The sequence below is a fragment of the Arachis ipaensis genome, chromosome B5 (assembly GCF_059453495.1).
Source record: "Arachis ipaensis isolate K30076 ecotype BB chromosome B5, ASM5945349v1, whole genome shotgun sequence".
NCBI classification, from domain to species: domain Eukaryota; kingdom Viridiplantae; phylum Streptophyta; class Magnoliopsida; order Fabales; family Fabaceae; genus Arachis; species Arachis ipaensis.
In genome coordinates, this window is record NC_142440.1 from 48,791,637 (window position 1) to 48,863,725 (window position 72,089).

The window sequence follows — 72,089 nt, forward strand, 5'->3', positions numbered from 1 at the left end:
TTTTTCATAAATACCATTACTCTTATCATTAATCTCCTGACTAAGATTTATAAAATAACCATAGCTTGCTTCAAGCCGACAATCTCCGCGGGATCGACCCTTACTCACGTAAGGTATTACTTGCACGACCCAGTGCACTTGCTAGTTAGTTGTGCAGAGTTGTGAAAAGTGTGATCACAATTTTGTGCACCAAGTTTTTGGCGCCGTTGCCGGGGATTGTTCGAGTTTGGACAACTGACGGTTCATTTTGTTGCTTAGAATAGGAAGAATTTACCTTTTTGGTTGGTTTAGAGTCACTAAGTTTGAGTCTTTTATTTTCTTTTCAAAAATCTTTCAAAAATTTTACATTTCTTTATTAATTTGTGATTTGTCTTTGAGTCTTTTATTATTGTTCTTGTTAAAATTTTTAAAAAATCCTTGTTTTATTTTTCTAAATTTCTTTTCAAAATTTTTAATAAATAATAAAAACCAATAACCTCATAATTTAGTCTTCTGTGTGAGTTTAGTTTCATGTTTTAAGTTTGGTATCAATTGCATGCTTTTATTTTTTCTCTCAATTTGCTGCACTTGCTGGTGATCTTCAAGTTGTTCTTGTTTATTTTCCTTGTTTGATCTTTAGTTTTTCTTGTTTTGTGTCTTTCCTTGTTTTTCTTGTACATTTTCGAATTATTAGTGTCCAAGGTATAAAAATTTTTAAGTTTGGTGCCCTTTGTGTTTTTATTTTCTTAAAGATTTCCAAAATTTGTTCTTGGTGTTCATCTTGATCTTCAAAGTGTTCTTCGTGTTCATCTTGACATTCAAAGTTTTCTTGTTTGTTTTCTTTGTTTTGATCTAAAAATTTTAAGTTTGGTGTCATTTTATTGTTTTTCTCTTTCCTCATTAAATTCAAAAATATCTTTTCTCTTTATTTTAATTGAATTTTTGAAATTTCCCTTTAAAAATTCAGATTTTTATTTTAAAACTTTTATCTTATCTTAGTTTTAAATTTCAAAATTCAAATATTTTTCAAAAAAAATATATCTTTTTCAAAATCTTATCTTATCTTATTTCAAATTCAAATCTCAAATTTCAATTAAATTCCAAAATTTAAAATTCAAAATTTAATTTTCAAATTTAAAAATCAAAACTTTTCAAAATTTAAATCTTTTTCAAATCTTATCTTATATTGTTCACTTTTTCAAAATTCAAAACTCAAAATTTAAAATTCAAATTTTAAATTTCAAATTTCAAATTTCAAAATTTTAAATTCAAAATATAATTTTCAAATTTAAAATTTAAATTTTAAAACTTTTTAATTTAAATTTCTTATCTTCTCTTACCTAACTTATCTTATCTTTTCTAATCTCAAATCTTAAAATCAAATCTTTTTCAAATCTTTTCTTTTTTTATTTTCCTACAAGTATCTTTAATTTTAAGATATATCTTTTTCAAAACTTCCTAATCAATTTCTCTCTCTTCATTTTTTGAAAATCCTCACCCATATCTTTTTCAAATCTTTTTAATTAATTAATTAATTTAGTTTTCAATTTTTTTTTATTTTCTTCTAATTTTCGAACTGATATTCAACTTGTTATTTATTTTATTCTATTTTATTTTCTTTTAATTTTGGTATTCAAAAAAAATTTCTACAATCCACATCATCTCCCTTTCTCCATCATGGACCTAAGTGGAAATGAACAGTCCAGAAGGACTCTGGGGTCATATGCTAACCCCACTACTACTGCATATGGGAGTAGTATCTATATACTCCCCATAAGAGCCAGCAGTTTTGAGCTAAACCCTCAGCTCATTATCATGGTGCAGCAAAATTGTCAGTACTCCGGTCTTCCACAGGAAGAACCTACTGAGTTTCTGGCACAATTCTTACAAATTGCTGACACAGTACGTGATAAGAAAGTAGATCAAGATGTCTACAAATTATTACTGTTTCCATTTGCTGTAAAAGATCAAGCTAAAAGGTGGTTAAATAACCAGCCCACAGCAAGCATAAGAACATGGAAACAGTTATCAGACATATTCCTGAATCAATATTTCCCTCCAAAAAGGATAACACAGCTAAGGTTGGACATCCAAGGCTTTAAACAAGAGGATAATGAATCTCTTTACAATGCCTGGGAGAGGTACAAAGGGATGCTAAGGAAATTTCTTTCTGAAATGTTTTCAGAGTGGGTGCAGTTAGACATCTACTACGGGCTTACAAAAAAGGCCAAGATATCTCTAGACCACTCAGCTGGTGGATCTATACACATGAGAAAGACAATTGAAGAGGCTCAAGAACTTATTGATACAGTTGCCAGAAATCAGCATCTGTACTTAAGTAGTGAGTCCTCCCTGAAAGAAGAGGCTAAAGCAGTATCCCATGAACTTAGTCCCCAAGAACAAGTTGTTGAACTCAATCAGCAATTACTCATCATAACAAAATAGTTAGCAGAATTTAAAGAGATGCTCCAAGACACTAAAAATGCTAACAAGAATATGAAAGCACAATTGAATTAGACAAGAAAGCAGCTATCTAAACAGATAACAGAGGAATGCCAAGCTGTTCAATTAAGGAGTGGGAAGACATTGAATGTATCAACTCAAGGCAGCAGAAAACCAAGAAAGGAACAACTGACAGATGATAACCAAACCACTGCCCAAAATACCTCTAAGGACAGTAAGAGCCCAGAGAGGAATGATTCTGGCGTTCAAACGCCAGAAAAGGGTGGACAGTTGGCGTTAAACGCCCAAGGGATGGCCAGTTCTAGCGTCCAAATGCTAGAAAAGGGTGGCAATCTGGCGTTAAACGCCCAGGCAGCATTCAATTCTTGCGTTCAAACACCAATAAGGGATCAGACACCTGCAAGTGCTGATAACAACCCCCTTAAGCAGGCTTCTCTAACCACTTCTGTAGGAAATAAACCTACAGCAACTAAGGTGGAAGAATATAAAGCCAAGATGCCTTATCGTCAGAAACTCCACCAAGCGGAACAGGATAAACAATTTGCCCGCTTTGCAGACTATCTCAGGACTCTTGAAATAAAGATTTCGTTTGCAGAGGCACTTGAGCAAATACCCTCCTATGCTAAGTTCATGAAAGAGATCTTAAGTCATAAGAAGGATTGGAGAGAAACTAAAAAAGTTTTCCTCACAGAAGAATACAGTGCAGTCATTCTGAAAAGCGTACCAGAGAAGCTTAAAGATCCCGAAAGCTTTATGATACCATGCACATTAGGGGGTGCTTGTACCAAGACAGCTCTATGTGATCTTGGGGCAAGTATCAACCTAATACCTGCATCCACTATCAAAAAGCTTGGTTTGACTGATGAAGTTAAACCAACCCGGATATGCCTCTAACTTGCTGATGGCTCCATTAAGATCCCATCAGGCGTAATTGAGGACACGATTGTCAAGGTTGGGCTGTTTGCCTTTCCTACTGACTTTGTAGTGCTGGAAATGGAGGAGCACAAGAGTACAGCTCTCATTCTAGGAAGACCTTTCCTAGCAACTGGATGAACCCTCATTGACGTCCAAAGAGGGGAGATAACCCTGAGAGTCAATGACGATGAGTTCAAGTTAAATGCTGTTAAAGCTATGCAACATCCAGACACACCAAAAGACTGGATGAGCGCTGATATTATTGACTCCCTGGTGGAAAAAGTCAATATGACTGAGAGTCTCGAATCAGAGCTAGAGGACATTTTTAAAGATGTTCAGCCTGATCTGGAGGAATCAAAGAAAACAGAAGAACCTCTGAAAACTCCTCAGGAAGAGAAGCCTCCTAAACCTGAGCTCAAGCCACTACTACCACCCCTGAAATATGCATTTCTGGGAGAAGATGACACTTTTCCAGTAATCATAAGCTCTACTTTAGAGCCACAGGAAGAGAAAGCACTAATTCAGGTGCTAAGGACACACAAGATATCTCTTGGGTGGTCCATTAGTGATCTTAAGGGCATTAGCCTAGCTAGATGCATGCACAAGATCCTATTGAAGGATAATGCTAAGCCAGTGGTTCAACCATAGAGGCGGCTGAATCCAGCCATGAAGGAGGTGGTGCAGAAAGAGGTCACTAAGTTACTAGAAGCTTGGATTATTTATCCTATTTCGGATAGCCCCTAGGTGAGCCTTGTCCAAATTGTCCCCAAAAAGTGAGGCATGACAGTGGTTCATAATGAAAAGAATGAACTGGTTCCTACAAGAACAGTTACAGGGTGGCGTATGTGTATTGACTAGAGAAGGCTTAATACAACCACTAGGAAGGATTATTTTCCTTTACCATTCATAGACCAAATGCTAGAGAGACTAGCAGGCCATGAATACTACTGCTTTTCGGATGGCTATTCAGGCTACAACCAAATTGCAGTAGACCCTCAAGACCAAGAGAAAACAACATTCACATGTCCATCTGGGGTGTTTGCTTACAGAAGAATGCCATTTGGCCTGTGCAATGCACCTGTAACCTTTCAGAGGTGCATGCTCTCTATTTTCTCTAATATGGTAGAAAAATTTCTGGAAGTCTTCATGGATGACTTCTCAGTATTTGGAGACTCATTCAGCTCCTGTCTTGACCATCTAGCACTTGTTCTGAAAAGGTGCCAAGAGACTAACATGGTTTTAAACTGGGAAAAATGTCACTTTATGGTGACTGAAGGAATTGTCCTTGGGCACAAAATTTCAAACAAGGGAATAGAGGTGGATCAAGCTAAGGTAGAGGTAATTGAAAAATTACAACCACCTGCCAATATTAAGGCAATCAGAAGCTTTTTGGGGAATGCAGGATTTTATAGGAGGTTTATAAAGGATTTTTCAAAAATTGCAAAACCTCTGAGCAATCTGCTCGATGCTGACACGCCATTTATCTTTGACACAGAGTGTCTGTAGGCGTTTGAGACTCTGAAAGCCAAGCTGGTCACAGCACCAGTCATTTCTGCAGTAGACTAGACATTACCATTCGAACTAATGTGTGATGCCAGTGACCACGCCATTGGTGCAGTATTGGGACAAAGGCATAACAAGCTTCTGCACGTCATTTATTATGCTAGCCGTGTTTTAAATGACACGCAGAAGAATTACACAACCACAGAAAAGGAGTTACTTGTAGTAATTTATGCCGTTGACAAGTTCAGATCCTATTTAGTGGGATTTAAAGTGATTGTGTACACTAACCATGCTGATCTAAAATATCTCCTCACAAAGCAGGATTCAAAACCCATACTCATCAGATAGGTATTACTTCTGCAAGAGTTTGATATAGAAATAAGAGACAGAAAAGGGACAGAGAACCAGGTAGCAGATCACCTGTCCCGGATAGAACCAGTAGCAGGGGCATCCCTCCTTCCTACTGAGATCTCTGAAACCTTTCTGGATGAGAAACTCTTTGCCATTTAGGAATTACCATGGTTTACAGACATTGCAAACTATAAAGCTGTGAGATTCATACCCAAAGAGTACAGTAAGCAACAAATGAAAAAATTGATTTCTGGTGTAAAGTACTACTTGTGGGATGAACCATATCTCTTTAAGAGGTGTGCAGACGGAATAATCCGTAGATGTGTGCCTAGAGAAGAGGCACAGAAGATGCTATGGCATTGCCATAGATCACAGTATGAAGGACATTTTGGAAGTGAGCGAACAGCCACCAAGGTTCTCCAATGTGGCTTCTACTGGCCTACCCTCTATAGAAACTCCCAAGAGTTTGTACGTAACTGTGACAGTTGCTAGAGAGCTAGTAACCTGCCTCACAGTTATGCCACGCCTCAGCAAGGGATCTTAGAGATTGAGTTGTTTGATGTATGGGGTATTGACTTTATGGGGCCTTTCCCACCATCATACTCAAACACTTATATTCTGGTGGCAGTAGACTATGTATCTAAATGGGTAGAGGCAATTGCAACACCCACTAATGATACTAAGATAGTGATGAAGTTCCTCCAGAAGCATATCTTCAGCAGGTTTGGTGTCCATAGGATACTGATCAATGATGGAGGCACTCATTTCTGTAATAAACAGCTTGACTCTGCTTTGGTCCGATATGGAATTAACCATAAAGTGGCAACTCCATATCATCCACAGATAAATGGGCAGGCTGAAGTCTCAAATAGAGAACTAAAACAAATCCTGGAATGGACTGTAAGTACCCGTGGAAGGGATTGGGCAAGAAGTCTGGATGATGCTCTGTGGGCATACAGAACCGCATTCAAGACTCCTATAGGGACCTCTCAATACCAGCTTGTGTATAGAAAAGCCTGTCATCTGCCAGTGGGACTGGAATACAAGGCCTACTAGGCAACCAGGTTCCTCAACCTTGATGCTAAGGTAGCTGGAGAGAAGAGATTACTCCAGTTGAATGAGCTAGAGGAATTCAGACTCAGTGCTTTCGAAAATGCTAAAATCTATAAGGAGAAAGCAAAAAGATGGCATGACAAAAGGTTGTCATCTAGAGTCTTTGAGCCAGGACAGAAGGTCCTACTGTTTAACTCTAGGCTCAGATTATTCCCTGGGAAATTGAAATCCTGGTGGAAGGGACCATATGTGATTACAAGTGTGTCACCATATGGGTATGTAGAGCTTCAGGATATTGACTCTGACAAAAAGTTCATTGTTAATGGATAGAGAGTCAAATATTATCTTGAAGGCAATGTTGAGCAAGAGTGCTCAAAACTGAGACTAAATTAAAAGCTCAGTAAAAGTCCAGCTAAAGACAGTAAAGAAGCGCTTATTGGGAGGCAACCCAATCTTATTTATCTATGTTAATTACTCTTTCATTTCATTTTCCATTGTTAGTATATGTTTTCTTTAGGTTGATGATCATGTGGAGTCATAAAAACAGCTGCAGAATTAAGGCAAAATCAAAAACATCATCAAAAACACCACACCCTGGAGGACAGGCTTACTGGAGTTTAACCGCCAGTAAGGATAGCAGAATGGGCATTTAACGCCCATGCAGGCAGCATTCTGGGTGTTAAATGCCAGAATGGGTAGCATTCTGGGTGTTTAACGCCAGAAATGGCAGCATTCTGGGTGTTTAGAAAAACACCCAGTAAATAAGGATTCCTGGCGTTTAACGCCAGCCAGGGTATCTAGCTGGGCGTTAAACGCCCAAAATGGTAGACAAGTGGGTGTTAAACGCCAGAACAGATAGCATTCTGGGCGTTTAACGCCAGGATGACACAAGGGAGGTAATTTTGTTTCCAATTTGATTTTTTTCAATTTTTCATGTTTTAATTCATAATGTTTTGCATCAAACATATTTTAAACGTTCATCTTTCAATTTCTATTTTCAGAAATTAATAATCTTTCCAATTCTTTTTAATTCTTTTTTTTCAATTCTTTTCACATCCTTCCAAAATGTTTTCAAAACTTACCTATCCTTTCAAATTCTTTTCAACTTTTTTTAATTTTTCTTGCATACAATAATAAGTTTTCAAAATTAATTGCATCATTCTTCTTCTACTCCCTTCTATCCACTTTTGCTCAAGGACGAGCAAACCTTTTAAGTTTGGTGTGGAAAAGCTCAGCTTTTTGCTTTCCATAACCACTAATGGCACCTAAGGGCAAAGAAACCTCTAGGAAGAGGAGCAACAAAGGCAAGAAAGAGACATAGAGGAGCTCAATCAATCCATAAGATCTTCAAGAGGAAGAACTAGCCGCCATCACTAAGGAGGACCCGTTCTTTAATCTCCTTGTTCTTATTTTTCTGTTTTTCAATTTCTATGCTTCATGTTTTATCTATGTTTATGTCTTTATTACATGATCATTAGTGTCTAGTGTCTATGTCTTAAAGCTATGAATGTCCTATGAATCCTTCACCTTTCTTAAATGAAAAATGTTTTTAATTGCAAAAGAACAAGAAGTACATGGATTTCGAAATTTATCTTGAGATTAGTTTAATTATTTTGATGTGGTAGCAATACTTTTTGTTTTCTGAATGAATGATTGAACAGTGCATATTTTTGATAGTGGAGTTTATGAATGTTAAAATTGTTGGCTCTTGAAAGAATAATGAAAAAGGAGACATGTTATTGATAATCTGAAAAATCATAAAATTGATTCTTGAAGCAAGAAAAAGCAGTGAAAAAAAAACACAAAATATGGCGAAAAATAAAAGAAAAAGAAAGAAAAAGAAAAATCAAGCAGAAAAAGCCAGTAACCCTTTAAACTAAAAGACAAGGGTAAAAAGGATCCAAGGCTTTGAGCATTAATGGATAGGAGAGCCCAAAGGAATAAAATCCTGACCTAAGCAGCTAAACCAAGTTGTCCCTAACCATGTGCTTGTGGCGTGAAGGTGTCAAGCGAAAAGCTTGAGACTGAGCGGTTAAAGTCGTGGTCCAAAGCAAAAAGAGTGTGCTTAAGAGCTCTGGGCACCTCTAACTGGGGACTCTAGCAAAGCTGAGTCACAATCTGAAAAGTTTCACCCAGTTATGTGTCTGTGGCATTTATGTATCCGGTGGTAATATTGGAAAACAAAATGCTTAGGGTCACGGCCAAGACTCATAAATTAGCTGTGTTCAAGAATCAACATACTGATCTAGGAGAATCAATAACACTATCTAAATTCTAAGTTCCTATGGATGCCAATCATTCTGAACTTCACAGGATAAAGTGAGATGCCAAAACTGTTCAGAAGCAAAAAGCAACTAGTCCCGCTCATCTAATTAAAACTAATCTTCATTGATGTTTTTGGAATTTATTGTATACTCTTCTTTTTATCCTATTTTTTTTAGTTGCTTGGGGACAAGCAACAATTTATGTTTGGTGTTGTGATGAGCGAATAATTTATACCCTTTTTTGCATTGTTTTTAGGTAGTTTTTAGTATATTTTAGTTACTTTTTATTATATTTTTATTAGTTTTTATTCAAAAATCACATTTCTGGGCTTTACTATGAGTTTGTGTATTTTTATGTAATTTCAGGTATTTTCTGGCTGAAATTGAGGGACCTGAGCAAAAATCTGATTCAGAAGCTGAGAAAGGGCTGCAGATGTTGTTGGATTCTGACCCTCCAGCACTAGAAATAGATTTTCTGGAGCTAAGGAAGCCCAATTGGGGCGCTTTCAATTGCGTTCGAAAGTAGACATCTTGGGCTTTCCAGCAATATATAATAGTCCATACTTTGCCTGAGATTTGATGGCCCAAACTGGCGTTAAAATCCAGCTAAAAACTTTCTAGCGTTAAACGCCCATTTTGGCACCCAGGGTGGCGTTTAACTCCAATATGAGGCATATCCACGTGGAAGCTTGAAATCTCAGCCCAAACACTCACCAAGTAGGCCCCAGAAGTGGAATTTTGCACTATCTACACCTAGTTATTCATTTTCTGTAACCCTAAGTTACTAGTTTAGTATAAAAACTACTTTTAGAGATTCATTTAGCACCTCATGACATTTTACACTTCTATTGTATCTTCTATAGCATGAGCCTCTAAACCCCATAGATGGGGGTGAGGAGCTCTGCTATGTTTTAATGGATTAATGTAATTACTACTATTTTTTATTCAATCACGCTTGATTCTATTCTTAGATACTCATTCGTACTTCAATATAGAGAATATGATGATCCGTGACACTCATCATTATCCTCAACCAATGAACGCATGCCTAACAACCACTCCTATTCTATTTAAGCTCAACGTAGTCATTGGGCGATAGCTTGAGTGCGTATCTCTTGGGTTTCTAATCTACGGACCGAGTCCGGAGGTTAGAACCTTTGTGGTATAGGCTAGAACCAATTGGCAGCATTCCTGGGATCCGGAAAGTCTAAACCTTGTCTGTGGTATTTCGAGTAGGATCTGGGAAGGGATGACTGTGACGAGCTTCAAACCTGCGAATGTTGGGCGCAGTGACAGTGTGCAAAAGGACAAGGGTCCTATTCCGATGCTAGTGGGAACCGACAGATGATTAGCCGTGCGGTAGCTGTACATGGTATTTTTCATCCTAGACGAGCAATCCGATAGTTGATTAGCCGTGCAGAGATCGTACCTGGTATTTTTCATCCGAGAGGATCATACAGCTTGCCACTGAATGAAGCCATGCGTGTTTGGAGAAGAAGACAGTAGGAAAGCAGAGATTCAGATGACAGAGCATCTCCAGAACCTCAACATGTTCCTCATTACTGAATCACAAGTACTATTTAATTTATGTTATTTATTTTTCATAAATACCATCACTCTTATCATTAATCTCTGATGAGACGCAGAAGCTGGTGAATTAAAAATTATTAAAATGGTTACGTTGCAAGTATAGTTCTTAACTCACTGAAAATCTGCCTATCAATTTAGAAGTATGTCACAGAGAGTTTGAGTTAAAAATTACTGGGAGTTTTAAGTCCCAGGTCGTCTCCCAACGAGTTACAGAAAAGTGTGGTATCTTATTAATCAGATGTTCAAAGAAGTTGAGTTAAGTAAATTGGAATTTAAATTGAGGAAATTTAATTAACATGAGTAAAAGCCTTGACCGGGAGTTGATTGGTTGGAATTTCTACTAGTGATGGAGTGATTGTAAGATTAATTTATAATTAATGGTTGTTCTGTTTGGTTATCCTTTACTAGGTAAGGGAAAGTCAAACAAGTTGGAATGCCAGATCTGTTCACAAGTTGCAACCCACTTAGTTCAAAGGGATTGGCGTTGGTGACAGGATAGCAATCCAACATTTAACGCAATTACAAATTTTTCCTTCAATCCTTCTAACTCAAGAGTTCCTTTTAATCAACTCCCCATCAAGTAAAGAAACTACTCACGCATTGTAAATAATAAATCCATAGCACATGAAAGGGAATTAAAAGAAGACATGATTATTGGAATTGAAATTGAATTAAAAAGAAATAATCCTTGCATTAATTAATCATAAAAGTATTCAAATAACAAAATTGAACAAAACAAAGAACATGGAAGAATGAAACCAAGTTAAGAAAACGAACTAGAATGACGAAATCTTGATGATGAAATAACTCTTCTCAATGTTCCAATGCTAAGATCAATTGAAAATTAAAAATTCTAAAACCTAGAGAGAAAAACCTAAGAGAGTAAAACTAGATCTAAAACTGTCTCTGAATGAATGTGTTGTTTGTTTCTGTATATTCTTTGACTCTAGTCTGCTGTTCCGGGCCGAGAACTAGGTCGAAATAGGATCCAAAATCGCCCCCAGTGAATTCTGTAGATTATGCAGATCGCACATGTCACACGATCGCGTCATCCATGCGGACGCGTCACTTGCGCTTTTCCTCGCCACGCGTTCGCGTCGTCTACGCTACCGCGTCGCTTGGGCTTTCCAATCCGCGCGGCCGCGTGAGCCATGCGACCGCGTCACTGCAATTTGCTCTCCTTCGCGCGGTCGCGTGAGCCACGCGACCGCGTCACTTCTCGCTGGTTATCTCCTCAAATTCTTGTGTTTCTTCCATTTTTGCTAGCTTCCTTCCCAATCTCCAACTCATTCATGCCCTATAAAATCTGAAACACTTAACACACAGATCACGGCATCGAATGGAATAAAGAAGAATTAAAATTAAATAATTAAAGTCTCTAGGAAGCAGTTTTCAAACATGTAATAAATTCCGGAAAGAAATCTAATATGCATGCTAATTTAATGAATAAGTGGGTAAGGATCATGATAAAACCACATAATTAAACACAATATAAACCATAAAATAGTGGTTTATCAACCTCCCCACACTTAAACATTAGCATGTCCTCATGCTTAATTGAAGGAGATAAGGAAATAAGTATGAACATGTAGAAACTCATGAAATGCAATGCAAACCTATATATATATATATAAACAAATGCAACTATATAGTTCTTGCCCACTTGATCAAAAGGAAATAAGCTCTTCAAAACAATTACAAATCAAATTCCACTAATTCTATCATTATACAATAAAATGGATAAAAGTGCAAGAAGATAGCTCATGAAAGCAGGGAACATGAAAATTCAAGTATTGAACCCTCACTGATAATGTATGTACGCTCTAATCTCTAGTGTATAGGGTGATCACTCTATCCTTCTCTAATCATGCTTTCTAACTTTTGTTCTTCTCCTAACCAATCAACAACAGTTAATATACCAATGCAAACATCATGAGGTCTTTTCAAGGTTGTAATGGGGCTGAGGTAAAGGTAAGGATGTATATATATATATAAGGCTAAGTGAGCTAACAAAGTAAATCTTTGATTAGTCTAAGATCTCACCTAACATATACATACTTTATACAAGTTTAAAATCATACCTAGCTACCCATAATTCCCATTTTTGTATGATTCCCATACTCATGTACCAAATTTTTCTTTTTAATTTATCACATGTGCATTGATTAACATTAACATTGGGGTAATTTTTGTCCCCTTATTTATTTTATATATATATAAATTTTTTATTTTTATTTTTATTTTTATTTTTTTTTAATTCATAAAAGCAAACATAACGTATCAATGCACATAGATTCTTCATTATTTTCTAATTTGGTTTTTCTTTTCATGAGTAGGTTCCCAAATTCCCAATATTCAAATAAATTAAATACATTCCCTTATTACCCAATGTTCCCACATTTTAGTTGATACACAATTTCTATCTTAAGCTAACCAAAGATTCACTTGGGATTTTTAATTTGTTTTTCTGCTTAAGGCTAGTAATGTGGTTATAGAACAAGAGGGGATTAAAAACTCAATGGGCTAACAAAGGTGATGTAAAAGGTAGGCTTATTTGGGATAAGTGAGTTAATAACAAATAATGGCCTCAATCATGTGCAAGCATGTGAATATAATAAATATTGGACATATAAGATAAAACAAAATATAGATTACAATCATAGAGAAGTAAACACACAAGAATGAAATAATTATGGTTAAATAATGTAACCATACATAAAGGCTCAAATCTTTCACAGGTTGTGTGTTCTTTAATTCAAATATCATGTTCCAAATACAACTCAAGCAAATTTATCATAAAAAATTTTTGAAAAATTAGTGAAATTTTGTTCCAAAGATAGATTTTTAAAAGAAACTTATTGTCTTTTCAATCAAGTAGAACATGCATGCAACTATCCTAACCTACGCAATTTATTTTATTCTATAAAGGAAAGAAAATCTAACTAAAATATCCTAATTATTGGTGCTAGCGAAGAGAAATTACCTCCAGAAGTCAGGTACTAACCGACCTCCCCACACTTAAGGCTTTGCACCGTCCTCGGTGCCATCTGTCAGGAACAGGGGTGGGCTGGTAGCAGTATCTCCATCATCGGGACCGTCATGACTCCCTGTGCTAGTAAAGGAAGTGGAATCCGGGGTATCTGAGTCTCTGAAGTGTCCCTTGAGTAGCTCCTTGAGGTGTTTGAATCGGCGCTCGTTACGGCGCTCTCTCATCTTTGCTTTCTGTTCTTGCCGATCCAGCTGTTCGATTATTTGTTGGAGCAAATTCTTAGTTGTAGATGCTTGTTGTAACACCCTAATTAGCCTAAGCCTTACCTCGCGTCGTAAAGCCAAGGTCAATCAGAGATTACGACATTTCTAAACTCATACATAATATATATATATATATATATATATATATATATATATGTATATATATATAGAAAGAATAGTATAATCTAGAAGCCCGATGAAAGATATAGCTCAAAAACAGAATTTCGAAGCACAAACGTACTAACGGAGCTACTAGCTTAAGGCATAAGAAACAGAGAATATATAACAAAAGATAAGTATATAATATCATAGGGAACTAGTCACGACTCGTGGAGTTTAAGCCGGCTAGCCATATACTGATATACAAAACCATACAGTGAAAACAGCTTATACAAGTTTTGTTCTCTCAAATACATGCCTCTAGGCAAAACAAAATACAAAAGGAGAGATGTATAAACAAAATAAACCAAAAAGAACTCCAAAATGATCCAAGATTCTCCGCTCCTGTCACCAACCAAAGCAACTCACCGAGGTGGGTTGCGACCTGCATCTGAAAAACACAACAACAATATGGTATGAGAACCGGCGGTTCTCAGTATGGTAACAGTTCCCAGTGATATAGGATATAAGACCCTGGGACGCCAAAGGCAATCCTAAGCTTCATATCAATCACAAGATTCAACTTAAAGCATTCTAAAATATTTAAGCATAATATACCAACTTGACTTAAATAAACCAGGTTATCTATCTTAAGGGATTTCTATTCTAACCAAACACCGCTGTCCCACAGCCTTCACCAACCGATCCTCCATGCGATCCCATCGCCACTGCCTTCCGAACCTCCTCAATCCCAGCAGAAAACACAGATAATGTTCAAAGCAAGTAAAGCACAAGTAGTAGCATATATGGCAAATAATTTAGATAGCATGTAAGCATGTTATTCAATTAGACAAACCATTACAAGTAGACAAAGCATACAAGCAGATAGGAAATGCATATGATGAATGCGTGCCCTACTGGCTGTGATATCACATTGTCGATTCAACTGCCAACCCGACACATCTCCATGGAGACGTCGCCCTTCGGATTTCTCATATGGGAACCCCCGAGATATAATGACCGGATCACTGTCCAGGTATCGGCGCCTGCTCGCCCTATAGATCCGAAGGGATGCGAGCGGGATATTCTTGCACAGACCTCACATCTCAACGTAAGCGGAATTAACCACCGTCCTTACGCCGCTGCCGCTACCTCGACAGGCGGGATTAGCCACCGTCCCTGCCAGGTGCATGGCGTCTCAGAATATCATGTAAAAATATTATTTCAATGGTTTTCAAAAGTATTTTCAGCATACATAGATCCATCATTTCAATCCGAGTCCCCGACTCATCTCAACCACTGTCCCTTTATAACTCAGTTTCCAAATACTAAAAGTCTATCATTTCTCATCTCATATACCAATCATCCTTCACCTAACGTCAAACCATTCTCAGCAAGCCAGAAACCTAGGCCTCCGTTTTCTAATTTACCTTAAAATCATGTACTAGAGCCCTTAATTTATATCCCATGTTCTAATACTCAAAACTAGGCCCAAACGTCTTAAAATGCTGTTATAGAAGCTTACAACCTTGTTGAAAAGGCAAAATAGTTGAAAACAAATAAATTTTTGAGAAACAGGACGTGTGCACCCGCACATATCAGAAGTAATGAAATTCTGCAACTTTGGAAAATTTCAGATTTTTAACACCAACTTTGAATGATCATAACCTCCTCTACCAAATTCCAATTTTTTTACAAACTTTATATCGATTCGAACAGTTTTCAATAAGCTTTAATGCTAAACTAATTTCAATAGATTTTGAAAACCAAGGCATAAGTTATGATTAGACAAAATACACCAAAAGTCAACTTTTACCAAGACTCACAAGAATCTCAATTTAGCAACTTTCATAACCCAATCCAACCAAAACCACATCAATTCTATCACATATTAGAATTTACCATTTTCCATATCCAATTTACCACTCCACCATATATAATCATCAATTCTCACTATCAAATACATAATAATACCCTTACTAACCATCATCATTATTAATTTCAACATCAAACTCCAACATCATACTATCAACATCAATATAACCATTTATCAACAATCCCAACACTCACCTTCAATTACCTAAAATATCAATATTTATCATCCATTATCAACCACATCAACAAACCCTCATCAACAACAATAAATCATACATCCCTCATCAACCTGTATAATCATTAAATTCCAACAACATCATTATTCATCATCAATCATTAAATACCAACAACCTCATCAACAATACTAATCATCAATACTCATTAACACCAACAATTCTCCATAATCATCCTTAATCACAATATTCCAAGGATACCAACAATTAACATCAATTTCACTACAAGAAAAATACCCATTCAGCCACACTTTTTTTAAGTTACATTTGAAAAGCGTAGCCTATTCATAGAATAGGCTACGCTTTTCTCAGTGTTGCCTATTTTTTAGAGAAAAAGAAACACAATTCTTGCATCATTTAAAAAGTGTAGCCTTAGGTATTATAGAAATCACTTATAAAGTGTAGCCGTATGTTAATATCTATGGGTTCACTTTTATATTAAAGAGAGCACTTTTTAAGAGTAGCCTATTTATTAAATTTTGGGTGCGCTTCAAAAGTGTTGCCTAATGTATCTAAGTCAAATGCCCAATAACACTTAGTAAATTTTTTGAATTTTCCCCAAAAGATACACGCGCACGCACTTAGCCAAATCAAAAAACATAACCCTTAGCCACTGAAAACATAACACTCGATCATCACTACCCTTAGCTTTTCCCTTCTTCGCGCCACTCATCACCCCCAAATCAGAGAAAGGGATCGCCATCACCAGTTACCACTCACCACTCACCATCTCCACCAGTCACTCATATTCGTCACTCACCACTCACCACACCGTCACTCGTCTTCATCGTCGCTTCTGTTCGCTGCGCTCTCACATTAGGTAAAATTTTTCCCCCTCTTCGTATCCTCCATTCAGCCTCACTCACGCACTCTCATCCTCCCTCAACTCACACACACGAAAGAGAAGAAATCAAAAAAGGGGAGCACAGGAAGAAGAAGAAGAGAAGAAGAGAGGAGAGGGGAAGGAAAGAAAGAAATGACGACGCCGCCTAGGGCTCCACCGCTATCGAGCGCCAGTGAAAGAGAGCTCGAGAAAGAGAGAAAACGCGATGGAGGAGAGAAGAAAGGGGTGCTCGGTCGCTGCTGAAACTCCACCGCCATTGCTAGGGCTTGTTGCCTTCGCTGTTCTGCCACCGTCGGGCTGCTGTTCCGCCGCCAAGGAGCTCGAAGGGAGTACCCCGTGTCACCAGGTAACCATTCTCTGTTCTGTATTCTCACTTTCTCACTCATTCTCTAACTCACTCTCACTTTTCAGTTCGAAGGTGCGTATGATTTTGATAGTGATGATGAACTGCAATGGCTAAATGAGATAGAGATGGTATGTATTAATTTTCAATTGATTATGTGAATTTTTGGGGGTTTGGGGGTCTAATTTTAGGTTTTCTAATCTTCTAATTAGTTGTTGTTGTTCTTATATTGTTCCATGTTTTTACTATCATAATTTTGGTGTCAAGCAAAGGATAGATTAAATGGACTTTTTATCTTATTTTCACAAATAATAAAGGGGTCTACTCTGCTCTCTAATTGATCTCACTACTATAGTTGATTGGTGTCATTTCAGGCCACAAGCAGAACTAGATCGCTAATTTGGAAGCTTCACAAATTAGGGAGAGAGCAGTTGACAAGATTAATAATGTTATTGGAACGTATGAATCAATTGTTTGTACCTTATATTTCTTCAGGGTTTTATTGTTTGTTCATTTCTCTTAGTATATAGCTTCAATCTATTGTGCTTTATTGATTATAATCCTTTTTTCTTTTAATTTATGCAGTTCCCATTTCTTCCAGATACAACGATTTGATGCTCAGAATATTTTCAGAATGTGAATCTTCTTTGTCCTTTTCATTGGAGGAGCTGCTACTGCTACTGCTACCTCTCACTCTCACTGTTCTACTTCTTATGTTGTGTCCTTCTCCTTCTGTAACTGTAATAGTACTTATTGGAGGAAACATAACAAGAATGAGAAGAAGACATAGCAAGGTTGAGGGTGGGAAAGAACACTGAAGAAAACACCATTGCTATTTTGGTATTATGAACTTATGATCAGTACCAATATTTTTCTCTTTTTAGTATTGTTAGCTTCTCTGGGTATGATTTTCTTAATGCAAATTCTGAATCTCTTAATGCACATTGCTTAGGTTTTTCAATGCGTATATATTTTGGTTTTGCCAAATTCAGAAAAGTTTCTAAGTGACATTCTAAATTATTGGTAATGTCCTAATTGTTGGTAATGTAAAAACATTTCTGTTGTTTCCTTGATAGTCTTACTTCATGCATACATCAGTAGATGAACATAGTTCATGAGGTCCTACAAAATATAAGTACATTTTGCACCTGTTGAAGTATTTACCATATTTTATATTTTATGAGCATTCAAATGTATCAGACAATTACTGTGGCAATAAATTTTGTATTTTTTTTTATGGTTTTTGATTTGCCGTCTCTAATTTCTGCTCAGGTCAATGCTTCTGATGTCATTATATTGGAGGGAATTCTTGTATTCCATGATCAAGATGTCCAGGATTTAATGAACATGAAGATCTTTGTTGACACAGGTTTGTTTGTTATGTCCCATCGCATGTCATGTATTTTTATAAAATACTGGGAATTTATTGGGAAAAATTTCCATCTCTATCTCTAACGTCCTCTTGTTTTGAATCGCATTTATGCAAGTGCTTTTAAAAAATAAATTGAAATGGAAACTTTTCCTATTAGATTGGCTGCCAGCTTAGGTTTGAATATCATTATGCATTATACAAAATCTATTATTCTTACACTGTATGAAAGCTTTCCCTACTTATTCCTTATTAACTCTAGTTTTATCTTTAACTTTCAATTGTTTGCAGATGTTGATGTGAGACTAGCTCGTAGGATTATACGTGACACAGTGGAGTAAGGGACATAAACTCTGTTCTTAAACAGGTATTGCCAACAATATTCTCAGTAACCACAGTTTAATTGCACCTAGGCTAATAATGAGTATGAATTCTTGTATATATTTTTTAATAAGTTTGAAGCATGAGATTTGGATTAATAAGTTATATGCTAGACTATGTCAGTTGATATGTATGAAGAGTAGTTTGATCTAAGAGGGGAAGCTGAGTAAGGTATAGAATTAATGGGATATGCATGTATTAATGTGAAATAGGCTAAAGGAATTAGTGAAATGATATGGTTGTATTAGCTGTAATGCTGTGAGAATTTATTGAGATTAGTTGGACAAGCCTATGGATGTTAGGATATCCTTGTTTTCAAATAAAATGTGAACAATCACTTCTAAGATTTATATCTTACTGCCTACAATGCTGATTTTGCAGTACGCAAAGTTTGTTAAGCCTGCCTTTGATGATTTTGTTTTACTGTCAAAGAAGTATGCTGATGTGATCGTTCCTCAGGGAGGTGATAATCATGTTGTTGCCGTAACTGTGCCTTTCTTTCTTTGATTTTCACATATGAATAGTATGTTAATATTGTTTAGCTTTAAAGATTGAAACTCTGAGCGATTCCTAATTTTATTTGTATCACTGCTGTAGGCCATGCAATTTTGATATTTCGGAAACTGGTGCATTCTCCCAAAATCCTGCACTTGTTCTTGCCCCAGTTGTCCCAAGGTACGCCCTTGTTACTGTTGTACAAAGTTTTTTTGGAGAAGTGCTTTCTGCTATTTCTGTTGTTAGTATTTCAAATTATATTATATTACTTGCTCAATTTGCAATTCTGATATAGTTAGAGTATAAATAATTATGATTGCTAAAATTTAGTGCTCATTTATTTTAATGTCTTTGTCAAGTTTGTCAATGTTGCTGGTTAGTATCTGTCTTTTGCTTCACTCCTTATCATGCTTTCAAATTAAGGAATTAATTTGCATAGGCTTCAATTTTATTTTCTCTATTTTCAGTTTCTATTTGGCGCAAAAGTGCATGGTGTTGCTCTGTATTTGTACAATTTTTGCTTTTTACAATTGATTTTACACTGCCAAGTACCTAGAATTTATGACTTTGATTTAAGAACCCTTGTGGTTTGGTACAAAATGGCGCATTTCTTTATGCTAAGTGCCTTTTTATTGTTTTCAGATAAATAGCAATGAGTATATTTGGTGGAAGACTAATGCTAGAGAGACAAAGGAAGAACTAATTAATAGAAGGCCTAAGTTCCTGGACTAGTATATTTCTATTCACGAAAACAATTATATAAAGAGCAGTGTATTATAGATGTGCTAAGGGATAACTCTATTTTGTAGAAGCTAATTTAATTTTACTTATCTTCTTTTTATTTTAATAAGAGATGTATGAATATTCAAAATTATGATCATTCTAATACTTTTGTTTCATTATAAATATATTTATTTAATGATAATTTTTATTATTTGAAGAATATTTATATAGTATTATAGTGTACTTATTTTTATTTTATAATATTTGACTAATTTAATTTAAAATGCAAGACTATATATAATCATATTACTAAATATTAGGTTATAGAAAAAAACTATTAGAATATATATATATATATATGCATGCAGAAAATTAAAAAAAAAATAATGAGGGACCTAAGGCTACACTTATATAGAGTAGCTATGGTATACAATGTGGCTACGCTTTACAAGTGATGCAGTAGCGTTGAAAAGCGTAGCCTATTCTGGTAAAAATGAAAGTTGAAAAGCGTAGCCTTTGGTCCTGGACAGCATCACTTGAAAAGCGTACCCTATTTCCAAACGGCAAAAGTGTAGCCCTTGGTGCAGAAAAGCGTAGCCTTTGAGAATAGGCAACGGCCGAATAGGAATCACCCCAAAAAGCGTAGCCGTAGCCCAAAAAGCGTAGCCGTAGCCTAAGGCATCATTTTTTTTCACTTTTGGCTACACTTTTCAAGTGTACCTGAATGGGTATTTTTCTTGTAGTGTTTACACATAATCATTCATACACCAACAACATTCAATCCTATCTTAGGGTCAACTAGCCTAAGTGCCTATGAATATTATATACTACATAGAGGAAACCGAAACCATACCTTGGCCGATTTCCTTTATGCACCCAAACTCAAAATGAGCACCAACAAGCTTCCAACCACAATCCAAGCTTTCAAATCCACTCCAACAAGCACAAATAAGTTCCAAAAGCTCCCAAAGCCACAATAATCAAACTATATACATATAAATCACCACAAATCAACCTAGGGTTCAACATAAGCATAATCTCACAAGGGTTTAAGAGCTTTTACCTTTCCCAACAGATTTGATAACACAAATCCAAAGCTAAGCAAGGATTAGAGCAAACCTAAACATCCAAAATCACAAAAACCCATTTAACTCAAAACTCTAATAAAACCCAAAATTTTGAAGAGAGAAACTGGGAAGATTTCTTGATTACCTTGAGGGTTTCTTGGGTGGGTTTTGTAGAGCTCTTCACAAGGAATGCGTAGCCGCAAACGGTGCGGTGATCGGAGCTCCGTAGCTCAAGATATGAGCTTGGGAAGTTTAAAGTGAATAGTAACAATGGTGAAAAGCTCTCACCTCTCTCCTCACTTCAGCTGCTGTTGTGTTTAGGTTATGAGGGTGAAAGTGGCTGAAATGGGTTCATTTAAGTGTATTTATATGTTGGGCTTGGGCCCAACTTGGGCCCGGTCCAACCCGTTAGCGTTTTTAGCCAGTTTGGCCTAAATTCAGGCCAAATCTTTAAAATTAAAGCCGGGTTTTCCATTTCTAATATTTTTCTAAGGTTTTTTGACGGTTTTCACTTTTCTCGTGCGATACTAGGCAGACTTGAACCGGTTCAACCGGTTCAACTGCCGGTTCGCAATTTTTCACGGTTTTTCGTAGAAAGCACATTTTCTGACTCAGAAAGACTCACTGAGTCCAAAAATCACCTTTAAATCCCCAAATTCTCTCTCTAAATTTTTGGAATCTAATTTGGGCAATTAATCACTTTATTAACCGGTTGATTAGTTGCGGTTCTTACATTCTCCCCACCAATTAAGAAATTTTGCCCTCAAAATTTGAATTACCTGAGAAAAGCTCGGGATAATCCTTTCGCATCTCAGACTCCAATTCCCAAGTGTGCTCTTCTACTCCTGCTCGCTCCCAAGTAACTTTAACCAATGGGACATCCTTTCCTCGTAGCTTCTTCACACTAGTGTCATCGATCCTCACTAGTGTCACTTGGAGAGTCAAGTTCTCTTTCAACTTGACCGATTCAGGCTCCAACACATGAGCCGTATCCGACGTGTATTTACGGAGCTGTGACACGTGGAATACGTCATGCAAGTTAGACAGATGAGGTGGCAAAGCTACTTGATATGCCATCGGCCCGAATCTCTTCAAAACCTCAAACGGTCCTATATATCTTGGGTTCAACTTCTTGGTCTTGATTGCTCTTCCAATCCCAGTTGTCGGTGTAACCCTAAGGAATACGTGTTCTCCCACTTCAAACTCTAAGGGTTTCCTTCTCTGATCCGCATAACTCTTTTGTCGACTTTGGGCGGTTAAAATACTTGCACGAATCTTCTTAATGTTCTCAGTAGTCTCTGCTATCAAATCTGGACCCAAAACACTTACTTCTCCAAATTCATACCAACAAAGTGGAGATTGACACTTTCGTCCATACAAAGCCTCATACGGAGCCATCCCAATGCTTGCATGAAAGCTGTTGTTATATGCGACCTCCACCAATGGCATGTAACGATCCCAACTCCCGGGTTGATCAAACACACATGCTCTCAGCATATTTTCCAACGTTTGAATAGTCCTTTCCGATTTTCCATCTGTTTGTGGATGATACGCCGTACTAAGACATAGCTTCGTACCGAAAGCTCTTTGAAAAGCTCCCCAAAACCTTGATGTGAATCGGGGATCACGGTCCGATACTATGCTTGACGGCACACCATGCAACCTCACTATCTCCTTGATGTATAATCTTGCCAATTCCTCCATAGAACAGTTTAGTCGGATAGGCAGAAAATGAGCGGATTTGGTTAAGCGATCTACGATCACCCAAATCACATCAAACCCCGACCTAGTCCTCGGTAAACCGGTAACAAAATCCATAGAAATTCCTTCCCACTTCCACTGAGGAATCTCAAGTGGTTGTAGCATTCCTGACGGTTTTTGATGCTCTATCTTCACTTTCTGGCAGGTCAAACATTTGGATACCACTGTAGCTACATCACCCTTCATCCCCGGCCACCAGAACATCTTCTTCAAGTCATAATACATCTTCGTGCTCCCGGGATGAATAGAAAACCCACTGTTGTGAGCCTCCAACAGCAAATCTCGCCTCAAAATCCCAACATCTGGTATGCAAATCCTTCCCTTGTATCTCCATAACCCTTCATCATCCTTAGTGAATTCTTCGCGTCTCTTATCACCAACTGGTTGAAACAATTGCTGAAACTTCTGCTCATCTTGCTGTGCCCTTTGTATTTCTGATTTAAACATGCTTGAAATCTGTAACTGGTTCAAACAAGCTCTTCCGGCAACTTCACTAATATCCAGCTTAAGATCTACAAACTTATCCACTAGTTCTTCTTCCTTGATTCTCATCCAAGCAATTGTTAAAGATTTCCGACTCAAAGCGTCTGCTACCACGTTCGCCTTTCCAGGGTGATAACTCAACTCGAAATCATAATCTTTAAGCAACTCCATCCACCTTCTCTGGCGCATATTTAACTCTTTCTGATCAAAGATGTACTTGAGACTCTTATGATCAAAAAAGACGCTAAACCTTACTCCGTATAAGTGGTGTCTCCAAATCTTTAATGCAAACACAATTTCCGCTAATTCCAAGTCATGAGTGGGGTAATTCACCTCACGTGGTCTCAGCTGACGCGATGCGTAAGCCACCACATTCCGGTGTTGCATCAACACGCAACCCAAACCCTTCAAAGAAGCATCACAATATACCTCAAACGGTTCACGCGGTTCCGGTAGGATTAGAATAGGTGCTGAAGTTAATCTCTGCTTTAACGTTTGAAAACTTTCTTCACACTCCGACGTCCACTCGAACAGCACTTCTTTCCTTGTCAACTTTGTCATTGGTAGCGTAATCCGGGAAAATCCTTCGATAAATCTCCGGTAATATCCGGCTAAACCCAAAAAGCTTCTGACTTTCGTCACAGTCGTCGGTCTTTCCCATTCCATCACCGCTTCTACTTTAGAAGGATCTACAGCTATTCCTCCCTTACTTACCACGTGGCCTAAGAACTTTACTTCCTCCTTCCAGAACTCACACTTTGACAACTTAGCGTACAACTTCCGCTCCTTTAAGATTTGCAGTACAATCCTCAAGTGTTCCTCATGCTCCTTTACCGTCTTAGAGTAAACTAAGATGTCATCTATGAAAACCACCACGAATTTGTCCAAAAAGGGACGAAACACTCTGTTCATGTAATCCATGAAAATAGCAGGTGCATTCGTTAACCCAAAAGACATTACCGCAAACTCGTAGTGTCCATAGCGTGTTCTAAAGGCAGTCTTAGGGATATCATCTTCCTTCACTCTTATCTGGTGGTAACCGGATCTTAAATCAATCTTGGAAAACACTCCAGCTCCTTGCAATTGATCCATCAAGTCATCTATCCTTAGCAGCGGGTACTTGTTCTTTACTGTCACTTTATTTAACTGTCAGTAATCCACACACAAACGCATCCCTCCATCTTTCTTCTTCACCAATAAAACTGGCGCTCCCCACGGTGATACACTCGGTCGAATGAACCTCTTATTCAAAAGCTCTTCCAACTGAGTCTTTAGCTCTGCCAGCTCTATAGGAGCCATTCTATATGGTGCAATCGATACTGGTCCGGCTCCCGGTACCAATTCAATCGCAAACTCAATTTCCCTTTGAGGTGGGAACTCAGGGATATCTTCCGGGAACACTTCTGGAAAATCTCTAACCACCGGAATTTGATCTAAGTTCTGGGCATCGCCCAACGCATTAGCAGCCAACAGAATATAACCCTGACACTCCTTCCCACTATAATGCACCATTACAGAGTTCAGGTAATACCCCGTAGCTACCACTGCTCCATTTTCTCCTTCCGGCATAAATCGAATTGTCCGTTCAAAGCAATCCAACAAAATCCGGTTCTTCGACAACCAATCAAACCCCAAAATCATCTCCAGCCCCACCATTGGTAAACAGATCAAATCGTGTACAAAGTCTCTACCCTCAAGCTTGAAACCTACTTGTCTACAACCTGACCTAGTCATAACTGTTTGATGCGGAGTATGTACATGTATATCAAAAGGTAACTCTGATACTTTCAAGCCTAATTCCTCAACTTTAGCAAATGAAATAAATGAATGCGAAGCTCCGGTATCTTATAATGCAACTGAGGATTTATCACCAATTAGACATATACCTTTCATCAAAGGATCCGCCTTGGAAGCATCCTTGGCATTCACAGCAAAGACTCGACCTTGATGCTGACTCTGGCCCGCATTCTGATTCCTCCCACGAGGGCAATCCCTCGCAATGTGGCCAGGTAACCCACACTTGAAGCAACCACCTAAACCAATCTTACATGAGTCATAAGGGTGAAAACATCCACAACGATCACAAGCTAAATCCGGAGAACTCTTACTCTAATTTCCTCTGCCTTTAGCATACTGAAACTGATTCTGATTGTTCTTTCTGAAGCCCCCTTGGCCTTGAGGAGTATATCCCCCTCTTTTGAAGCTTTGTCCTCTAGGATGAAAATACTTGCCACACCCACGACTAGAGCTCCCTCCATGAGTGTCTTTAGATGCCGCCACTGTCTTGGCATACTCTTCCACTACCCTTGCTTTGTTCACCAAGTCGGAGAAGACACGGATCTCCATAGGAGCCACAGCAGTCATAATGTTGTCCTTCAAGCCCCTTTGGTACTTAATGCACCTCCAGCTCTCGAAAGTTTCCGGGTCACCCTGACATACCCGAGAAAACCTACAAAGCTCTTCGAACTTGTTGGTGTACTCTGCCACAGACATGGAACCTTGCTTCAGCTGCATTAGCTCCATCTCCTTTGCTTCCCTTGCAGACTCAGGAAAGTATTTCTTGTAGAAAGCCGTTTGGAACACCTCCCATGGAATGTCGGCGTTCTGAAGCTGTAGCAAACGACACTCAGCTTGCCAACAGGGATGGGCCTCTCCCGCTAGCTGATAAGCGACAAACTCTACATATTGATTGAGAGGAACATGCTGCGCCTATAAAGCACGCTCTATAGCCTGGAACCAGTGGTCCGCTTCAATAGGATCTGTGGATCCTCAGAAAGTTGGCGGATGAACCTTGAGGAACGTCGCCAGGGTCATCAGAACTCCTCCTGTGTTATCGCCGTTACCCTCAGCATTATCATTGGTATTCCCTTCGCCATTCCCATTTCCGTTGCCATTCTCAGTCGGTTGGCCCAATCTCTGCACTGCTTGCAGAGTCGCAGCAGCATTAGCTTCCATGGTGTTAGCGAGATTCGCCATTGCCGCCATGAATTCGGTGTGATTGTCAACTGGTTGCTCATTCCTACTTCCCCGTGTACGCGTTCAACCTCGCCCGCGAGTAGCCATGTAGGATTCCTGTCTACACCAAACAATAGATATCAAGGTGATCAGTCTCAATATCAAAATTTAGTGCTTCAATTATCCCAAACAGGCACTCACAAACAAGCATGCTATGCATATATCAAACTGATAACCTAATAGCATCAAAGAAAAGACACACAGAGTATGCAATGAAGCACAATCGGTCCATCCCTCAGGCTCACGAGGACGAACCGCTCTGATACCACTAAATGTAACACCCTAATTAGCATAAGCCTTACCTCGCGTCGTAAAGCCAAGGTCAATCAGAGATTACGACAGTTCTAAACTCATACATATATATATATAGAAAGAATAGTATAATCTAGAAGCCCGATGAGAGATATAGCTCAAAAACAGAATTTCGAAGCACAAACGTACTAACGGAGCTACTAGCTTAAGGCATAAGAAACAGAGAATATATAACAAAAGATAAGTATATAATATCATAGGGAACTAGTCACGACTCGCGGAGTTTAAGCCGACTAGCCATATACTGATATACAAAACCATACAGTGAAAACAGCTTATACAAGTTTTGTTCTCTCAAATACATGCCTCTAGGAAAAACAAAATACAAAAGGAGAGATGTATAAACAAAATAAACCAAAAAGAACTCCAAAATGATCCAAGATTCTCTGCTCCTGTCACCAACCAAAGCAACTCACCGAGGTGGGTTGCGACCTGCATCTGAAAAACACAACAACAATATGGTATGAGAACCGGCGGTTCTCAGTATGGTAACAGTTCCCAGTGATATAGGATATAAGACCCCGGGACATCAAAGGCAATCCTAAGCTTCATATCAATCACAAGATTCAACTTAAAGCATTCTAAAACATTTAAGCATAATATACCAACTTGACTTAAATAAACCAGGTTATCTATCTTAAGGGATTTCTATTCTAACCAAACACCGCTGTCCCACAGCCTTCACCAACCGATCCTCCATGCAATCCCATCGCCACCGCCTTCCAAACCTCCTCAATCCCAGCAGAAAACACAGATAATGTTCAAAGCAAGTAAAGCACAAGTAGTAGCATATATGGCAAATAATTCAGATAGTAAGTAAGCATGTTATTCAATTAGGCAAACCATTACAAGTAGACAAAGCATACAAGCAGATAGGAAATACATATGATGAATGCGTGCCCTACTGGCTGTGATATCACATTGTCGGTTCAACTGCCAACCCGACACATCTCCATGGAGACGTCGCCCTTCGGATTTCTCATATGGGAACCCCCGAGATATAGTGCCCGGATCACTGTCTAGGTACCGGCGCCTGCTCGCCCTATAGATCCGAAGGGATGCGAGCGGGATATTCTTGCCTTAGACCTCACATCTCAACGTAAAATGCTGTTATAGAAGCTTACAACCTTGTTGAAAAGGCAAAATAGTTGAAAACAAATAAATTTTTGAGAAACAGGACGTGTGCACCCGCACATATCAGAAATAATGAAATTCTGCAACTTTGGAAAATTTCAGATTTTTAACATCAACTTTGAATGATCATAACTTCCTCTACCAAATTCCAATTTTTTTACAAACTTTATATCGATTCGAACAGTTTTCAATAAGCTTTAATGCTAAACTAATTTCAATAAATTTTGAAAACCAAGGCATAAGTTATGATTAGACAAAATATACCAAAAGTCAACTTTTACCAAGACTCACAAGAATCTCAATTTACCAACTTTCATAACCCAATCCAACCAAAACCGCATCAATTCTATCACATATCAGAATTTACCATTTTCCATATCCAATTTACCACTCCACTATATATAATCATCAATTCTCACTATCAAATACATAATAATACCCTTACTAACCATCATCATTATTAATTTCAACATCAAACTCCAACATCATACTATCAACATCAATATAACCATTTATCAACAATCCCAACACTCACCTTCAATTACCAAAAATATCAATATTTATAATCCATTTTCAACCGCATCAACAAACCCTCATCAACAACAATAAATCATACATCCCTCATCAACCTGTATAATCATTAAATTCCAACAACATCATTATTCATCATCAATCATTAAATACCAACAACCTCATCAACAACACTAATCATCAATACTCATTAACACCAACAATTCTCCATAATCATCCTTAATCACAATATTCCAAGGATACCAACAATTAACATCAATTTACACATAATCATTCATACACCAACAACATTCAATCCTATCTTAGGGTCAACTAGCCTAAGTGTCCATGAATATTATATACTACATAGAGGAAACCGAAACCATACCTTGGCCGATTTCCTTTATGCACCCAAACTCAAAATGAGCACCAACAAGCTTCCAACCACAATCCAAGCTTTCAAATCCACTCCAACAAGCACAAATAAGTTCCAAAAGCTCCCAAAGCCACAATAATCAAACTATATACATATAAATCACCACAAATCAACCTAGGGTTCAACATAAGCATAATCTCACAAGGGTTTAAGAGCTTTTACCTTTCCCAACAGATTTAATAACACAAATCCAAAGCTAAGCAAGGATTAGAGCAAACCTAAACATCCAAAATCATAAAAACCCATTTAACCCAAAACTCTAATAAAACCCGATATTTTGAAGAGAGAAACTGGGAAGATTTCGTGATTTCCTTGAAGGTTTCTTGGGTGGGTTTTGTAGAGCTCTTCACAAGGAACGCGTAGCCGCAAATGGTGCGGCGATCGGAGCTCCGTAGCTCAAGATATGAGCTTGGGAAGTTTAAAGTGAATAGTAACAATGGTGAAAAGCTCTCACCTCTCTCCTCACTTCAGCTGCTGTTGTGTTTAGGTTATGAGGGTGAAAGTGGCTGAAATGGGTTCATTTAACTGTATTTATATGTTGGGCTTGGGCCCAACTTGGGCCCGGTCCAACTCGTTAGCATTTTTAGCCCGTTTGGCCTAACTTCGGGCCAAATCTTTAAAATTAAAGCCCAGTTTTCCATTTCTAATATTTTTCTAAGGCTTTTTGACGGTTTTCACTTTTCTCATGTGGTACCAGGCAGACTTGAACTGGTTCAACCGATTCAACTGCCGTTTCGCGATTTTTCACAGTTTTTTGTAGAAAGCACATTTTCTGACTCAGAAAGACTCACTGAGTCCAAAAATCACCTTTAAATCCCCAAATTCTCTCTCTAACTTTTGGGAATCTAATTTGGACAATTAATCACTTAATTAACCGGTTGATTAGTTGCGGTTCTTACACTTGTGGTGTTGAAGAAGGATTATCTTCAACTGGAGTAGTAGGAAGGCTTGTAGTGGCTGCTGAGAGTCTGTTAGGTATTTCCTGTTAGCACGGCTTTGGTGTCCCCAGCTCTGTAGGAGACTCCGGCTGCTAAGACAAGATCTGAGACCAAGGCGGGGAAAGGTAAGTTGTCCGCAATTTGTACGTGTTCCATAGCATTCCGGATATGTCTTGAGAGATTCAGAGGTTAGTCTGTAAGGATGCACCATAGTAGAATAGCCATGTCCGCAATGAAGGAGGACTCATGAGTGCTCGGAAAGACGTAATGGGACATGATCTGTGCCCATACGCGAGCCTCCAAGGTAAGTGCTGAAGCCAAGATTCCCTTAGGGCGGGTACGGTGGTATCCGTAGATCCAACGGCTGCCAGGTGCTGCGATGATTCCGAGAACAGAGTCCCAGTCAAATTGGTATCTCTGGCGCTGAAGGGCGGCTTCTTGAAAAGCGTCCATTCCTACTGGAATAGGGGGAAGACTCAGAGCTTGCTGAATGGCCTCTTCTGTGATAGGGACTTACTTCTGCCAGACATAAACAGACTGCAGGGTCGGCATGTAGAAGTTGGAGTAGAACTCAACTACCCAAGAAAGATTGACCTGCCTTGGCTGTCTCCGTAGGAAACCCCATTGTCTTCGCTCAATTTGCGGCTCAACAAAGGTGGCAATATTGGACGGGAGGATAAGAAGGTATTCATTGTTATAGTTCCTTTCTGCCAGGATAGGGAACATCTGCTCACAGTAGCGATTGGAAAATCGCGCAGCGTCCTTTGCTGGAAAGGCTTTCTCCTTTTTATTAACCTTTATTATCCTCTTAACTCGTTTTGTTGAGGGCTTGACTGCAGTTGAAGAAGGATCTGCCACTAATGCTCTTTTAGTTCCTCTTCTTGTTGGTGGTTTGGAAGTTGCTTTCTCCTTTCCTTTCTTGGTGGCCATCCTGAAAGAAGGGAAGAGAAAGAAAATTAAATTTAAAGAGATATACAGCAAGGAAGGAAACGGAAAAAGAGGGTGAATGATGCACATCAAAATGTAGATGACATTAACACATGCTCTCGAGTGCATATGAAAAGCCAACAGTGGAAAATAACTGGTGCATACAAAGACAAGTGGATGCAAGGCGTTTATTGGCATGCCGGGAAAGGGCATGAGTAGCACAGACCAAGCAATACTTTGTAACAAGCCAAAATGTTTGTATTGACAATAAAATTCAATTAATATCATAGTAAGGGAAAGTTGTGAAAAGCAAGCATTGAATAGTATAGCATAGAGAAGTGCATAATGCCATATGAGCTTTTTCACAAACACATAGCATGCATGGTGAATAGGGTATAGAAAATATGAAGATGAATATGCAAGCAATCCCTTAAATAGGAGAAAAAAATAAAAGTCAAATAATTTACAATAATCCATAAGCATATAATGAGGGATGATGACTCCAAAAAGTTTCTAGCACCATGTAAAAAGGAAAAGAAGGAGAAGAAAAATAAAATAAAAAAAATTTAAAAGAAAAAGAAAAGAAAAGGAAATAATATTATATATACATAAAATAATAAGAATGATAGAAAAGAGAAGAAGGAAGAAGAAGGTAAAACCTTGTTAATGGTGGTGAGAGAGATAGAGAGTGAAAGGTGAGATAGAAAGGGGAAGGGGGAAGGAAGAAATAAGGAGGGAAAAGAAAAATTAGGATTGGGAGGAGGGGAAGATAAGGTATGTGGCAATTTTAGGTTGAGCTGTGCAGCGCATACGACGCGGCCGCATGGGGCACGCGTTCGCGTGGGTGCGCTTCCAGGTAAGGGGGCACGATCGCGTCGGTCACGCGGTTGCGTGACCCATGTTACGCTGCTGGCGCGAGTGCAGCCTCGCTCCAGCACAACTCTCTGTTCAATTTATTTTAATTGCCAAAATTGGGTGACGCGATCGCGTGGGTCACGCGATCGCGTGAGTATGCGTTATAAATGGGTGACGCGGCCGCGTCGGCAACGCGGTCGCGTGACAAGGATTGTGCTTCCAGCACCAATCCAGTATCACTCTCGCACAGAATGTTACTGTGCACCCTTTTAGGTCGAAAACTCAGGGCACGCGGCCGCGTGGGGCACGCGGTCGTGTGGGAGGCCATGATTCCCATGCGACGCAAACGCGTCAGGGACGCGATCGCGTGGGTCGATTTGTGCCATTGGCACGCCTCCAGCCACGCTCCAGCGTAACTCTCTGTTCATTTATTTTTTTCTCCACCGCCCTTGCGACGCGGATGCGTCGCTGATGCGATCGCGTCGCGTGGCGAAAAACCCTTTTTTTTTAAGGAAACATAAAGACATGTAAATGAAAGAGCACGAAAGCACTAATAAAGAGAAGAGTTATTAAAGAAGAAAAACTAAAAGTGAAGAAAAGAACGATCATACCGCGGTGGGTTGTCTCCTACCAAGCACTTTGCTTTAACGTCCGTAAGTTGGACGCTCCACTAGCTCAATCTGCTGCAATGTGGGGATCTTCCAAGCAGAAGATCTCAAGCTCCTTATTTTTCTACACCTTCTCACCATGGTATAGCTTCAGGCGTTGTCCATTAACCTTAATAAGTTCAGAGCTTGAAGGATGGCTTAGGTGATAAACTCCGTACGGTTCAGCCTTCTCTACTCTGTATGGACCTTCCCATTTTGATCTCAACTTACTAGGCATGAGCCTTAGTCGAGATTTGTAAAGGAGGACAAAATCTCCAGGTTGGAACTCTTTCTTCTTGATGTTTTGATCATGCACAGCTTTCATCTTTTTCTTGTAAATTCTGGAATTCTCATAAGCTTCTAGGCGAAGGTTCTCCAGTTCCTGCAGTTGCAACTTTCTTTCAACTCCAGCATTCTCAATTCCCATGTTGCACTCCTTAACTGCCCAGAAGGCTGTGTGTTCTATTTCAACTGGGAGATGACAAGCTTTTCCGTAAACCAAGCGGAAGGGGCTCATCCCAATGGGTGTCTTGTATGCTGTTCTGTATGCCCACAGTGCATCTTGTAGCCTGGTGCTCCAGTCTTTTCTATGAGGCTTTACTATCTTTTGCAAGATATGCTTAATTTCTCTATTTGACTCCTCGGCTTGCCCATTAGTTTGGGGATGGTAAGCTGTTACAACTTTATGGATTATCCCATGCTTCTTCATCAATCCTGTTAGTCTCCTGTTACAAAAATAGGTGCCTTGATCGCTCACGATCGCTCGTGGTGATCCAAAGCGACATATAATATGGTTTCTCACAAAGGAAACAACGGTGTTAGCATCATCAGTGCGGGTAGGAATTGCTTCCACCCATTTGGAAACATAATCCACAGCTAACAATATATAAAAATATCCATTAGAATTTGGAAATGGACCCATGAAGTCAATTCCCCAAACATCAAAAATTTCACAGAAGAGCATATATTGTTGAGGCATCTCATCCCTCCTGAATATATTACCAAATTTCTGGCATGAGGGGCAAGATTTACAAAACTCAGCAGCGTCTCTAAAAAGAGTAGACCACCAGAATCCGCAGTCTAAGATATTTCTAGCTGTTCTTTGAGGGCCAAAATGTCCTCCACTCTCATATGAGTGATAGGCCTCTAAAATGGACTGGAATTCTGATTGAGACACACAACGTCCAATTATCTAGTCAGCGCCACATCTCCATAAATATGGGTCATCCCATATATAATATTTAGACTCGCTTTTCAGCTTGTCTCTTTGATGTTTAGAAAAATGTGGAGGAAATGTGCGGCTAACTAAATAATTAGCGACAGGTGCATACCAAGGGACTACCTCGGATACTGCTTGCAGGTTGTCAAAAGGAAAATTATCATCTATAGGAGTAGAATCATCCTTAATATGTTCAAGGCGACTCAAGTGGTCTGCTACTAAATTCTGATTACCACTCCTATCCTTTATTTCTAAATCAAATTCTTGTAACAGCAGTATCCAACGTATAAGTCTTGGTTTGGATTCCTTTTTAGCTAATAGATACTTTAGAGCTGCATGGTCCGAATATACTACTACTCTAGTACCAAGTAAATAAGCTCGGAATTTATCCAGAGCAAAAACAATAGCAAGAAGCTCTTTCTCAGTAGTAGTATAATTGGACTGGGCAGTGTCTAAAGTCTTAGACGCATAGGCAATAACAAAAGGATCCTTACCTTCATGCTGAGCCAGCGTTGCTCCCACTACATGGTTGGAAGCATCGCACATGATTTCAAACGGCTGGCTCCAGTCTGGTCCTCTCACAATTGGGGCTTGAGTTAGAGCAGTCTTCAGCTTATCAAACGCTTGTTTGCAATCCTCACTGAACTCGAACTCAATATCCTTCTGCAGTAATCTGGATAAGGGAAGTGCCACCTTACTAAAGTCCTTAATAAATATCCTGTAGAAACCTGCATGGCCAAGGAACGAACGGACTTCCGTCACAAAAGCGGGGTAAGGTAAACTAGAAATAACATTCACCTTTGCTGGGTCTACAGAAATGCCATTATTAGATACCACATGTCCTAATACAATCCCTTGTTTTACCATAAAGTGGCATTTTTCGAAATTCAATACAAGGTTTGTATTAACACATCTATCTAATACTCTAGATAATCCCTCTAAGCAAAGGTTAAAAGAATCACCATAAATGCTAAAATCGTCCATAAAAACTTCTATACAGTCCTCAATAAGATCAAAGAAAAGACTCATCATGCACCTTTGGAAGGTAGCTGGTGCATTGCACAAGCCAAATGGCATTCTCTTATAAGCATAAGTCCCAAAAGGACATGTAAAAGTAGTCTTTTCCTGATCCTCAGGAGCTATATGAATCCGGAAATAACCTGTGTAACCATCTAAAAAGCAATAATGTGATTTACCTGACAGGCGATCCAGCATTTGATCAATGAATGGAAGTGGGTAGTGATCCTTACGGGTAGCTTGGTTGAGATGCCTGTAATCAATGCAGACTCTCCAAGCATTCTGAACTCTAGTTGCTATGAGCTCTCCATGCTCACTCTTCACTGTAGTGACTCCAGATTTCTTGGGTACCACTTGTACTGGGCTTACCCATTCACTGTCTGAAATGGGATATATGATACCTGCTTCCAATAATCTGGTCACTTCCTTTTTGACAACTTCCAAGATGGTGGGATTCAATCTTCTTTGTGGTTGACGGACAGGTCTTGCTCCCTTTTCTAAAAATATTCTGTGCTCGCATACTTGAGGGTTGATTCCCACTATGTCTGCCAAACTCCACCCAATTGCCTTCTTATGCTTCCTCAGTACATCAAGTAACTGCTCTTCTTGTTGAGAAGTCAGTTCCCTTGCAATAATAACCGGAAGCTTCTGCTCATCCTCAAGATAAGCATATTTGAGATGTGGAGGGAGAGGTTTCAATTCTAACTTTTGATCATGGGCGGGCTCTGGATTATCTGGGGCTTGTGAAAATGGCGAAGTGCCCCCATTGTCAGTTAAGAGGGTCCCCACACTTGGACCTTGTTCAGTGTGCCTCTCTTCAAACTCTTCCTTTTGAACTTCAGCCACACTTTCGTCTATGACATCACACTAAAAGATAGAACGATCTTCTGGGGGGTTGTCAATGACTCCATTCAGATTGAAGATTACTATGCGGCCATCTATTTCAAAGGAGTATGTTCCTGAAAAAGCATCCAATTTGAATTTTGATGTCTTCAGGAATGGTCTTCCAAGTAGGATTGATGATGGCTTATCTGAATCATTGTAGGGCATCTCCAAGATATAAAAATCAGTGGGAAATGTGAGCCCTTTAATGTTCACCAAAATATCTTCAGCAACTCCAGCCACTGTAATAATGCTTTTATCTGCTAACACAAAACGAGCTGCCGACCTTTTTAAGGGAGGGAGCCTCAAAACATCATATATAGACAAAGGCATTATACTGACACATGCTCCTAAATCACACATGCAATCATAAATTACTATACCACCAATAGTACAACTAACTATGCAAGGACCTGGATCACTACATTTTTCAGGTAATCCTCCCATTAAAGCAGATATAGAACTACCTAAAGGAATAGTTTCTAATTCATTAATTTTGTCTTTATGGATACATAAGTCTTTTAGAAACTTTGCATATTTAGGTACCTACTGAATAACATAAAAAAGAGGAACAGTTACCTCAACCTTTTTGAATATCTCTACCATTTTAGGATCGGGTTCCAGCTGCTTCCTGGGCTTTCTTGCAAGTTGTGGAAATGGAATAGGAGTAGTGTTTTCTGTGGTGCCTGTGCCTTTTGGTGCTTCCTCCTGTGGTTGAGTTGTTTCTTCTTCAGCTGTGTTCTGTATATCCTCTTCCTCTTCAACATCTTCGATTTCTACCACCTCTTCAGCTGAGGCGTATTCTGGTGAGCTTGGTTCCTCCTGATTCCTCTCCTGCAGTGTGGTTCCGGACCTCAAGGTGATGGCATTAATGCCTCCCTTTGGATTGGGTAATGGTTGAGAGGGGATTCCAGTGGTGCTTGAAGGTTGGTTACTGGAATTTTGTGCTGATCCAAACTCTGTCATAAAAGCTTACAGAGTAGAGGTGAGACCATTCAGACTGGCATTAATACTATTCATGATGTGGTTTTCCATGGTCTGTTGTCTTTTCTCAAAAGATTGTAGTAGATCTTCATTAGAAAATAATGAAGAATGAGTAAATTGAGAGGTCTGCTGCTGAGTTTTCTTTTGTCCTTGGTTCTGCCTCAGGATAGGTGCTCTGTAAGATTGATTTTGCTGCCTGTTGTTATTATTATTCAACTTCTGATTTTCCTGATTATCTCTGCCTCCTCTGTTATTGTTGTCCCTCTAATTCTGGTTTGAATTGTCCTGCCATCCATGGTTATTATTTCCACTTTGATTGTACCCTTGGTTGGGGCGGTCATAGAAGTTGTGAGTGGATGCCACCATGTTGTCTTCTTGTTGGAGCTGCGGGCATTCATCAGTGTAACGGCTATAATCAGCATAGATTCCGCAAATTCTTTGTGGGACTAGTTGTTGGTTTTGCTGTGGTGGAGGAGGTTGAGCTTGCTGAGCTTGTTGATTCAACTGCATTTGCTTCAGCAAGTTGGTCATTTCACAGATGCTTTGAGTCAGAGCAGCAGTCTCTCTGCTAGAAGATACTTCTGCAACAGCTTTTGAATGGCCTTGCTTCTGTCTGTGGGTCCTAGTGGATTCAGCTAAATCACTGATCAATTGCCAAGCTTCATCAGTGGTCTTGTACTTCTTCATAGACCCATTGCTGGCACTTTCCAGTGTGGTCTTATCTTGGGGCCTCATACCCTGTGTAATATAGCTGAGTAGCACGATCTTGTCAATCATGTGATGGGGGCATGCTTCCAGAAGATTATTGAAGCGCTCCCAGTATTCAAAGAGAGTCTCATTGTCATCCTGAACAATTGTGGAGATATCCTTCCTCAGTTTATCAGTAACTTCACATGGAAAGAATTTCTCCAGAAACTCCTTTCTGAGTGTATCCCAGTTAGATACATTTGCTAGAGGTTGAGTGTAGTACCACTCTCTTGCTTTTCCCTCAAGAGAAAATGGAAAAGCTTTCAGCAGAATTGAAGTTTCATCAGTGCCATCACGCCTGACAGTAGAACAGGCTGCCTAAAAATCTCTCAAGTGCTTGATAGGCTCTTGAGCAGGTAGGCCATGAAACTTGGGCATCAAATTTAGCAATGCGGTCTTTATTTCAAAATCTGTAGCTATCGCTGGATGATGCGCTTGAAACGGTTGCATTGTAAAATCAAAGGCTCCTTCCTCCTGGATGGTAACTATCCTAGCTGCCATGTTTTCTGCACGTAAAACAACCGAATCAGTAGAACGGGGGCTGGTTTCTTCCTCAGATTCACTTTCAGATCCGCCCTCAGAGCGGGCTAACCGACGCTGTTCTCATCTTATTCGTGAAATTGTCCTTTCAATTTCAGGATCGAATATTAGCAAGCGTGGATCAGGAAGTGAACGCGTCATTTGACGGAAGAAACATGCAGCTCATAGTAGCAAAATAAAATAAAATGCAAATAAATAAATTCTAATCAATAAAATTAGCACTCTATTGCAACTCCCCGGCAACGGCGCCAAAAATTGATGAGACGCAGAGGCTGGTGAATTAAAAATTATTAAAATAGTTACGTTGCAAGTATAGTTCTTAACTCACCGAAAATCTGCCTATCAATTTAGAAGTATGTCACAGAGAGTTTGAATTAAAAATTACTGGGAGTTTTAAGTCCCAGGTCGTCTCCCAACGAGTTGCAGAAAAGTGTGCTATCTTATTAATCAGATGTTCAAAGAAGTTAAGTTAAGTAAATTGGAATTTAAATTGAGGAAATTTAATTAATATGAGTAAAAGCCTTGACCGGGAGTTGATTGGTTGGAATTTCTACTAGTGTTGGAGTGATTGTAAGATTAATTTATAATTAATGGTTGTTCTGTTTGGTTATCCTTTACTAGGTAAGGGAAAGTCAAACAAGTTGGAATGCCAGATCTGTTCACAAGTTGCAACCCACTTAGTTCAAAGGGATTGGCGTTGGTGACAGGATAGCAATCCAACATTTAACGCAATTACAAATTTTTCCTTCAATCCTTCCAACTCAAGAGTTCCTTTTAATCAACTCCCCATCAAGTAAAGAAACTACTCACGCATTGTAAATAATAAATCCATAGCACATGAAAGGGAATTAAAAGAAGACATGATTATTGGAATTGAAATTGAATTAAAAAGAAATAATCCTTGCATTAATTAATCATAAAAGTATTCAAATAACAAAATTGAACAAAACAAAGAACATGGAAGCATGAAACCAAGTTAAGAAAACGAACTAGAATGACGAAGTCTTGATGATGAAATAACTCTTCTCAATGTTCCAATGCTAAGATCAATTGAAAATTAAAAATTCTAAAACCTAGAGAGAAAAACCTAAGAGAGTAAAACTAGATCTAAAACTGTCTCTGAATGAATGTGTTGTTTGTTTCTGCATATTCTCTGACTCTAGTCTGCTGTTCCGGGCCAAGAACTGGGTCGAAATAGGATCCAAAATCGCCCCCAGCGAATTTTGCAGATTATGCAGATCGCACATATCACGCGATCGCGTCATCCATGCGGACGCGTCACTTGCGCTTTTCCTCGCCACGCGTTCGTGTCGTCCACGCTACCGCATCGCTTGGGCTTTCCAATCCGCGCGGCTGCGTGAGCCATGCGGCCGCGTTGCTGCGATTTGCTCTCCTTCACGCGGTCGCGTGAGCCACGCGACCGCGTCACTTCTCGCTGGTTATCTCCTCAAATTCTTGTGTTTCTTCCATTTTTGCTAGCTTCCTTCCTAATATCCAACTCATTCATGCCCTATAAAATCTGAAACTCTTAACACACAGATCACGGCATCGAATGAAATAAAGGAGAATTGAAATTAAATAATTAAAGTCTCTAGGAAGCAGTTTTCAAACATGTAATAAATTCTGGAAAGAAATCTAATATGCATTCTAATTTAATGAATAAGTGGGTAAGGATCATGATAAAACTACATAATTAAACACAATATAAACCATAAAATAGTGGTTTATCAATCTCCTGACTAAGATTTACAAAATAACCATAGCTTGTTTCAAGCCGACAATCTCTGTGGGATCGACCCTTACTCACGTCAGGTATTACTTGGACGACCCAGTGCACTAGCTGGTTAGTTGTGCGGAGTTGTGAAAAGTGCGATCACAATTTCGTGCACCACTTATCTTATTTTATTTTCAAATCTTTCTTAATTAGTTACTTGTTTTCTCTTACCTCTTTTTCAAAACTTCCAAACTAATTAATCTCTCTTCTATTTTCGAAAACTTCTTACCTATTTCTCGTTCTTCTTTTGCAAAATTCACCTATTTAATTTTCAAATCTTTTTAATCAATTTGTTATCTTAGTTTTTAATTTTCTTCTTTTTTTCGAATTTATTTAATAAATAAAAATAAAAACAAAAATATTTTAATTCTAGTTTCTCTTTTTACTTCTCAATATCCAAATTCTCCTACCTTTCTTCACCATGAACCCAAATGGGAATGAACAGTTCAGAAGAATTTCGGGGTACTATATAGCCCCCACTCCTGACTTCTATGGGAGAAGTATCAATATACACCCCATTAGAGCAAGTAATTTTGAGCTAAATCCTCAGCTCATTACTCTGGTGCAGCAAAACTGCCAGTACTCTGGACTTCTACAGGAAGAGCCTACTAAGTTCCTGGCAAACTTTTTACAAATTACTGACACAGTACGTACTGAGGGAGTAGATCAAAATGTCTACAGACTGCTACCCTTTCCCTTTGCTGTAAGAGATCAATCAAAGAGGTGGTTAGATAACCTACCCAAATCCAGCTTGAAAACCTTGAGGCAGCTAGTAGACAAGTTTTTGAATCAATACTTCCCCCAAAGGAAGTTGACTCAGTTAAGATTGGACATCCAAGGCTTCAAGCAAAAGAATAATGAATCTCTTCATGATGCCTGGGGAAGGCATAGAAGAATGCTACGAAAATGCCCCACTGAAATATTTTCAAAATGGGTGCAATTAGACATCTTTTATTATGGCCTCACAGACATGGCTAGAATGTCCCTAGACTACTTTGCTGGTGGTTCTATACATATGAGGAAAACAATTGTAGAGGCCCACGAATTTATTGAGACAGTTGCCATGAACCAGCATTTGTACTCGGTTGATGAGACTTCCATAAAAGGAGAGGTTAAGGCAATATCTACTGAATCCAACCCTCCAAAACAAGAAGGCCCATTGACTCAGCAGCTACATGCCCTTGCACAGTAGTTGTAGGAATTTCAAGAGGCTTTGCAAGAAACTCAGACTTCTAATAGGATTGTAAAAGCATAGCTAAGTCAAACTAGGAAGCAATTATCTAAGTAGATAAAAGATGAGTGTCAGGCGATCCAACTGAGGAGTGGGAAAATATTGAACACCCAACCTCAGAATAACAGGAGACCAGGGAAAAAAGCTGACAGAGGATAACCAGATTGCTGTCCAAGATACCTCTGAGGATGTTGCATGCCCAAAGAGGGATGTCATTGGTGTTCAACGCCAAGAAGGGGTGCTCACTCCTGGCGTTGAACTCCCAAAGGGGGGCAGCACTCTTGGCATTCAACACCAAGAATGGATACCCACCCTTGATGTTGAACGCCCAAAAGGGGGTAATTCTCCTGGCGTTGAACGCCAGGAAGGGGGCAACAAGGGCGTTGAATGCTCAACCAAGGATGGTTAGACACATGCAAGTGCTGATAAGACCCTTCCTAAGCAAGCTACTGACCCTCCTTCCAATTCTATAGGCATTCAACCTACATCAACTAAGGTTGATGAGTACAGGGCCAAGATGCCATTTCCTTAAAAACTCCGTCAAGCAAAAAAAGATAAACAGTTTGCCCGCTTTGCGGATTATCTCAAGACACTTGAGATCAAGATTCCTTTTGCAGAGGCTCCTGAGCAGATGCCTTCTTATGCTAAGTTTGAGAAAGACATCTTAAGTCATAAGAAGGATTGACGAGAGGCTGAAATAGTCTTCTTCACTGAAGAATGCAGTGCAGTAATCCAAAAGAGTTTACCAGAGAAACTCAAAGATCCTAGAAACTTTATGATACCCTGCATCTTAGGGGATTCCTACACAAAGACAGCCCTATGTGACCTCGGAGCAAGTATTAACTTAATACCTGCATCATTAATAAAGAGGCTCTGTTTAACTCACGAAGTTAAACCTACCCGCATATGTCTTCAACTTGTTGATGGCTCTGTTAAGCTTCCATCAGGCGTGATTGAGGACATGATTGTCAGGGTTGGACCTATTGCTTTCCTCACAGATTTTGTGGTGCTTGAAATGGACGAGCACAAGAGTGTAACCCTCATTCTAGGAAGACCCGTCCTAGCTATAGGACGATCCCTAATTGACATTCAGAAAGGGGAAGTAACCCTGAGAGTCAATGAGGATGAGGTTGTGCTGAATGCTGTCAAAGCTATGCAACATCCAGACACTCCAGAGGAGTGCATGAGTATTGATATCATTGATTCCCTGGTGGAAGAAGTGAATATAACTACAAGACTCGAAGAAGAGCTGAGAGACATCTTTTATGATGCCCAGCCTGATTTAGAGGAGCCAGAGGAAATAAAGGAGCCTTTGAAAACTTCTAAGGAAGAGGATAAGCCTCCTAAACTCGAGCTCAAGCCATTACCATCATCCTTGAAATGTGCATTTCTAGGAGATAGAGATTCTTATCCTGTGATTATCAGCTTTGCCTTAGAACCACAGGAAGAAAAAGTACTAATCCAAGTGCTAAAGACACACAAGACAGCTCTTGGGTGGACAATAAGTGACCTTAAGGGCATTAGCCCAACCCGATACATGCACAAGATCCTGTTTCAAGATGATGCCAAACCAATGGTTCAACCACAAAGGCGGCTGAATCCAACCATGAAGGAAGTGGTGCAGAAGGAAGTCATAAAATTATGGGAGGCTGGGATTATTTATCCCATTTCTGATAGCCCCTGGGTGAGCCCTGTCCAAATTGTTCCTAAAATGGGAGGCATGACAATGGTTCCTAATGAAAAGAATAAACTGATTCCTACAAGGACAGTTACAGTGTGACGTATGTGTATTGACTACAAGAAGTTCCATAACACCACTAGAAAGGATCATTTTCCTTTGCCATTTATAGACCAAATGCTGGAGAGACTAGCAGGTCATGCATTCTACTGTTTTTGGATGGCTACTCAGGCTATAATCAAATTGCAGTAGATTCTCAGGACCAAAAAAAGATAGCATTTTACATGCCCATATGGCATGTTTGTTTATAGGTGGATGCCATTTGGCTTGTGCAATGCACCTACTACCTTTTAGAGGTGTATGCTCTCCATCTTCTCTGATATGGTGGATAAGTTCCTTGAAGTGTTTGAGGATGACTTCTTCGTCTTTGGAGACTTATTTGACTCATGCCTTGACCATCTGGCCCTAGTTCTCAAACGATGCCAAGAGACAAACCTGGTTTTAAACTGGGAAAAATGCCGCTTCATGGTGACTGAAGGGATTGTTCATGGGCATCGGATTTCGAACAAGGGAATAGAAGTAGATCAAGCTAAGGTGGAGGTAATTGAGAGATTACCACCACCTACTAATGTCAAAGGAATCAGAAGTTTCCTGGGATATGTAGGATTCTACAAGAGGTTTATAAAGGATTTTTCTAAAATCGCAAAACTCCTGCGCAACTTACTAGTTACCGACACTCCAATTGTCTTTGACTAAGAGTGTTTGCAGGCCTTTGAGACTCTGAAAGCTAAGCTTATCACTATGCCTGTCATCTCTGCACTCAACTGGGGCCGACCATTTGAACTAATGTGTGATGTCAATGACCATGCCACTGGTGCAGTTCTGGGATAGAGGCATGACAAGCTTCTGCATGTCATTTATTACGCCATTTGTGTTCTAAATGACGCGCAGAAGAACTACACTACCACAGAGAAGGAATTACTTGCAATGGTTTATGCCATTGACAAGTTCAGATTCTATCTCATAGGATCTAAGGTTATTATCTACACTGACCACGCTGCTCTCAAATATCTACTCACCAAGCAGGACTCAATGTCCAAGCTAATAAGATGGGTATTACTCCTGCAAGAGTTTGATATAGAAATCCGGGATAGAAAAGGGTCAAAAAATCCGGTGGCTGACAACTTGTCTCGGATTGAACCAGTAAAAAGGACATCTCCTCCCTCTACTGAGGTGTCTGAAACCTTCCCGGATGAGCAACTCTTTGCCATCTGGACAGCACCTTGGTTTGCAGATATTGTAAATTACAAGGCTATAAGATTCATCTCCAAGGAATACAGTAGGCAGCAAGCCCGAAAGCTCATTCATGATGCTAGATACTACATGTGGGATGAACCATATCTCTTTAAGAGATGCTTGGATGGGATAATCCGCCGCTGTATGTCTGAAGATGAGGCACATAAAATCCTATGGCATTGCCATGGCTCCAATTATGGAGAACACTTTGGAGGAGAGCGAACAGCCACTAAAGTCCTCCAAAGTAGTTTTTACTGTCCCACACTCTTTAAGGATTCCTGTGAGTTTTTCTGTTGATGTGACAGTTGTCAAAGGGGTGGCAATCTCCCCCATGGTCACGACATGCCTCAGCAAGAAATCCTAGAGATTGAGCTGTTTGACGTATGGGATATAGACTTCATGGGTCTTTTTCCACCTTCATACTCAAACATCTATATCTTTGTGGCATGATGACTTACATCATCTACCCTTTTCTCATCTAAAAGGACCATAGAAGTAGTAAATCTCATATAATTGATGCAATTACATGAACCAAATGATGAATTTTATGAGACACTGCTTTGAAATGAGTATTGTTTGAATTTCAGGTGAAAATAGCAACAAAAGAAGGAGGGAGAAAGAAAAAGGAGCTAGGCGTGTGCACTGGGCATGCTACTTGGCGCAAATGCCAACAATCTGAATGGGCGTGGCACGTCAGCTACTGGGTGTGGCACGCCAACTATCAACTCTAGGGAGCAAGGGGGAATAAGCTTCTATGGGTGTGGCATGCTAGAGTAGGGCGTGGCACGCCAGCTATTGCTTCCAAAGAGAGTCCTTGAAGATTACAATGGCCGTGGCATGCTAAGGCCAGGCATGGCATGCCAAGGAGATGAACCACAATGGGCATGGCACGACAAGGCCAGGCATGGCATGCCAGTTATCTTTTCCAAAGAAGGGACTCCAAGGTTTACAAAGGGCATGGCACGCCAAGCATTCTAGCCATAGAAGGATCCTTGAAGACTTGCATGGGGCGTGCCACACCAAGCTGGGCGTGGCACTCCAACTCCATCAGCCACAATGGGCGTGGCACGCCAGATCGAAGGCGTGGCATGCCAGTTCAAATAATCAGAGTGGAATGGGAGGATTAACACTATGGGTGTGCCACTTGATGTTTGAGGCATGGCATGCCAAGCTTCTACCCATCCTGGGCGTGCCACTTGAGTTCTAGGTGTGGCACACCAAGTTTGAAGAGCTCAACACCATTATCGGCGTGCCACTTGAGTCTGAGCATGGCACGCTGATGGGGGAAAATCGATTCCACACAAACTAACCGGCAAGTATACTGGGTCGCATCAAGTAGTAAAACTCACGTGAGTGAGGTCAATCCCACGAGGATTGATGGATCAAGCAACTTTAGTGAGTTGATTAGTCTAGTTAAGCTAATAGTGGTGAATTGAGTGAGATTTGATTAATAGACTGTAAATTGCAGGAAATGTAAAGTGCTGAATGTAAATTGCTTAAAAAAGTAAAGAGCAAAAAAGTAAAGGAACTGAATGTAAATGACACAGAATGTAAATAGCATAAAATGTAAAGGGACTTGGGTGCTAGGAATTATAGAAGACAGTAAATCAAGGAAATTAAAGTGAAGAAAAATCAAAGAGAAAGAAAGATTCATTAGGGATTTTAGGTATCATAATCCATCATGAATCAAATGGGTCTCAACTTCTTTCTCAATCATATGAGTAGATCTATGGTAGATTGTAATTGATTGGATCCCAATTCTTTGGCAATCCAATCTCTCTAATCACAATCAGTCTTGCCAATTTCTTGATCTAATTGTCTTGAGAAGAGGTTAAGTGCATGTCTCACATCCATAAGCCACACTAAGTCTCAGGATCTCAATTCCTCTCGAATGGTGTTGATCAAGAGAGTAGTGAAGGATAGAGCCCCAATTCTAATGCCCACGATTCCCCTTCCGAGGCTCACACAAGCATTCAACAGATTCAAACCCCCTTCCAGAGTGAATGAATCTCAACCAAAACAGAGGATATCCTATAGCTACACAAATGAATTGAGGAGAAGAAGAAGAAATTCACTTAATCATGTGAATCATAATAGAGCTCCTCCCCTAATGAAGTAGGGTTTAATTGATCATCGCTCTAAGAACACTTGCAGGAATTTAAATTTCATGAAAATAAATCAAGCCCACTGTAAATTGAATTGTATAATTTGCAAAAAGGGAAATTGCAGAAGAGAAGTATATGAAATTGAAATTTCATAAACTAAACTCAATTCAAGACAACTGAAATATAAAAGTGCAGAAAGGGAAAAGTGTATCACACTATGCTAAGCCGTCTGAAGTCTCTAATCCTCTACGAGAGCTCTGGAGTCTCTAATCCTCCAGCCTTCTATTCTACTCCTACTCCTACTGTACTCCCAGAAGCCTCCTTTTTTCTGTAAACCTTCTTCTATTTATACTCCGCTTCTCTTCCCCAAAATGGGCCTTTCAGTGCTTGCATGTGGGCCCTTGGCCTCTGTTGAAGCAAGCTAGAGTGGGTCTTTTAATTTGTACTTCAATTCTGCTCCAGGAGAACGTAGCGCTCTTTGGGAAAACGGAGCGCTCAGGCACCCACACGTACACATCCTATACGCGTGCGCGTCCCTTACATTTTAGCACATCGACGCGTATGCGTCACTGATGAGAGGACTTTTGTGTGGTTTAGAATTCACAATAATGAAGTCTCATTGTAAAGTATAGTTTCTAAACCAACAATAGTCCTTTCATACAAAAGATTTTGTTTTGTCACTAGTACAAACCCCTAAAATCTATAAACCAAAGTATTTAAACCTCGGGTCGTTCTCCCTAGGAATTACAATAAAGTGTTCTTGTTATTGGTTATGAGTATGCTTTGGGGTTTTTGGGATAAGAGGCATGAAAAGTAAATGGTAATGAAAATAAACTAACAACTAGAAAGGTCTTGGCAAGGTTTGGTTGTCAATGATCTCTATCCTAATCATTAACCACAACATGAGAATTGGTAAGGATCAACCCCATTAAGTCATCCTCTAACTAATAAAGGAAAGTCAAATGAGCTATGTCAATCCAAGTCCATAAGTCCTAGTTCTACATCAAATCAATTAGTGAGATCTAGAGTTAATGACTCCCAATCGTCAATCACTTGGACATTAGTAACTCAAGAATTCCTAAGTTACCTTCCTAAGCCAAGAGTATAAAATTCTACTCTAAAATCCAACTAAGCATTTTATCAAACACTTAGAAGGCATAAAAGAAAGCATAGTAAAATTGCAAGGAATGTAAATCTACACTAAAATCCAACCAAGCATTTTATCAAACACTTGGAAGGCATAAAAGGAAAACATAGTAAATTGCAAGGAATGTAAATCTACATTACTCAATTGCAAAGAATTAAACAACAACGAAATCAAATCAACAATAAAGGAACATGAATCATAAATTGCATTGAATTGAAAATAGAAGAACAAAAATACATCAACATAAAAGTAGATAATTACATGAATCAAATGCAAAACTAGAAAGAGGAGATATAGAAGAAGAATTGCAAAAGGAAAAGTAAATCAAGCATGAATTAAATCTAGATCTAAGATGGAAATATCCTAAGAACCCTAATTCTAGAGAGAAGAGGGAGCTTCTCTCTCTAAAAACTAAACTACATGATGCTAAGTTACATACAATTGCTCCCCCCTTGCCCAAGCTTGAATTCTTCATGAAATAGCATTATAAATGAGTTGGGTTGGCCCAAAGTGCTTTAGAAATCGCTGGGGGCGATTTCACTTTAGTGGACCACGTGCTCAATCGGTGCGCACGCGTACATGGTGCCTGCACGCCCCTTTACGCAAAGCAACATATGGCAAATTTTATATTATTTCGAAGCCCCAGATGTTAGCTTTCCAACGCAACTAGAACCGCCTCATTGGGACCTTTGTAGCTCAAGTTATGGTCGATTGAGTGCAAAGAGGTCAGGCTTGACAGCTTTACGGTTCCTACATTTCTTCATGAGTTCTCCCACTTTGCATGCTTTTCTCCTCACTTCTTCCATCGAATACTTGCCTTATGGACCTGAAATCACTCAACAAACATATCAAGGTATCGAATGGAATTAAAGGGAATTAAAATCACCAATTTTAGGGCCTAAAAAGCAAGTTTTTACACTTAAGCACAAATCAAGGGAGAATTGCAAAACTATGCTATTTCATTGAATAAATGTGGGAAAAGGTGATAAAATCCCCCAAATCAAGTACAAGATAAACCACAAAATTGGGGTTTATCAGTCACCCACGCGTACACGTTGTCTTCAGCGTTCTTAAGGAGAGCATAGCGTTCGTGTCGAGAGCGCTCTTCCATGCGTACGCGTCTCCCACGCGTATGCGTGGATCTTCAAAATTGCCGTTTTCACGCTGCTGCTTCATCCATGCATGCGCGTGCTTGTCACTGATGCCAAATCCACGCGTACATGTCACTGATGCGTACGCGTCGATAGCTAAACTTTGAATCCAAGTTTTAGGTTGTCGCAGGCGCTCTTTGAAAGAGAGCGTAGCGCTCTTGGCTGAAGAACGCTCTTTATATCCACGCGACGCGTCATGCATGTGTACGCGTGGTCTTCCACAAATCTCCACTTCGATGCGTACGCATCACCCACGCGTACGCGTCACTAGCAAAACTTTATTGGTGAGGAATGCAGCGCTCTTTGAAACAAACGGAGCGCTAAGGTGCTCTTTTCCACTTCTCTGCTTCTTTCTTGCCTGTTATCAACCAAACAGATACATCAAAGCCTTGGCATAATCATCAAATCTTGCATCATTTATATCATCAAACAATTCTTGCATAAATCTTATGAAAATGCACCAATTTAACAATGTTTGATTGAATCAAGACAAACATGAATTTCTCATCCAAACACTTACTTATTGCCTAAGAAATGCATGAAAACCAAATAAAAACTAATGAAAATTGCTAGTAAAACATGCACAAAATGACTTGTCATCACATGCCAGTTCAATTGACCAGAGAAGGGAAGTGAATCTCCAACAAAGGTGTGGCACGCCATATCGAAGGCGTGGCACGCCAGTACAACTTTCAGAGATGAAGAGACAAAGCTTCCTCGAAGGTGTGCCACTTGGGGCTTTAGGCATGGCACGCCAACCTTGTTCATATCATGGGCATGCCACTTGATTCCTGGGCGTGGCACGCCGTTCACTAGACCAGAGAAGAATGTTCATGCACCATAGAGGGCGTGGCACGCCAGACCTGGGCGTGGCACGCCAGTGCAACTTTCCAGAGAAGAGAATGTAGGCCTTATCAAGGGCGTGGCACACCAGACCTGGGCATGGCACGCCAGTTCAACCTTCCAGAGACGAGATTGAGGATCTCATTGAAGGCGTGGCACGCCAGTTATATTGTCCAGAAGAGAACACTATAAGAAACATCGTTAAAATCGACGGCCAAATCGACGGCTTAGCCGTCGATAATATTAAAATTCGACGGCAAAACGGACGATGGAGGTGGTCGTTATTAAGCTTGTCGATTTTTTAAAATTCTAATAATATTAGTTTGAAAATTTTAACTTCTTATTAAAATCGACAACTTTGCCGTCGATATTTGATTCAATAAAATTGATAACAGTTTCGTCTATAATTTGCTTAATAAAATTGACGACGTTACCGTCGATATTTGATTTAATAAAATCGACACAATTGCCGTTGATTTAATTATTTAGATACTGACAAATTTTGTGTCTATATTTTATTTTTTTTTTCTATTTTAAACTTAAAAAGTGACAACTCTGCCATCGATTTTAATAGTTATATGTTTCAATTATTTTTTTCTATTTAAAAAATAGTAAACAATTAATGCAAATAAACTTTTAAATATAGAAATAAAATAGTAAACAATTAATACAAATAAACTTTTAAATATTAGATAATAAATTTACAAATTTATCAAAATAATAAATAATCCTCTAATATAAAAATTCAGGACAAAATAAATAACTAAACTTAGACTTATATTGGTTTAAATTGCAATCCACTAATAATACAATTATCATAACTACCCTTCTCATTTTCTATGCATTATTACAAGAACAAAAAAATAATAATAATATTGATTATCTTAATTATATTTTCATCTTCTTTCAGTCATCATAAATATTCTCTGAAAACAATTTAAAAATGATGAATAAGAAAATGAAAAATCACCCTCTTCCATTTCCTGAACACAAAAAGAGAAGGGGTTTGATTATGATTATGATTATGCGTGCAGCGTGCATATCACTAGTAACTTACATATACATTAACTAATTAATTAATTAGAAAAGAATAATTTAGTACTTGGTGCAGCACTGTGATTTGTCATAAGAAGGTATATGAGACAATGGAGAGTGAGTGTTGTTAATTGATAGAAGCTGGCGTGAGTAGGTAACAACATTCATGATGATTATGAACTGTACTGATCATGCGATAGACAAAGGTGAAATTACATATTAGCACCTGACAAATCACAATGCAAAAAAAGAAAAAGTTAAAGTTAGAATTAGACAAAGAGGTTTGGAACCAAAAGCAAAATCCAAGAAAAGCATCAGAGTTTAAAAAAATTAATTAAAATAAAATAAAAAAACTAACCTTTTTTGGTATATGGGAAATGGGTTGTCTCTATCAACCAACCTCTCTATTTATGTATGAATTTCTTCAAAATGACTTGTTCTTGTTTGACCAGTTTTCTGAACAGTAATAGGTTGCATCATGCATGTAAGGTTTCTAACTCAGGTAGAAAATTCATTGTAATTGTAATGACACAAAGGACTTCATGATTATATCATAGAAAGATGCAAAATAGCTTATATTTTCAGGATGAATACTTAGCCTGAATAAACTATAATTTCAGGTACATAAGTTATGCTTTAGAAGCAAGAAATGTGAGCATATATGATTATATATGAACAATGGATAGAGAAAGTACTTGAATATGCATGGAAGCATCAAATATGTAAAACCCTGCTTGCTTCACAAAAAGGTTAGTTCTGTATATCCGTGGGAATATGGAAAAAGTTCATTCACTTCAATTCTAGAACGAGAAGAACAACTCATACTTTTCTTCATTCTTCCATGACTTGACTCAACTTCAGCCCAAAATATGCCATAAACAGGCGTATGGTTTGAGAATCTTGATTCTCCATGCACATAAGACCCATTACTATTGCATCCAATGATGAACCATTACTATTGCAAAAGAATGATCAATGTAAAGACCCAAAACACTAAGTAGATATATTATCATGTATCGAACCAAATTTCAATCGGATGATGATAATGGATATCTAAAATTGAAGACAATGTTTTTGATGAATCATGTAAGAACATATTGCAAACAACTTAAGCACCAATATTGCAGTCAATATTGCCCTTCATTGCCTTCTTTCTCATAATAATATTCTAGTGCTAATCAACAACTAAGCATGAAAGCACCCTAAACACTGCCAAATAACATTCAACTGCAAAAATATATTGATGGAGAAGTACAAAGAATCATGATGCAGTAGCAACCAAGAAAGAGATACTGAAATAGGAAGTGCATATACAGAAATAGGAAGATACTGAAATAAGACAGCACAAACAAGTATCAACAAGTGTTAATCCTGTGTTACTCTAATTCTAAGACAAAAGAAGTATATACAGAAGAAGATATTTATTCTCTTTTTTATGTGGAATTCTAACCTCAGGTTAATATCCTTTGCATAAGATGATGATACTATAAGGAATGTTCCAGTCCCAAACATAAATGCTGATCTTAAGATATCTCTCCACATGATTAAATCCACTAAAGAATGACATAAATTAAATAATAAATTCCAGACATTACATCAAAGATTTTGGGTACAATTTTCTTTCTTGTATAATAATTCTGAAATGCAGATAAACAAATCACCTAGACTCTGCAATTTGCTCTGGTTTTGTGGAAAGCTTCTGTATGCTTCTGTCTTTGGAACTGCATGGTGATGATCAATTAATTAGGCTTCACAAAATCCAGATTGAAAAACAAACTTATAAAACGAAAATCAAAAGACCTTACTTGAATTAGTTTTGGGAAAATTCTGATAAATTGTGGATTGTCTTCTAACTGGAGGAGATTACTTCACAGTAATAGGGGAAGACACTGGCCTCTCATTCCTTTGATGAAATTGTGTAGTTGCAATCTTTTTAGGTTCTGATTCATTCACAATCTTGTGTTTTTCTTGTTCCTTCACAACCGCCTTCTTTAATGGTTCCTTCACAATCTCTTTCTTTTCAGGTTCATTCACAATCACCTTCTTTTCTGGCTCATTAGCAACCATGGATTCTGGTACACTGATTTCCTTGACAACAAAGCTATTCTTCTCTATCTCAATATCAACAGCTTCATCCACATCTTCATCTTCCTCTTCGTCTGCGTTGTCTGAAGTGCTTGAAATGACCTTGTCCTGGAACACACCAAAATCCTTGCAATTCTCATCCATTAGGATATTTCCACAAACACCATCATCTGGTCCTGATCCTGATTCATCAATTCCATTCAACTGCCATCTCATCTATGCCTCTTTCTCGTCTCAATTGCTCCCCTGAGCACAGGCACTGCATCATGTTCTTCAAACTCCTCATCTTCTTCCTTCTCCCCTACCTATTTTCATTTCCCATGCTTTCTCAACTCACCCAATAACTTCCCACAAGCCATAACCGTTGAACAACTGTCACATATCAAATTCAAATGAAATCACAAAATCATCATCGAAAACAACAAAAACTATTTCCATTTCCTATTCAATTAAACATTTAAACTAAATTAGTTTTCCAAAAAAAACAAAACAAAACCGGAAATCCCAGCCATATGTTTAGGGAAATCATATCAAAATCACACCATCCGAAATTGAAAAGTAATAAGAATTAAACAAATTCAACGGAAAAATAAGTAACATCACGAAACTGAAGTGAAACCGATACAAAAATAATAAATTCTCTAAAGAATCAAATAGGAACCTCGTACATGACTTCGGTGGTGAATTGAATTGAATTGAGCTCTCAACTCAAGAACCGGTGGAAAAGTTGGAAACACAAAAGAAGAAAAAGAAAATTTGAAACTGAAAAAAAGAAAGAATAAAAGAGAGCTATGATTAGAGCAAAGTAAGAAGTAACCTTTTGGTGTTTGAGAAAAAGAAAAGTAGAGGGAAAAATCCGAAGGGAGATGAACAATAATGGCGATTGCTGAAATTCTAGCAATGCATCCATTAATTGAGAGAGAGCGGAGAAGGACCAAAGTAAGAGGAGCGATGGCGGTGCGGCAGCAGTGGAGCGACAGCGGCACAGCAACAACAGAGCGCCGCGGCGGCGCGAGCAAATGGTGTGACGGCAGCACAACCGTGACGCCGGCAATGGAGATGAGCGTTGGTAAATTTGGGGTAAAATGAGGGTTGGTGAGGAATGCAGAAAAGAAAAGGATGAAATGGGATTTGGGGGGTAAAATTGTGTTTCTGAAGTTGGAGGCGCGAAGTAGGCATGGGACTATTGTTTTTAGCAATAAAAATCGACGGTGATATTGTCGATTTTAATCTGAAAAAAAGTAATGCATTTTGCGTCTATTTTATACATTAAATCCACACCACTTATTTGCTTTTAGAAAGCAATTTAGACCGTTCAACATTATCGACGGAAGTGTTGTTGATATTTTAAATATAAAAATAGACGTCATTTCCATCGATTTTAAAATAAAAGTAATTTTCAACACTGCTTCATCGACAATATGATGATAGTTAAAAACATTTTAATGCAGCACAAAAAAATTGACCACATGGCTGTCAATTTTATTATTTTAATTTTAATTATCTTTTTTTTAAATATCGACAGCAAGCCGTCGAAAAATATCGACGGTAGAGATAGCCGTTGATTTTTTGCGTCGAAAAATTCACTTTTTCTTGTAGTGGAAGAAAGAGGGCCTTGTTGAAAGCGTGGCATGCCAGCAATGGGGGTGCCACGCTAGTTCAAGTTATCAGAGAGGAAGAAGAGAGATATTACTTTGGCGTGCACTTGAGTTTGAAGGTATGGCACGTCAGCCTAGCTATACAAACGGAGCGTGCCACTTGGAAGCTAGGCATGGCACGCCAGGCCAAGTCTTTGAGCTGGGCATGGCACGCCACTCAGACGCCACTCACACGCTAGGCACATGTCTCAATTTAATGATTTTTGTCCTTAGTTTCCAACTGTAATTTTATTTTTCTTTTTGTAATTTTTATTTCTAGTGATAGGAGTAGTATAAATAGTCCTTGAGAGTACTGAAAGGGGGGTTGGTTAGCTTGGAACTTTACTTTACACTTTACTTCATCTTCTTCCATCTCTTGTACTTTCCCTATGCTATGAGTAGCTAAACTCCCTCTCATTGGGGGAGGGAGCTCTATTGTACTTGATGGATTAATTGATAGTAAATTTCTTCTTCTCTTCATCTTCTCTTTGATTTGCTAGAAGGAATTTTGTTCTACATGTTTAGTGTTCAATCATCTTGGAAAAGAGGTTGAATGCAAATTGGATTTCAAGGGATCCTTGGAAAAGGAAACATGAAACCATGCTTGAAATCCCTTCTCACATTGAGTAGATCTGGGTTTTGGGACTGGATATGGTGACATAAAATCTACCCAATTATTTGGATCTATGAGGATGTGTGGTAAAATCAAGGACCAAGCCTATCTCTTTTCATGAGCAATCAGACCAAAGAATTGGCTGATTATCAAGATTTGAGAGATTGAATCACCAAGGCATTGGGGTTCAATCAATCATGATTGCCAAGAGGTTAATGAGTTGCATGATTGAAGATGAGAGAATCTAAGTTTAATCTAAAGAGAGAAATATCTCTCAACTCCAATGAATCTTCCTTATCATTATCTTCCTTATTCTTTATAGCTTTCTTTAATTTCTGCTATCAACCCATTCCCCATTTACAATTCAGTCATTTATGTTTCTACTATTTACTTTTTTGCTCTTTACATTTCTGAACTTTATTGCTTTCCCTTATCCTTATGTCATTTACAATTCTGCTATTTAGAATTCTGCACTCAACAACTCTTTTTGATTAGCTTGACTAAATCACTTATCAACTAAAGTTGCTCAATCAATCAATCTCTATGGGATTCGACCTCACTCATAGTGAGTTATTACTTGACGACAATTTGGTATACTTGCCAAAGACGGATTCATTATAATGATATAGTGAATTCTTTTTAGTCATCAAGTTTATGGCGCTGTTGCCGGGGATTGGTTTTGAATTAACAATGATTAAGTAGATGAGAATTTAGATTAAGCATTTTCTTTACTTTGTTAATTTCTTTAATTTCAGCCCTTATTTCCTTTAATCGATTGTATATATTCACTCTAACAAGAAGCACACTATCTGTTTAACACTTTGCTTCAGCTGAATTTTTAACACACCCACCTTCTTCCAAGAAGGTGTCCATCTTGGTCAGTTTCTTTTTTGTCATGTTGTGTATGACAGGGAGAAGAGGGGCTGCAACCGCTTATGATTCTGAACCAGAAAGGACATTCCTAAGGTTGAGAAGGGAAGCAGTAGCAAGAGGAAAGAGGGTTGTTGGTGAAGAAGGAGAAGAAGAAATTCCAACCCAAAACATGGAGGGTAAAGCACATAACCACCAAGAGGAGGTTGTAGGCAATCATGCTCCCCCAAATGAAAGGAGAGTATTAGGCTCTTATATCAACCTGATGTGGGAGCATCATTGCCTATTTTTAGTTGTTATTTCAGTAGATGTTAGTTTAGTTTTCATACAAATTTTGTTAATAAATGTGAAATGGCATGAAATATCTCTGCATTAAGAAAATCTCAAGAATAGGTGAATTTTTGTTTATATACAAGGGAAATATGATAAAATAGATCACACTAAATAAAGATTTGATTTTGAGTATTATTAGCACACTTGGTATATAAAGATCATCTTGTATATTACTTTGATACACTTATTTGTTTGATGATAGACAAAGTAGAAGCAGAGGAAAGCAAGGAGGTAGAACCAACGTTGGTGGTGAACCAACGCTGGTATGGAGAAATGATGAACCAACGTTGGTGGGAACGTTGGTGAACCAACGTTGCACCCCAATGTCTTTGACAAATTCACAAATTGGAAGCCGTAAGAATCGCCTTATGTGCTTACGCACAGAGCAGTGTGCGTACGCACAAGAAGAAAATTTGTTTATGTGCGCACGCACAAGTGGAACGTTAGCCTACCAACGTTGCCCCCAACTCCAGGTCAAACACTAGCATTGGAAATTTTGGCTAGTGTGCGTACGCACAAGAGGAAAATTTTTCAGTGTACGCACGCACAAGGCAGTGCGCGTATGCACATGAAGAAGAGCGTTGGTGGGAACGTTTGCATGCCAACGTTGGTACAAACACTGAAGTGGGCCTAGGAGCATTTTTCAACGATTGGCAACACCACTAAAGGCCCCAATAACGCCAATACACCCTTGGATCATGCATTCACCCTTCAAGCAAGCAGAGCCCATTAACATCACTCAATCAAAGGCACAAGAAGCATCTAAATTAGGAATTTTTATTTGTAATTGGGTTTTTCATTTCAGTATGTAAGCCTATATATAGGCATTAGTTTTCATACAGAAAGGGGGGGGAATAACGAAGAGTTGAAGGAAGGGGAAGAGAGTGAAGACCAATTTGAACTTCTGTGAATTGGCACACTCCAAGGGGAGTGGGTCTTCGAGCAACATCCTGAGACCTACTATTCATGCCAACAACTTCGAGCTCAAACCACAACTAATCACCCTTGTTCAAAACAATTGTTCATTTGGAGGAAATACTCAAGAAGATCCAAACCAACACCTATCTACCTTTCTAAGAATCTGTGATGTTGTGAAGGCTAATGGGGTTCACCCTGACACTTATAGGCTGCTTTTGTTCCCCTTTTCTCTTAGGGACAAAGCATATAAGTGGCTTAAATCCTTCCCAAGGGAGAGTTTGACAAATTGGGAAGAGGTGGTGAATAAGTTTTTGGGTAAATTCTACCCTCCCCAAAGAATCATCAAGTTGAAAACTGAAGTACAAACATTCAGACAACAAGATGGGGAGACTCTCTATGAAGCATGGGAGAGATACAAGGAGTTGACAAGAAGATTCCTTTCAGACATGTTCAATGAATGGGTACAGCTGCACATTTTCTATGAAGGATTCTCACAAGAGGCAAAGAAAGCCTTGGATCACTCTTCAGGAGGTTCCGTCAATACCAAGAGGACAATTGAAGAGGCCATAGATATCATAGAAACTATGGCCAACAATGAGTATTTCTATGCCTCTGATAGAAACCTAAGAAGGGGAGTGATGGAGCTAAACCATATGGATGCTTTGCTGGCTCAAAACAAGGTGATCACAGCTCAACTAGTAGCTCTAACCAAGCAAATGGAGAAGAACAAGGTTTCAGCCATCAATGCTCAAGCACCTATGCAAGAAGGAGAAAGCCCAGAAGTTGAATGTGAATGGGAGCAAGCTAACTATGTGAACAATTCATCTAGACAACCATATGATCCCAATGCTAAAACTTACAACCCAGGTTGGAAGAACCACCCAAATTTTGGGTGGAGAAACCAACAGAGCCATACCCAAGACCACAAACCATACCACTCTAACCAGTACAACAACCCCAACCATCAATCTCACAACTATAGATCCTACCATAACCCACATAATGCCCCCTACCACTCCAACCAACAACCACACAACAACTATTCTCAAAATGTATCATCCCCAACCCCACAACTAAGTGATGACAGTGACAATTTTGCAAGATTGGAAGCCATGATGGCACGGTTAGTAGGGAACATTGCTACTGTTGCAGAGAGACAAGTACAAGCTGAAAAAAAGATAGATGCAATCCAAGAAGAGGCCAAATCCAACATCAAGAATCAAGGGGCAACAATCACAAAATTGGAATCACAATTTAGATACCTATCCAAGCAGATACCAATGCCTACAAATACATTCCCTAGTGATACCATGACCAGTCTAAGAGGGAAATGAAAGGCCATCACACTAAGAAATGGGATGGTGGTGAAGGAGACATCCTCAAGCCACAACTTGCAAGAAGAAGAGGCTACAAATGACCCAGAAATCAAGGCAGAAGAAGAGACACAAACTCCAGCCCTACCAAAACAAGTCTTGAAACCTTATGTACCAAAGGCACCCTACCCACAAAGGCTGCCAGTTTTCTAGGTTCTTGGAGATCTTTAAGAAGGTTCAAATTAACATACATTTTGCTGAAGCACTAGAGAAAATGCCACTATATGCCAAGTTCTTAAAGGAACTCATGACTAAGGAAAGAAACTGGGGAGAAAAGGAAACTCTAGTGCTCACAGAAGAATGTAATGCCATTATACAAAAGAAGCTTCCCCAAAAGATGAAGGACCTTGGGAGCTTCCAAATCCCATACATCATAGGGGATATTAATATTGAGAAAGCATTGTGTGACCTAGGAGCCAGCATCAACTTTATGTCCCTATCCATGATGAAGAGAATGAGAATTGAAGAGGCCAAACCAACAAGGATGACACTCCAACTAGCTGATAGGACATTCAAGTTTTCCCATGGAGTGGTGGAAGACTTGTTGGTAAAGGTGGGAGAGTTCATATTCCCAGCAGATTTTGTAGTGCTCGACATGGAGGAAGAGGCCAATGCATCATTCATATTGGAAAACCATTCCTAGCAACAGCTGGGGCTATAATTGATATAAAAAAGGGAGTGTTGGTCCTAAGACTGCAAAAAGAGAAGATGGTGTTCAATGTTTTCACTTCTATGAGTTACCCAAAGGATTCTATTAGAGAATGCATGATGGTGGACACAATAGAGACACTAGTCCAGGGAGTTTTGGAGGAAGACAAATTTGAAGAAGCAATGGAGCAAGAGCAGCAAACATCATGTGGTGAGCTACCATAAGAATTCATGGAAGGCTCAATCATGCTAGCCAAGGCAAGTAAAAAGGAAGTAGAAGCACCAAAGTTGGAATTGAAGACTCTACCTCCAAGCTTGAAGTATGCCTACTTAGGTAACAATGACATATATCCAGTAATCATCAACTCAAGCTTGAGTGAAGAACAAGAAGAGGAGCTGAAAGAACTGAAGATTGATGGTTTAGAAGTTACAGTAAACTCTCGTTGCAAGTATAGTTACTAAACCAAGCAATCAACCTTTCTTACAATAGTTTTGATTGTCACAAGTAACAAAACCCCTTTAAAATTGATAACCGAGTATTTAAACCTCGGGTCGTCTTCTCAAGGAATTGCAGGGAGGTATGTTCTTATTATTGGTTATGAGTTTGTAAATTGGGGTTTTGGAGTTTGGGCAATGGGCACAGGTATATTTATAAATTAAAGCAATAAAAATAAATAAGAAATTTTATTGTAATTAAATTAAAAACCTTGACCCGGAGAAGATTAATCGGAATTTCTATCCTTGTTGGATTTTTTTCAAGATCAATTGATAATTGAAGGTTGCTTCTACTTAGTTATCCTTTACCAAGTAAAGTAAAAGAAAGTCAAGTAAGTTGGAAGTCTACTTCTATTCACAAGTTCTAATCCTCTCCCATGGGAAGGATTAGTGTTTGTGACTAGAGAGCCAGCCAACGATAAACCCAATTACAATTTAACTCTTGAGTAATTCAACTCAAGGGTCTCCGAATATTAATCAACTCTAAAATCAAGTTAGGATCCAACTTAGAATATTAATTAATAACAAACAATAGAAGAAGTGATAAATCTGAAATACCTCAATTATATTAAATAAAATATTCAAATCTTAACATGAAAAAGTTCATAAGCCAATTAGGCAACATAACTAATACAAGCATTAAAGTATCTGAAAATAAGAGATAAATATAAAGTAAAAGAAATATTGAACCTGATGAAGAGTTGAATCCTAAATCCTTTAAGAGGAATCCTAATCCCAAAACCTAAGAGAGAGGAGAGAACCTCTCTCTCTAAAAACTACATCTAAATTATGAAAAGTGAATTATGAAAAGCATGATTATGAATGGATGCATTCCCCCATTTTATAGCCTCTAATCTGTGTGTTCTGGGCTGAAAACTGGGTCAAAAACAGCCCAAAAATCGTTGGGAGCGATTTCTGTTACGTTCAGGTCACGGGAAAGTGACGCGGAGGCGTCGTCCACGCGTTCGCGCGGGATGCAATTCGCAGATGCGATGCGGACGCATCATTCATGCATTCGCATCATTCATTTGGACCTCTGTAGCTCAAGTTATGACCGTTTAAGTGCGAAGAGGTCAGGCTGGACAGCTTAACAACACATATCAAGGCATCTAATGGTAATAAGAGAGGATTAATAATAAGCAAATATAAGATCAAAGAAGTATGTTTTCAATCATAGCACAAAATCAGGAAGGAAAATGTAAAACATGTGAATAGTATGAATAAGTGGATAAAGAGTTGATATAAACCACTCAATTGAGTACAAGATAAACCATAAAATAGTGGTTTATCAGCCTCCCCACACTTAAACATTAGCATGTCCTCATGCTAGGCTCAAGAGAAACTATAAGAGTGAAGAGGAATGGTAGAATGTATGAAATGCAACCTACATGCTAAATGCTTTTACTTACTTGGTTAAGAGTAAATAAGTTCTCCAAGAATAAATATGAACTGGATTTCACTAATTTAAATCATAAAAATGAAGTACAAATAGACTTGTAGAAGAAAATAGCTCATGAAATCCGGGAACAAAGAATCGAGCATCGAACCCTCACTGGAAGTGTATGCACTCTAATCACTCAAGTGTTTTAGGTTCGATTCTCTCAATTCTCCACTAACCTTGCTTTCTAAGGCTTGCTCTTCATCTAACAATCAACATAAATTTAATGCACAGATACACATATCAAGAGGTCTTTTAAGGGTTGTAATGGGGTTAGGGTCAAGGTAGGATTGTATTTAGTCAAGTGGACTAAAATCTGAATCCTTAATTAACTTAAACTTTCCACCTAACTTAGACAATCCATGTAATTATAATACAACATCTAACTATCCATTAACCATGTTTTCCACATATTCATGCATTCTAATTTCAAGTACAGTACATATGCATTGCTTTTACCATTTACTTTGGGGCATTTTGTCCCCTTTTTATTATTTGCTCTTTTTCTCTTTTTTTCTTCTTCTTCTTTTTTTTTCTTTTTCTATAGTATATTTTTTTCTTTTATTTTTTTCAATGCATATGATTAAATTATTGAATGCATGAACATGTCCTAAACATTTCTTTTCACATTTTCAGAAAATTCTAACATACTCAATCCTCAAACCAAATGTTTCCAAATTCAACTTTCCCCATATTTAATTCATGAGCACTCTCACTAGTCTAAGCTAACCAAGGATTTAAATTTAGGACATTATTATTTTTCGCTTAGAGTTAATGATGTGCTAAAGTAAAGATCAAAGGGGTATAATAGGCTCAACATTGGTTTGCAAAGAATAATGAAAGGGTAAGGCCATATGGGTATGTAGGCTCAGTGAAACAAAGGCCTCAATCATGTAAGTGTATGCATACATCAAATAATGGAAATATAAAATTAAGCAAGACAAAGATCACAATTTTAGAGAGGAAAACACACAAAAATAAAATATTGATTGATAAAATGCAACCAATCAAATAGGTTCAAAATCTCACTGGTTTTGTGTGTTGGAGCTCTAAACCATGTTCCAGTATAATATTTCTTCAAACAAGTGTAACATTAAATTTTATTCAAATTAGTGAAATGCTCTTAAAAGGTTTCTTGAAAAAGAAAATATTACTTCAACCAAGTGGTAAAATATGCACAAAATCAAATAAATATGCAATCAAACATGCAAATGCAACAACTAACAAGGAAAATAAACCATTGGTGTTAAGATAGAAGAGTGACTAACCCATGGAGATCGGTATCGACCTCCCCACACTTAAATATTGCACCGTCCTCGGTGCATGCTAAGATGTGCAAGTGGACGGGTTGTTCCAACTGATGCTTTTCTTCAAGGATTGTGCAGATGGACTTGTTTGTCTCCCCTTATAGAAGTTTCTCCCTTTTTCCGTCTTCGGTGGCCAGCCTGAAAGAAGAGAAAAAGAAGAACAGTAACCCAGAAATAAAGATAAAATAAAATATGGTTGGGTTAATGCCAGATAATGAGGGTCTCAATTACATGGTAGCTACAACATGAAAATGAGAAAACAGTAGGAGTACATGGCAAATCAAGAGTGCAAAAATTTGCAAAAATAGGGAAGAGAGTGTGGGTAAGGAGAGATAATATAAATTCATGTCAATGTAAAAGTAATACAGGTATAAAAGGTTGGCATTGATATAAATAATATTACCTATCCAGAATAAAACAAGTCACTAAGCACCCAAAATAATTCAAGAGAAGATGCAACAGTTAAATAAGAAAATTTTAACACCAAAGGAAAAATATTTAGAAAAGAAAGCAAAAATATGCACAAAATTAAGATGCAATGAATGAAATATGCAAATAAATTAAGTAAAATAAAATGAAAGATAAGAAGAATGAGAAGGGAAAGAACGGAAGAAGAAGTAAGTAAGAAAGGAGGGAGGAAAAATTAGGATTCGGGAAGAAAAGATAAGATAATTGGCGCTGATTTGGGTAAGTTGTGCGGCGCAGGCGATGCGGTCGCGTGGTGCGCGATAAGGTTGGGTGAGGTGGACACGTGGGGACGCGATCGCGTGACTCGATTTGTGCTAGTGGCGCGAGTGCAGCCTCGCGGTCGTACAACTCTCTGTTCAAAACTTAGTATTGCCAAAATCCAGGGTGACGCGGTCGCGTGATCGACGTGATCGCGTGAATGGTCATTATGGGGGTATGACGCGGACGCGTGAGCCATGCGTCCGCGTGGTAGGGTTTGTGCATTCAGCACCAGTCCAGCACCACTCTTGCACAACTTTCGGTCGTGCACCCTTTCTTACGTCGATTTCCAGGTCACGCGGCCGCGTGAATGACGCGGACGCGTGGGAGGCATGTTTCCCATGTGACGCAGACGCGTCAGCGACGCGGTCAAGCGGGATGATTTGTGCAAAAGGCATGCCTCCAGCCACGCTCCCGCGTGACTTTCTGTTTACTTTCTTTTCTTCACAACGCACGGTGACACGGACGCGTCAGCGACGCTGTCGCGTCGCGTGCGTGCTTTCTTTTTTTTAATGAAAAATGCAGAATGCAGTATGCAGATGCTGATGCAGATGTTATGAATAATTCCAGGTTCAATAAAATAAAACTCAAAAATAAAACTAAATAAAAAATGAAAAAGGAATGATCATACCATGGTGGGTTGTCTCCCACCTAGCACTTTTAGTTAAAGTCCTTAAGTTGGACATTTGATGGGCTTCCTGTTATAATGGCTTGTGCTTGAACTCATCCAGGAATCTCCACCAATGTTTGTAATTCCAATGGCCTCCGAGATCCCAAACTAGGCGCAGAAAGCCTTCAAGTAAGTTAAAGCAAGTGACAAGGCCCCAAGAGTGCTGATTTCTATATTGAATTCCGGGGTCCCAGACCTTGCCTTTGCACCCATCTTTTTGTTGATCATCATTTTTCCACTTGGGTGGCGAACAGTCGGAATTCTCACTGAGACATCCAAACAGCTTCCTAGACCCATTCAGTTGAGCTTTATACCAACCTTTGCGTTTAAACTTAAAGCTTCCAACCATAATGAACCTTGCAGGACAATTCTTACCACTGGCCATCTTCCTCTTACTCTTAATGCCATAAAGAGCTCCAAGTTGACCATCCGTCTCCAGTAGCCCATATTCAAGTGGAATTAGAAAGCTAAGGGATATGAATTTTACCCACTTGAATGTTGTGAAGGATGATGGCAACTTAGGGGGAGGGGTCTCCAATAACTTTGGCAAGGTGATTTCAAGCTCCACTCCCTTGTGCTCTTTGACAATTTCCACCTCTTTGCAAACTTCTTTAATTTCAACATCTTCCTCTTGGTAGCTTTCTTCCAATTCAATCTCTTCTTCATTACTTACCAAGGGCATGGGAGGTAGTGCTTTTTCTTCTTTAATTTCCATCTCTTGACCAACCTCTTCCAAGTCTTCAACCATAATATGCCTTGGAGGTTGTACACCCTCCTCAGCATAAATTTCAATTGCCTTGGAAGGAGGTTCCATAACCTGACTTTCCCATGGAGGGTCAGCATCTCCTAAATCTGCAACCACTTCTTCCTCTTCAATAATTACAGCTTCCTCCACTTGTTCCAGCACAAAGTCATCCTCTGTACTGTCCACTGGAGTTTCTAATATCTCCTTCATGCTACGTTCTTTATTAGATTGCCCACATGAAGCCATGGGGGTTTCTTGAGTGTCCGAACATCGGGAAGATAATTAATTTATTGCTTGATTCAATTGGTGAAGGGTTGCAAGAAATTGATCCACTATTTTCTTGTGATGATCCTGTGATTCTTGTTGCGCTTGGATATCATAAGTAGGACCATAAGGCTCTTGGATTGATGGATATGGATATGGTGCATATGAAGGTGGTGGTTCTTGGGAGTAATTGGGTTGAAATTGGGGTGGTTCTATATATGGTTCATATAGTTCATAAGGTGGTTAGTATGGTGGATGTGGGTTAGGATCATATGAAGGTGAATGGTGGTAGTTGGCTTGTGAGTGTGGTGGTTCAAAGTTGTGTTGAGGAGGTTCATAGGCATATGATGGGGGTCCATCATATCTATCATCTTGGTATGCCCCCTGGAATGGCTCTTGACTATAGTAATTTGGTGGATGTTGGTTGTCACGGAAGGGTCCACTATAACTATTGTCTTAGTATGCATCGTGGAATGGTCTTTGTCTGTGGTACTGTGGAAGGTGTTGTTGCCGGAAGGGTTGATCAGATCCTCGTGGCTCCTTCCATCTCTGATTGTTTTGACCTTGATGCATGTTCCTATTATAATTTCCATTCCTTGCAACAACATTGGAACCAAACTCAAAGCGAGAGGGTTGAGAACTCATAGTTAGTTAATAAAAATTTAAAAACAAAAATAAAAGCAAATTTGAAATTCAAATTTTTGAATTTGAAATTTAAAATTTGAATTTTGAATTTTGAATTTTTAAATTTGAAGATTAAAAGTTGAAATTTTAAAATTTGAATTTTAAAATTTGAAAATTGAATTTTTAAAATTGAAAATTGAAAATTGATTTTTTTTTAAATAAGATAGGATAAGATAAAAATTTTTAAAATAAAAATCTGAATTTTTTTTTTCGAAAAAAATCAATTTAAAAGTAAATATTTACAATAACCAATAATAAGGCACACGTTTGCAATTCTCCGGCAACGGCGCCATTTTGAAAGAACTGAAAATTGATGGTTTAGAAGTTACAGTAAACTCTCGTTGCAAGTATAGTTACTAAACCAAGCAATCAACCTTTCTTACAAAAGTTTTGATTGTCATAAGTAACAAAACCCCTTTAGAATTGATAACCGAGTATTTAAACCTCGGGTCGTCTTCTCAAGGAATTGCAGGGAGGTATGTTCTTATTATTGGTTATGAGTTTGTAAATTGGGGTTTTGGAGTTTGGGCAATGGGCACAGGTCTATTTATAAATTAAAGCAATAAAAATAAATAAGAAATTTTATTGTAATTAAATTAAAAACCTTGACCCGGAGAAGATTAATCGGAAGTTCTATCCTTGTTGGATTTTTCTCAAGATCAATTGATAATTTAAGGTTGCTTCTACTTAGTTATCCTTTACCAAGTAAAGTAAAAGAAAGTCAAGTAAGTTGGAAGTCTACTTCTATTCACAAGTTCTAATCCTCTCCCTTGGGAAGGATTAGTGTTTGTGTCTAGAGAGCCAGCCAACGATAAACCCAATTACAATTTAACTCTTGAGTAATTCAACTCAAGGGTCTCCGAATATTAATCAACTCTAAAATCAAGTTAGGATCTAACTTAGAACATTAATTAATAACAAACAATAGAAGAAGTGATAAATCTGAAATACCTCAATTATATTAAATAAAATATTCAAATCTTAACAAGGAAAAGTTTATAAGCCAATTAGGAAACATAACTAATACAAGCATTAAAGTATCTGAAAATAAGAGATAAATATAAAGTAAAAGAAATATTGAACCTGATGAAGAGTTAAATCCTAAATTCTTTATGAGGAATCCTAATCCTAAAACCTAAGAGAGAGGAGAGAACCTCTCTCTCTCTAAAAACTACATCTAAATTATGAAAAGTGAATTATGAAAAGCATGATTATGAATGGATGCATTCCCCTACTTTATAGCCTCTAATCTGTGTGTTCTGGGCTAAAAACTGGGTCAAAAACAGCCCAGAAATTGCTCCCAGCAATTTCTGTTATGTTCAGGTCGCGGGAAAGTGACGCGGAGGCGTCGTCCACGCGTTCACGCGGGATGCAATTCGCAGATGCGACGCGGGCGTGTAATTCACGCGTTCGCATCACCTAACTTCGGAGCAGCTATGGCAAATTATATATCATTATGAAGCTCCGGATGTTAGCTTTCCAACGCAGCTGGAACCATCTCATTTGGACGTCTGTAGCTCATGTTATGACCGTTTGAGTGCGAAGTGGTCAGGCTGGACAGCTTAACAACTTCTTCAACTTCTTGTATTCCTTCCACTTTTGCATGCTTCCTTTCCATCCTCCAAGCCATTCCTGCCCTATAATCTCTGAAAACACTTAACACACATATCAAGGCATCTAATGGTAATAATAGAGGATTAATAATAAGCAAATATAAGATCAAAGAAGCATGTTTTCAATCATAGCACAAAATCAGGAGGGAAAATGTAAAACATTGGAATAGTATGAATAAGTGGGTAAAGAGTTGATAAAAACCACTCAATTGAGTACAAGATAAACCATAAAATAGTGGTTTATCAGGGGCTCATCAATGTGTTGAGACAACACAAGGATGCCATAGGGTGTACACTTTCAGACTTAAAGGGGATTAGCCCTTCAATGTGCATGCATAAAATCCTTCTTGAGGAGGATGCCAAGCCATCAATACAGCCACAATGAAGATTCAATCCAACAATGAAAGAAGTGGTGCAAAAAGAGGTGCTGAAGTTATGGCAAGCAGGGGTGATTTACCCCATCTCAGACAACCCTTGGCTGAGCCCTATCCAAGTGGTTCCTAAGAAGGGGGGAATCACAGTTTTTTCCAATGAAAAAATGAGTTAATACCTACAAGAATAGTGACTGGGTGGCGCATGTGTATAGACTACAGGAAGCTCAATCAAGCCACAAGGAAAGACCATTTTCCCCTACCATTCATGGACCAAATGTTGGAGAGACTTGCTGGACATGAGAACTATTGTTTCTTGGATGGATACTCAGGCTACAACCAGATTGTAGTGGATCCTAAAGACCAAGAGAAGAATTCTTTCACTTGCCCTTATGGTATTTTTGCATATAGACTTATGCCCTTTGGCTTGTGCAATGCACCTACCACATTCCAAAGGTGCATGCTGTCCATATTTTCTGATATGATTGAGAGGTTTATTAAGGTTTTCATGGATGATTTTTTAGTGTTTGGTGACTCATTTCATAAGTGCTTACCACCATCTTGCCTTGGTGCTCAAGAGATGCCAAGAGACTAACCTAGTTTTGAACTGGGAAAAGTGTCATTTTATGGTCACCAAAGAGGTAGTCTTTGGCGACAAAATCTTTAAGAAAGGCATAGAGGTAAACAGAGCCAAGGTGGAAGTGATTGAAAAATTACCCCCACCTTGCAATGTCAAACCAATTATGAGTTTCTTAGGACATGCTGGGTTCTATAGAAGGTTCATTAGAGATTTTTCAAAAATTGCCAAACCTTTAAGCAACTTGCTTGTCTCTAATGTACCATTCATATTTGATAGAGAATGTATGTAAGTCTTTGATGAGCTTAAAAGTAAGCTCTCCTCTGCACCTATTATAGCACCACCTAGTTGGGAGTTACCTTTTGAATTGTTGTGTGATGCATCAGATTTTGCTATTGGTGCTGTTTTAGGACAAAGGAGAGACAAGCTAGTGCATGTTATCTATTATGCTAGCAAGGTTCTTAATGAAGCCCAAAGAAACTACACCACCACAGAAAAAGAACTCCTTGCTATAGTCTTTGCATTTGATAAATTTAGATCTTATCTTATTGGTTCTAAAGTCATTGTGTTTACTGACCATGCAGCTCTAAAGTACTTGTTAACCAAGCAAGAGTCCAAGCCTAGACTGATAAGATGGATCCTACTACTCCAAAAATTTAACATTGAAATCAAAGATAGAAATGGAGCAGAAAATAAGGTGGCTGACCACCTATCAAGGATCCCACATGAGGGGGACGAGACACATAGCCCTGGGGTAAATGAAAGCTTTTTGGATGAACAATTGATGATGATTCAAGAGGCTCCATGGTTCGCAGATATAGCAAACTTCAAGGCCATTGGAGAGTTACCTTCTAACATCAACAAGCACTTGAGAAGGAAGCTCATCAATGATGCCAAGCATTACATTTGGGATGAGCCTTACCTCTTCAAGAAGTGTACTGATGGGATTATAAGAAGATGCATCTCTCATAAGGAAGGACAAGAGGTCCTTTGGCACTGCCATGGATCTACCTATGGAGGACATTTTAGTGGAGAAAGGACTGCAGCCAAGGTGTTGCAGTGTGGATTCTTTTGGCCTACAATATTCAAAGATGCAAAGGAGTTTGTGACAAGGTGCAATGAGTGTCAAAGAGCTAGCAACCTACCTAAGAAAAATGAAATGCCACCGAGATTTATCATGGAGTTGGAGTTGTTTGATGTTTGGGGGATTGATTTAATGGGACCATTCCCACCTTCATACTCAAACAATTACATCCTGGTGGCAATGGACTATGTGTCCAAATGGGTAGAGGCCATAGCAACATCAACAAATGACAACAAGGTGGTGATTAATTTCTTGAGAAAGAACATATTTAGCTGGTTTGGGGTTCCAAGAGCTCTTATAAGTGATGGGGGAACTCACTTTTGCAATAAGCAACTTGAGACACTCCTCCTCAAATATGGTGTTAAGCACAAGGTAGCAATCCCATACCATCCGCAAACCAATGGTCAAGCTGAAATTTCAAATAGAGAGCTCAAGAGAATCCTTGAGAAGACTGTTGGGAACTCAAAAAAAGATTGGTCCAAGAAGCTAGATGATGCATTAGGGCTTATAAAACAGATTTTAAGACACCTATTAGCATGTCTCCATACTAATTGGTGTTTGGAAAAGCTTGTCATTGATGGGCGAAAAATTGCTGATTAAGAATTTATAATAAGAACAGCGTTGCAAGTACAGTTCTTAACCGACGAAAATTACGCTTATCAATTTAAAAGAGTTTTCACAATCTAAGAATAAAATACTGGGAGTAGAATTCCCAGGTCGTCTCCCAACGAGTTGACAAAAGTGTGCAATTTATTGGTCAGGAATTTTCTGAGAAATTTTAGAGTTGGAGAATGGAAAGATAAAAAGATTAATAGTTAAAGCAATGAAAACTAACGAGAGAATTTATCTAGTTAAAATAAAAAAGCCTTGACTGGGAGAAGATTAATCAGAAATTCTATCCTTGTTAGATTTTCCCAAGTGTAATAGTAAGAGGTTGTTGTTCTACTTGGTTATCCTTTACTTAATAAAGAAAAGTCAAGTAACTAACCAACTCTGATTCCCAAGTCCTAATCCTCTCCTAAGGAAGGATTAGCATTAAAGATTAGAGAGCCAGCCAACAACTTCCAATTAAAATTGACACTTGAGTATTCCAACTCAAGGGTCTCCTATTAATCAACTCCCAAGTCAAGTTGGAAGTCTACTCCATAGACATGAATGCCATTTTCATAAACATATAAAGGGAATGAAAAGAAGACATGGTAATTCAAATAAGATAATAATAGAAAATTAATTAAAGTTAAAAATAATTCTTTGCATTAATAAATTCCAAAATCAAAGATATCCATATGTAACTCTAAACAGGGTAAATGGGCAATAAAAGAGTAAGGGAATAAGAAAACAAACAACAATGATAAAGACTTCAACGAAGGTAGTGACTCTTCTCAATATCCAAATCAAAAGCATAAAACTCTAATACTATGAATACGAAGAACCCTAGGGGAAGTAGTAGTTTTCCCTATAAGATTCAAAACTAAAAACTAAAATTGTGTAAATGTGAATGTGTGTTGAGTCTCTGCTTGTCCCCTGGCTCTAGTCTGTGTTACTGGGCCGAAAACTAGGTCCAAACTCAGCCCAAAATCGCCCCCAGCGTCTTCTGCAATTTCTGCACATGGCGCACGTAATGCGTACGCGTCAGTCACGCGTACGCGTTGATGGTCTTCTGTGCAAGTCACGTGTACGCGTCAGGTACGCGCACGCGTCGCTGTGGATTGCGCCAAGTCACGCGCACGCATGAGCCTTGCGTGCGCATCGATGCTCGCTGGTCATCTCCTTTGTTTCTTGTGTTCCTTCCATTTTTACAAGCTTCCTCTCCATCCTCTAAGCCATTCCTGCCCTATATAGCCTGAAAACACTCAACACACAGATCACGACATGGTATATAGAGGAATTAAAAATACACAATTTAAAGGCTTAGGAAGCAAATTTTCAATCATAGAACAAAATTGGGAAGGATTTGTAAAACCATGCAAATTGTATGAATAAGTGTGCAAAGAATTGATAAAAACCACTCAAATTAGCACAAGATAAACCATAAAATAGTGGTTTGTCAATCTCCCCACACTTAAATATTAGCATGTCCTCCTGCTAAGCTCAAGGAGATCAAAAGAATGAATGGGGGAAGTAAGACTACTCATGCAATGCAATGCAACCTATGTACATGAGTGTAACTATATGCGAAGATGTTTCTACCTACTTGGTTAAAAGTAAACAAGTTATCCAAGACAACATAAATTAGATTCCACTAATTCAAATCACACAATAAAAGACAAGTAAACTTGTAAGAAGATGGCTCATGAAAGCAGAGAACATAGAATCAAGCATTGAACCCTCACTGGAAGTGTATATGCAGTCTAATCTCTTAGGTGTCTAGGGTTAATCCACTCTACTCTTGTCTAGTCATACTTTCTAAAACCTTGTTCTTCATCTAACCAATCAACAATTATTTAGTGTATAAATGCAAACATCATGAGGTCTTTTCAAGGTTGTAATGGGGCTAAGGTAAGGGTGAGGATATATGTATGGCCAAGTGAGCTATAATATGAATCTTTGACTAACCTAAGTTCTCACCTAAAACACACACACTTTATATAATTCTAAAATCATGCCTAGCTACCTATAATCTCACTTTTGTATATTTCACATACTCATGTATCAAATTTTCTTTAATTTCACCACATATGCATTGATCTTTTAATAAACTTAACATTAGGGTAATTTTTGTCCCCTATTTATTTATTTATTTATTTATTCATATTGTAATAATAATTTTTTTTATGAACATGAAAGCAAACATAACATATCAATGCATATGGTTTTTCTGATTTCACATGAGTATGCACCCAAATTTCCAATATTTTTGTTGATAGAACATAACACTTTTTCATCAACCTAAGTTCCCACAATTTTCCACACTTAGTTGACACACACTTTCTATCTTAAGCTAGCCAAAGATTCAAACGGGATAATTAATTTTTTTCTGCTTAAGGCTAGTGATGCGCTAAAAAACAGAACAAATAGGGATTAAAAGGCTCAAAGTGGCAAACAAAGGTAATTGAAGTGGTAGGCTAATTGGGATAAGTGAGCTAATGACAAATGATGGCCTCAATCATATGTATGCTTGCAAATACACTAAACAATGGACATATAGAATGGAACAAGCTATAGATTGCAATCATAGGGAAGAAAATACACAAGAATAAAAATCATGGTTAAATAATGTAACCATATACTTAAGCTCCAAATCTCGCAGGTTGTGTGTTCTTAGCTATAAACCATGTTCCAAATTACAATCTTCAAACAAGTTTAACACAAATTTTTAATTTAAATTAGTGAAATACTGTAAAATAGGGTCTTGAAAAGAAACTCATTACTTTAACCAAGAAGAACATACATGCAAGCAGTTATTACCATACAATCTATCCTATCTAACGAAAGAAAGAGTCAAATGTTGGTGTTAAGAGAGAGAGATTACCTCCGGAAGTCAAGGACTGACCTCCCCACACTTAAGGCTTGGCACGGTCCTCCGTGCCATTAGTAAGGAGCAAGGTAGGCTATTTGGGTAAGTGATGTGCTAACATTAAGAACAAAAGGGATTAAATAGGCTCAAAATTAGCTAACAATGGTTGATGAAAGGTAGGCTATTTGGGTAAGTGAGCTAAATAAAATGATGGCCTCAATCATATAAATGCATGTATGCATGGAATAATGGACATAAAGAATCAAACAAATCAAAGATCACAATCATAGAAAGAGAACAATGCACACAAGAATGGAAATAAATGGTTATATGATGTAACCATACAATTGGGCTCAAAACTCACATGCTTGTGTTCTTAGCTCAAAAACTATATTCCAAAATAAATTCTTCAAGCAAGTTCGAAAAGAAAAAAATTTTCAAATTGGTAGGGTGCCTAAAAACAATTTTTTCTTGGAAAAGAAATCATCACCCTAAGCAAGTAGTCCTATCATAAAAAGAAATGGTAAAAATATGTACAAATTCTAACTAACATGCAATCTATCATGCAATGCAACAAATAATCTAACAAAGACAAAAATTAAAAATTGGTGTTGAAAAAGGAAATTGTTACCCATGGAGATCGGTCGGACGACCTCCCCACACTTAGAAATTTGTACCGTCCTCGGTGCATGCAAAGAAGAGCAATGTGGATGGT

General features: G+C 38.6%; 3 protein-coding genes, 1 long non-coding RNA gene and 1 other non-coding gene across 9 annotated transcripts; 3 read left to right on the top strand and 2 right to left on the bottom strand.

The window, feature by feature from the left end:
* The first annotated feature begins 16,626 nt into the window (after positions 1 to 16,626).
* On the top strand, positions 16,627 to 19,021 carry LOC148564114 (uncharacterized). The gene is made up of 7 exons (XM_088487005.1): positions 16,627 to 16,767; positions 16,833 to 16,895; positions 17,139 to 17,223; positions 17,350 to 17,504; positions 18,037 to 18,133; positions 18,425 to 18,432; positions 18,896 to 19,021. Exons 1-7 carry the CDS (start codon positions 16,627 to 16,629, stop codon positions 19,019 to 19,021), a joined length of 675 nt encoding a protein of 224 aa, XP_088343131.1.
* A 1,592-nt stretch (positions 19,022 to 20,613) lies between these two features.
* On the bottom strand, positions 20,614 to 20,970 carry LOC148564115 (uncharacterized). Its single transcript, XR_015883452.1, has 3 exons — positions 20,945 to 20,970; positions 20,796 to 20,851; positions 20,614 to 20,717 (listed from the first exon to the last, which is right to left on the bottom strand). It is a non-coding gene; the product is annotated as an uncharacterized LOC148564115 (long non-coding RNA).
* A 15,720-nt stretch (positions 20,971 to 36,690) lies between these two features.
* On the top strand, positions 36,691 to 36,798 carry LOC148564116 (small nucleolar RNA R71). Its single transcript, XR_015884766.1, has one exon. It is a non-coding gene; the product is annotated as a small nucleolar RNA R71 (small nucleolar RNA).
* A 12,297-nt stretch (positions 36,799 to 49,095) lies between these two features.
* LOC110272145 (uncharacterized) lies at positions 49,096 to 52,719 on the bottom strand. Of its 5 annotated transcripts, none has more exons than XM_088486256.1 (5): positions 52,369 to 52,719; positions 51,272 to 51,923; positions 51,128 to 51,187; positions 49,825 to 49,922; positions 49,096 to 49,692 (listed from the first exon to the last, which is right to left on the bottom strand). In XM_088486256.1, exon 2 carries the CDS (start codon positions 51,765 to 51,767, stop codon positions 51,330 to 51,332), a length of 438 nt encoding a protein of 145 aa, XP_088342382.1. In that variant the 5' UTR covers positions 51,768 to 51,923; positions 52,369 to 52,719; the 3' UTR covers positions 49,096 to 49,692; positions 49,825 to 49,922; positions 51,128 to 51,187; positions 51,272 to 51,329. The 5 variants fall into 5 exon arrangements, with proteins under 5 accessions (XP_088342382.1, XP_088342383.1, XP_088342381.1 ...); XM_088486257.1 differs by having other exon boundaries at positions 49,825 to 50,421; XM_088486255.1 differs by lacking the exons at positions 49,096 to 49,692; positions 49,825 to 49,922 and adding an exon at positions 50,820 to 51,019.
* Positions 52,720 to 57,404: 4,685 nt separating this feature from the next.
* On the top strand, positions 57,405 to 57,938 carry LOC107640676 (uncharacterized). Its single transcript, XM_016344180.1, has one exon. It carries the CDS (start codon positions 57,405 to 57,407, stop codon positions 57,936 to 57,938), a length of 534 nt encoding a protein of 177 aa, XP_016199666.1.
* Positions 57,939 to 72,089: the final 14,151 nt, after the last annotated feature.

Excerpts from the sequence above, each read along its gene's own strand:
- LOC110272145 (XM_088486256.1), bottom strand. The coding sequence starts at position 51,767 with ATGAGATGGCAGTTGAATGGAATTGATGAATCAGGATCAGGACCAGAT.
- LOC148564114 (XM_088487005.1), top strand. The coding sequence starts at position 16,627 with ATGGAGGAGAGAAGAAAGGGGTGCTCGGTCGCTGCTGAAACTCCACCG. Across the intron at positions 16,768-16,832 it reads GGAGTACCCCGTGTCACCAG|TTCGAAGGTGCGTATGATTT; the intron begins GTAACCATTCTC and ends CTCACTTTTCAG. Across the intron at positions 17,505-18,036 it reads GTCCTTCTCCTTCTGTAACT|GTCAATGCTTCTGATGTCAT; the intron begins GTAATAGTACTT and ends ATTTCTGCTCAG.
- LOC107640676 (XM_016344180.1), top strand. The coding sequence starts at position 57,405 with ATGTACCAAAGGCACCCTACCCACAAAGGCTGCCAGTTTTCTAGGTTC.